Genomic DNA, 72,089 nt, shown 5'->3' with positions numbered 1-72,089 from the left:
TTTTCAGTTGGCTTTAACGAATCCCATGGCTAGTAGATATCAGTGCTACAAAATACAATTAACTCAAAGCTTTTTCAGAGCTTTTTAGAGTTTTTCATAGCTCTTTAGATTTTTCAGAGCTCTTTAGATATTTTAGTGCTTTTTAGAGTTTTCAAGGTTTTTTAGAGTTCCAAAGGCTTTTTAGAGAACATTCAAAGTTTATCTTAACTATTGTAGGGATTTTTTATTATCATTCTTTAACCAATCTCCTAGCTTGTAGATCCTAGTGCTACGGAGTATAATTAAATTTAAGTTTTTCAAAGCTTTTTGGAGTCTTCCTGAGCTTTTTAGAGTTTCTCAGAGCTCTTTCAGGGCTCTTTAGTGTTTTTAGGGTTTTTAGGAAACATTCAAAGATAATCTTCAATATTTCAGGGAATTTTGTTAGTATAATTCTTTATAAAGAATTAAGTTACTTTCGGTTGGCTTTAACGAATCCCCTGGCTAGTAGATACTAGTGTTACGAAATATAATTAACTTAAAGCTTTTTCAGAGCTTTTTGGAGTTTTTCGGAGCTCTTCAGATTTTTCAGAGCTCTTTAGATATTTTAGGGCTATTTAGAGTTTTCAGGGTTTATAAGAGTTTTCAAGGCTTGTTAGAGAACATTCAAAGTTGATCTTCACTATTGTATGGATTTGTTATTATCGTTCTTTAGCCAATCTCCTAGCTTGTAGACCCAGTGCTATGGAGTATAATTAAATTTAAGACAAAGCTTTTTGGAGTGTTCCTGAGCTTTTTAGAGCTTCTCAGAGCTCTTTCAGGGCTCTTTAGGGTTTTTAGAAAGCATTCAAAGATAATCTTCATTATTGTAGGGAATTTTGTTAGTATCATTCTTTATAAAGAATTAAGTTACTTTCAGTTGGCTTTAACGAATTTCCTGGCTAGTAGATACTAGTGCTACGAAATATAATTAACTTCAAGTTTTTCAGAGCTTTTTAGAGTTTTTCAGAGCTCTTAGATTTATCAGAGCTCTTTAGATTTTTCAGAGCTCTTTTGATATTTTAGGGATTTTTAGAGTTTTCAGGGTTTTGAATAGTTTTCAAGGCTTTTTAGAGAACATTCAAAGTTGATCTTCACTATTGTAAGGATTTATTATTAACATTCTTTAATGAATCTCCTAGCTTGTAGATCCTAGTGCTACGGAGTGTAATTAAATTTAAGCTTTTTAAAGATTTTTGGAGTCTTCCCGAGATTTTTAGAGTTTCTCAGAGCTATTTCAGGGCTCCTTACAATTTTTAGAAAATATTCAAATATAATCTTCATTAGTGCAGGGGATTTTGTTAGTATCATTCTTTATAAAGAATTAAGTTACTTTCAGTTGACTTTAACGAATTCCCAGGCTAGTAGATACTAGTGCTACGAAATATAATTAACTTAAAGCTTTTTCAGAACTTTTTAAAGTTTTTCAGAGCTCTTTAGATATTTTATGCCTTTTTAGAGATTTCAAGGATTTTTAGAGAACATTCAAAGTTGATCTGCACTATTGTAGGGATTTTTTATTATCATTCTTTAACCAATCTCCTAGCTTGTGGAACCCAGTGCTACGGAGTATAATTAAGTTTAAGCTTTTCAAAGCTTTTTGGAGTCTTCCTGAGATTTTTAGGGTTTCTATGAGCTCTTTCAGGGCTCTTTAGGGTTTTTAGAAACCATTCAAAGATAATCTTCATTATTGTAGGGAATTTTGTTAGTATCATTCTTTATAAAGAGTTAAGTTACTTTCAGTTGGCTTTAACGAATCCCCTGGCTAGTAGATACTAGTGCTACAAAATATAATTATCTTAAAGCTTTTTCAGAGCTCTTTAGATTTTTGAGAGCTCTTTAGATTTTTCAGAGCTTTTTAGATATTTTACGACTTTTTAGAGTTTTCAGGGTTTTTAGACTTTTCAAGGCTTTTTAGAGAACACTCGAAGTTGATCTTCACTATTGTAGGGATTTATTATTATCATTCTTTACCAAATCTCCTAGTGCTACAGAGTATAATTAAATTTAAGCTTTTCAAAGCTTTTTGGAGTCTTCCTGAGCTTTTTAGAGTTTCTCAGAGCTCTTTCAAGGCTCTTTAGGGTTTTTAGAAATTATTCAAAAATAATCTTCATTATTGTAGGGAATTTTGTTAGTATCATTCTTTATAAAAATTAAGTTACTTTCAGTTTGCTTTAACGAATCCCCTAGCTAGTAGATATTAGTGCTACGAAATATAATTAACTTAAAGCTTTTTCAGAGCTTTTTAGAGTTTTTCAGAGCTCTTTAGGTATTTTACGGCTTTTTTAGAGTTTTCAGGTATTTTTAGAGTTTTCAAGGTTTTTTAGAGAACATTCAAAGTTGATCTTCATTATTGTAGGGATTTGTTATTATCATTCTTTAACCAATCTCCTAGCTTGTGGATCCCATTGCAATGGAGTATAATTAAATCTAAGCTTTTCAAAGCTTTTTGGAGTCTTTCTGAGATTTTTAGGGTTTCTCAGAGCTATTTCAGGGCTCTTTAGGGTTTTTAGAAACCATACAAAGATAATCTTCATTATTGTAGGGAATTTTGTTAGTATCAATCTTTATAAAGAATTAATTTGCTTTCAGTTGGCTTTAACGAATCCCCTGGCTAGTAGATACTAGTGCTACGGAATTTCATTAACTTAAAGCTTTTTCAGAGCTTTTTAGAGTTTTTCAGAGATCTTTAGATTTTTCAGAGCTTTTTAGATATTTTACGGCTTTTTAGAGTTTTCAGGGTTTTTTAGAGTTTACAAGGGTTTTTAGAGAACATTCAAAGTTGATCTTCAGTATTGTAGGGATTTGTTATTATCATTCTTTAACAAATCTCCTTGCTTGTAGATCCCATTGCAACGAGGTATAATTAAATTTAAGCTTTTCAAAGCTTTTTGGAGTCTTCTTGAGATTTTTAGGGTTTCTCAGAGCTCTTTCAGGGCTCTTTAGGGTTTTTAGATACCATTCAAAGATAACCTTCATTATTGTAGGGAATTTTGTTAGTATCATTCTTTATAAAGAATTAAGTTACTTTCAGTTGGATTTAACGAATCCCCTGGCTAGTAGATACTAGTGCTACGAAATATAATTAACTTAAAGCTTTTTCGAGCTTTTTAGATATTTTATGGCTTTTTAAAGTTTTCAGGTATTTTTAGAGTTTTCAAGGTTTTTTAGAGAACATTCAAAGTTGATCTTCACCATTGTAGGGATTTGTTATTATCATTCTTTAACCAATCTCCTAGCTTGTAGATCCTAGTGCTACGTAGTATAGTTAAATTTAAGCTTTTCAAAGCTTTTTGGAGTCTTCGTGAGATTTTTACTGTTTCTCAGAGGTCTTTCAGGGCTCTTTAGGGTTTTTAGTAAACATTCGAATATAACCTTCATTATTGTAGGGAATTTTGTTAGTATCATTCTTTATAAAGAATTAAGTTACTTTCAGTTGGCTTTAACGAATCCCCTGGCTAGTAGATACTAGCGCTACAAAATACAATTAACTCAAAGCTTTTTTAGAGCTTTTTAGAGTTTTTCGGAGCTCTTTATATATTTTAGAGCTTTTTAGAGTTTTCAGGGTTATTAAGAGTTTTCAAGGCTTTTTACAGAACATTCAAAGTTAATCTTCACTATTGTAGGGATTTATTATTATCATTCTTTAACGAGTCTCCTACCTTGTAGATCCTAGTGCTACGGAGTATAATTAAATTTAAGCTTTTCAATGCTTTTTGGAGTCTTCCTGAGCTTTTTAGAGCTCTTTCAGTGCTCTTTCGTGTTCTTAGGGTTTCTAGGAAACGGTCAAAGATAATATTCATCATTGTAGGGAATTTTGTTAGTATCATTATATATAAAGAATTAAGTTACTTTCAGTTGGCTTTAACGAATCCCCTGGCTAGTAGATGCTAGTGCTACAAAATATAATTAACTCAAAGCTTTTTCAGAGCTTTTTAGAGTTTTTCAGAGCTCTTTAGATTTTTTGGAGCTCTTTAGATATTTTAGGGCATTTTAGAGTTTTCAAAGTTTTTTAGAGTTCCAAAGGCTTTTTAGGGAACATTCAAAGTTGATCTTAACTATTGTATGGGTTTGATATTATCATTCTTTAACGAATCTCATAGCTTGTATATCCTAGTGCTACGGAGTATATTTAAATTTAAGCTTTTCAAACCTTTTTGGAGTCTTCCTGACCTTTTTACAGTTTCTCAGAGCTCTTACAGGGCTCTTTAGTGTTTTTAGGGTTTTTAGGAAACATTCATAGATAATCTTCAATATTTCAGGGAATTTTGTAAGTATCATTCTTTACAAAAAATTAAGTTACTTTCACTTGGCTTTAACGAATCCCCTGGATAGTAGACACCAGTGCTACAAAATACAATTAACTCAAAGCTTTTCCAGAGCTTTTTAATGTTTTTCAGAGCTCTTTAGATTTTTCAGAGCTTTTTAGTGTTTTCAGGGTCTTTTTGATCCAAGTGCTACAGGGTATAATTAAATTTAAGCTTTTCAAAGCTTTTTGGAGTCTTCTTGAGCTTTTTTGAGTTTTCAGGATTTTTTAGAGTTTTAAAGGCTTTTTAGAGAACATTCAAAGTTGATCTTCACTATTGTAGGGATTTGGTATTATCATTTTTAACCAATCTCCTAGCTTGTAGATCCCATTGCTACAGAGTATAATTAAATTTAAGCTTTTTGGAGTCTTCCTGAGCTTTTTAGAGTTTCTTAGAGCTCTTTCATGGCTCTTTAAGGTTTTTAGAAAACATTCAAAGATAATCTTCAATATTGCATGGAATGTTTTTAGTATCATTCTTTATAAAGAATTAAGTTACTTTTAGTTGGCTTTAACGGTTCCCCTGGCTAGTAGATACTAGTGCTACGAAATATAATTAACATAAAGTTTTTTCAGAGCTTTTTAGAGTTTTTAAGAGCTCTTTAGATTTTTCAGAGCTCTTTAGATATTTTAGGTATTTTTAGAGTTTTCAAGGTTTTTAGAATTTTCATGGCTTTTTAGAGAACATTCAAAGTTGATCTTCACTATTGTAGGGATTTGTTATTATCATTCTTTAACCAATCTACTTGCTTGTAGATCCCATTGCCACGAGGTATAATTAAATTTAAGCTTTTCAAAGCCTTTTGGAGTCTTCATGAGAATTTTAGGGTTTCTCAGAGCTCTTTCAGGGCTCTTTAGGGTTTTTAGAGAACACTAAAAGATAATCTTCATTATTGTAGGGAATTTCGTTTGTATCATTCTTTATAAAGAATTAAGTTACTTTCAGCTGGCTTTAACGAATCCCCTGGCTAGTAGATACCAGTGCTACAAAATAGAATTAACTCAAAGCTTTTTCAGAGCTTTTTAGAGTTTTTCATAGCTCTTTTGATTTTTTAGAGCTCTTTAGATATTTTAGTGCTTTTTAGAATTTTCAAGGTTTTTTAGAGTTCCAAAGGCTTTTTAGAGAACATTCAAAGTTGATCTTAACTATTGTAGGGATTTTTTATTATCATTCTTTAACCAATCTCCTATCTTGTAGATCCTAGTGCTACGGAGTATAGTTAAATTTAAGCTCTTCAAAGCTTTTTGGAGTCTTCCTAAGCTTTTTAGAGTTTCTCAGAGCTCTTTCAGGTCTCTTTAGTGTTTTTAGGGTTTTTAGGAAGCATTCAAAGATAATCTTCAATATTTCAGGAAATTTTGTTAGTATCATTCTTTATAAAGAATTAAGTTACTTTCGGTTGGTTTTAACGAATCCCCTGGCTAGTAGATACTAGTACTACGAAATATAATTAACTTAAAGCTTTTTCAGAGATCTTTAGATTTTTCAGAGCTCTTTTGATATTTTAGGGCTTTTAAGAGTTTTTAGGGTTTTGAAGAGTTTTCAAGGCTTTTTAGAGAACATTCAAAGTTGATCTTCACTATTGTAGGGATTTATTATTAACATTCTTTAATGAATCTCCTAGCTTGTAGATCCTAGTGCTACGGAGTGTAATTAAATTTAAGCTCTTCAAAGATTTTTGGAGTCTTCCTGAGATTTTTAGAGTTTCTCAGAGCTCTTTCAGGGCTCTTTACATTTTTTAGAAAATATTAAAATATAATCTTCATTAGTGCAGTGGATTTTGTTAGTATCATTCTTTATAAAGAATTAAGTTACTTTCAGTTGGCTTTGACGAATCCCCGGGCTAGTAGATACTAGTGCTACGAAATATAATTAAATTAAAGCTTTTTCAGAACTTTTTAGAGTTTTTCAGAGCTCTTTAGATATTTTATGCCTTTTTAGAGTTTTCAAGGCTCTTTAGAGAACATTCAAAGTTGATCTTCACTATTGTAGGGATTTTTTATTATCATTCTTTAACTAATCTCCTAGCTTGTGGATCCCAGTGCTACGGAGTATAATTAAGTTTAAGCTTTTCAAAGGTTTTTGGAGTCTTCCTAAGATTTAAGGGTCTCTCTGAGCTCTTTCAGGGCTCTTTAGGGTTTTTAGAAACTATTCAAAGATAATCTTCATTATTGTAGGGAATTTTGTTAGTATCATTCTTTATAAAGAGTTAAGTTACTTTCAGTTGGCTTTAACGAATCCACTGGCTAGTAGATACTAGTGCTACGAAATATAATTATCTTAAAGCTTTTTCAGAGCTCTTTAGATTTTTCAGAGAGCTCTTTAGATATTTTACGGCTTTTTAGAGTTTTCAGGGTTTTTAGACTTTTCAAGGCTTTTTAGAGAACACTCGAAGTTGATCTTCACTATTGTAGGAATTTATTATTATCATTCTTTACCAAATCTCCTAGCTTGTAGATCCTAGTGCTACGGAGTATAATTAAATTTAAGCTTTTCAAAGGTTTTTGGAGTCTTCCTGAGCTTTTTAGAGTTTCTCAGAGGTCTTTCAAGGCTCTTTAGGGTTTTTAGAAATAATTCAAAAATAATCTTCATTATTGTAGGGAATTTTTTTAGTATAATTCTTTATAAAAAATTAAGTTACTTTCAGTTTGCTTTAACGAATCCCCTGGCTAGTAGATATTAGTGCTACGAAATATAATTAACTTAAAGGTTTTTCAGTGCTTTTTAGAGTTTTTCATAGCTCTTTAGATATTTTGCGGCTTTTTAGAGTTTTCAGGTATTTTTAGAGTTTTCAAGGTTTTTTAGAGAACATTCAAAGTTGATCTTCACTATTGTAGGGATTTGTTATTATCATTCTTTAACCAATCTCCTAGCTTGTGGATCCCAGTGCTACGGAGTATAATTAAATTTAAGCTTTTCAAAGCTTTTTGGAGTCTTCTTGAGATTTTTAGGGTTTCTCAGAGCTATTTCAGGGCTCTTTAAGGTTTTTAGAAACCATTCAAAGATAATCTTCCTTATTGTATGGAATTTTGTTAGTATCAATCTTTATAAAGAATTAATTTGCTTTCAGTTGGCTTTAACGAATCCCCTGGGTAGTAGATACTAGTGCTACGAAATATAATTAACTTAAAGCTTTTTCAGAACTTTTTAGAGTTTTTCAGAGCTCTTTAGATATTTTATGCCTTTTTAGAGTTTTCAAGGCTCTTTAGAGAACATTCAAAGTTGATCTTCAGTATTGTAGGGATTTGTTATTATCATTCTTTAACCAATCTCCTAGCTTGTGGATCCCAGTGCTATGGAGTATAATTAAATTTAAGCTTTTCAAAGCTTTTTGGAGTCTTCCTGAGATTTTTAGGGTTTCTCAGAGCTATTTCAGGGATCTTTAGGGTTTTTAGAAACCATACAAAGATAATCTTCATTATTGTAGGGAATTTTGCTTTCAGTTGGCTCTAACGAATCCCCTGGCTAGTAGATACTAGTGCTACGAAATATCATTAACTTAAAGCTTTTTCAGAGCTTTTTAGAGTTTTTCAGAGATCTTTAGATTTTTCAGAGCTCTTTAGATATTTTACGGCTTTTTAGAGTTTTCAGGGTTTTTTAGAGTTTTCAAGGCTTTTTAGAGAACATTCAAAATTTATCTTCAGTATTGTAGGGATTTGTTATTATCATTCTTTAACCAATCTCCTTGCTTGTAGATCCCATTACAACGAGGTATAATTAAATTTAAGATTTTCAAAGCTTTTTGGAGTCTTCTTGAGATTTTTAGGGTTTCTCAGAGCTCTTTCAGGGCTCTTTAGGGTTTTTAGATACCATTCAAAGATAATCTTCATTATTGTAGGGAATTTTGTTAGTATCATTCTTTATAAAAAATTAAGTTACTTTCAGTTGGATTTAACGAATCCCCTGGCTAGTAGATACTAGTGCTACGAAATATAATTAACTTAACGCTTTTTCAGAGCTTTTTAGAGTTTTTCAGAACTTTTTAGATATTTTACGGCTTTTTAGAGTTTTCAGGTATTTTTAGAGTTTTCAAGCTTTTTTAGAGAACATTCAAAGTTGATCTTCACTATTATAGGGATTTATTATTATCATTCTTTACTGAATCTCCTAGCTTGTAGATCCCAATGCTACGTGGTATAGTTAAATTTAAGCTTTTCAAAGCTTTTTGGAGTCTTCGTGAGATTTTTAGTGTTTCTCAGAGCTCTTTCAGGGCTCTTTAGGGGTTTTAGAAAACATTCAAATATAACCTTCATTATTGTAGGGAATTTTGTTAGTATCATTCTTTATTAAGAATTAAGTTACTTTCATTTGGCTTTAACGAATCCCCTGGCTAGTAGATACTAGCGCTACAAAATATAATTAACTCAAAGCTTTTTCAGAGCTTTTTAGAGTTTTTCAGAGCTCTTTAGATTTTTTGGAGCTCTTTAGATATTTTAGGGCTTTTTAGAGTTTTCAAAGTTTTTTAGAGTTTTCAAAGCTTTTTAGAGAACATTCAAAGTTGATCTTCACTATTATAGGGATTTATTATTATCATTCTTTACAGAATCTCCTAGCTTGTAGATCCTAGTGCTACGTGGTATAGTTAAATTTAAGCTTTTCAAACCTTTTTGGAGTCTTCCTGAGCTTATTAGAGTTTCTCAGAGCTCTTTCAGGGCTCTTTAGGGTTTTCAGAAAACATTCAAAGAAAATCTTCATTATTGTAGGGAATTTTGTGAGTATCATTCTATATAACGAATTAAGTTACTTTTAGTTGGCTTTAACGAATCCCCTGGCTAGTAGATACTAGCGCTACAAAATATAAATAACTCAAAGCTTTTTCAGAGCTTTTTAGAGTTTTTCAGAGCTCTTTAGATTTTTTGGAGCTCTTTAGATATTTTAGGAATTTTTAGAGTTTTCAAAGTTTTTTAGAGTTCCAAAGGCTTTTTAGAGAACATTCAAAGTTGATCTTAACTATTGTATGGGTTTGATATTATCATTCTTTAACGAATCTCATAGCTTGTAGATCCTAGTGCTACGGAGTATAATTAAATTTAAGGTTTTCAAACCTTTTTGGAGTCTTCCTAAGGTTTTTATAGTTTCTCAGAGCTCTTTCAGGGCTCTTTAGTGTTTTTAGGGTTTTTAGGAAACATTCAAAGATAATCTTCAATATTTCAGGGAATTTTGTTAATATCATTCTTTATAAAGAATTAAGTTACTTTCGTTTGGGTTTAATGAATCCCCTAGCTTGTGGATCCAAGTGCTATGGAGTATAATTAAATTTAAGCTTTTCAAAGCTTTTTGGAGTCTTCCTAAGATTTTTAGGGTTTCTCAGAGCTATTTCAGGGCTCTTTAGGGTTTTTAGAAACCATACAAAGATAATCTTCATTATTGTAGGGAATTTTGTTAGTATCAATCTTTATAAAGAATTAATTTGCTTTCAGTTGGCTTTAACGAATCCCCTGGCTAGTAGATACTAGTGCTACGAAATATCATTAACTTAAAGCTTTTTCAGAGCTTTTTAGAGTTTTCAGAGCTCTTTAGATTTTTCAGAGCTCTTTAGATATTTTAGGGCTTTTTAGAGTTTTCAGGTTTTTTTAGAGTTTCAAAGGCTTTTTAAAGAACATTCAAAGTTGATCTTCACTATTGTAGGGATTTTGTATTATCATTCTTTAACCAATCTCCTAGCTTGTACATCCCAGTGCTACGGAGTATAACTAAATTTAAGCCTTTCAAAGATTTTTGGAGACTTCATGAGATTTTTAGAGTTTCTCAGAGCTCTTTCAGGGCTCTTTAGGGTTTTTAGAAAACATTCAAAGATAATCTTCATTATTGCAGAGAATTTTGTTAGTATCATTCTTTATAAAGAATTAAGTTACTTTCAGTTGGCTTTAACGAATCCCTTGGCTAGTAGATACTAGTGCTACGAAATATAATTAACTTAAAGTTTTTCCAGAGCTTTTTAGAGTTTTTCAGAGCTCTTTAGATTTTTTGGAGCTCTTTAGATATTTTAGAGCTTTTTAGAGTTTCTCAGAGTTCTTTCAGGGCTCTTTAGAGTTTTTAGAAAACATTCAAAGATAATCTTCATTATTGCAGAGAATTTTGTTAGTATCATTCTTTATAAAGAATTAAGTTACTTTCAGTTGGCTTTAAAGAATCCCTTGGATAGTAGATACTAGTGCGACGAAATATAATTAACATAAAGTTTTTTCAGATCTTTTTAGAGATTTTAAGAGCTCTTTAGATTTTTCAGAGCTCTTTAGATATTTTAGGGCTTTTTAGAGTTTTCAAGGTTTTTTAGAATTTTCAAGGCTTTTTAGAGAACATTCAAAGTTGATCTTCACTATTGTAGGGATTTGTTATTATCATTCTTTAACCAATCTACTTGCTTGTAGATCCCATTGCCACGAGTTATAATTAAATTTAAGCTTTTCAAAGCCTTTTGGAGTCTTCATGAGATTTTTAGGGTTTCTCAGAGCTCTTTCAGGGCTCTTTAGGGTTTTTAGAGAACACTAAAAGATAATCTTCATTAGTGTAGGGAATTTCATTAGTATCATTCTTTATAAAGAATTAAGTTACTTTCAGTTGGCTTTAACGAATCCCCTGGCTAGTAGATACTAGTGCTACAAAATAGAATTAACTCAAAGCTTTTTCAGAGCTTTTTAGAGTTTTTCATAGCTCTTTAGATTTTTTAGAGCTCTTTAGATATTTTAGTGCCTTTTAGAGTTTTCAAGGTTTTTTAGAGTTCCAAAGGCTTTTTAGAGAACATTCAAAGTTGATCTTAACTATTGTAGGGATTTTTTATTATCATTCTTTAACCAATCTCCTATCTTGTAGATCCTAGTCCTACGGAGTATAGTTAAATTTAAGCTCTTCAAAGCTTTTTGGAGTCTTCCTGAGCTTTTTAGAGTTTCTCAGAGCTCTTTCAGGGCTCTTTAGTGTTTTTAGGGTTTTTAGGAAGCATTCAAAGATAATCTTCAATATTTCAGGAAATTTTGTTAGTATCATTCTTTATAAAGAATTAAGTTACTTTCGGTTGGCTTTAACGAATCCCCTGGCTAGTAGATACTAGTGTTACGAAATATAATTAACTTAAAGCTTTTTCAGAGCTTTTTGGAGTTTTTCAGAGCTCTTCAGATTTTTCAGAGCTCTTTAGATATTTTAGGGCTATTTAGAGTTTTCAGGGTTTATAAGAGTTTTCAAGGCTTTTTAGAGAACATTCAAAGTTGATCTTCACTATTACATGGATTTATTATTATCATTCTTTAACGAGTCTCCTAGCTTGTAGATCCTAGTGCTACGGAGTATAATTAAATTTAAGATTTTCAAAGCTTTTTTGAGTCTTCCTGAGCTTTTTAGAGTTTCTCAGAGCTCTTTCAGGGCTCTTTAGGGTTTTTAGAAAACATCCAAAGATAATCTTCATTATTGTAGGGAATTTTGTTAGTATCATTCTTTAAAAAGAATTAAGTTACTTTCAGTTGGCTTTAACGATTCCCCTGGCTAGTAGATACTAGTGATACGAAATATAATTAACCTAAAGTTTTTCAGAGCTTTTTAGAGTTTTTCAGAGATCTTTAGATTTTTCAGAGCTCTTTAGATATTTTACGGCTTTTTAGAGTTTTCAGGGTTTTTTAGAGTTTTCAAGGATTTTTAAAGAACATTCAAAGTTGATCTTCACTATTGTTGGGATTTGTTATTATCATTCTTTAACCAATCTCCTTGCTTGTAGATCCCATTGCTATGAGGTATAATTAAATTTAAGCTTTTCAAAGCTTTTTGGAGTCTTCCTGAGATTTTTAGGGTTTCTCAGAGCTCTTTCAGTGCTCTTTTTGGTTTTTAGAAACCATTCAAAGATAATCTTCATTATTGTAGGGAATTTTGTTAGTATCATTCTTTATAAAGAATTAAGTTACTTTAAGTTGGATTTAACGAATCCCTGTCTAGTAGATACTAGTACTACGAAATATAATTAACTTAAAGCTTTTTCAGAGCTCTTTAGATTTTTCAGAGCTCTTTTGATATTTTAGGGCTTTTAAGAGTTTTTAGGGTTTTGAAGAGTTTTCAAGGCTTTTTAGAGAACATTCAAAGTTGATCTTCACTATTGTAGGGATTTATTATTAACATTCTTTAATGAATCTCCTAGCTTGTAGATCCTAGTGCTACGAAGTGTAATTAAATTTAAGCTTTTCAAAGATTTTTGGAGTCTTCCTGAGATTTTTAGAGTTTCTCAGAGCTCTTTCAGGGCTCTTTACATTTTTTAGAAAATATTCAAATATAATCTTCATTAGTGCAGGGGATTTTGTTAGTATCATTCTTTATAAAGAATTAAGTTACTTTCGGTTTAGAGAACATTCAAAGTTGATCTTCACTATTGTAGGGATTTTTTATTATCATTCTTTAACTAATCTCCTAGCTTGTGGATCCCAGTGCTATGGAGTATAATTAAGTTTAAGCTTTTCAAAGCTTTTTGGAGTCTTCCTGAGATTTTAGGGTCTCTCTGAGCTCTTTCAGGGCTCTTTAGGGTTTTTAGAAACCATTCAAAGATAATCTTCATTATTGTAGGGAATTTTGTTAGTATCATTCTTTATAAAGAGTTAAGTTACTTTCAGTTGGCTTTAACGAATCCCCTGGCTAGTAGAAACTAGTGCTATGAAATATAATTATCTTAAAGCTTTTTCAGAGCTCTTTAGATTTTTCAGAGCTCTTTAGATATTTTACGGCTTTTTAGAGTTTTCAGGGTTTTTAGACTTTCCAAGGCTTTTTAGAGAACACTCGAAGTTGATCTTCACTATTGTAGGAATTTATTATTATCATTCTTTACCAAATCTCCTAGCTTGTAGATCCTAGTGCTACGGAGTATAATTAAATTTAAGCTTTTCAAAGGTTTTTGGAGTCTTCCTGAGCTTTTTAGAGTTTCTCAGAGGTCTTTCAAGGCTCTTTAGGGTTTTTAGAAATAATTCAAAAATAATCTTCATTATTGTAGGGAATTTTTTTAGTATAATTCTTTATAAAAAATTAAGTTACTTTCAGTTTTCTTTAACGAATCCCCTGGCTAGTAGATATTAGTGCTACGAAATATAATTAACTTAAAGGTTTTTCAGAGCTTTTTAGAGTTTTTCAGAGCTCTTTAGATATTTTACGGCTTTTTAGAGTTTTCAGGTATTTTTAGAGTTTTCAAGGTTTTTTAGAGAACATTCAAAGTTGATCTTCAGTATTGTAGGGATTTGTTATTATCATTCTTTAACCAATCTCCTAGCTTGTGGATCCCAGTGCTATGGAGTATAATTAAATTTAAGCTTTTCAAAGCTTTTTGGAGTCTTCCTGAGATTTTTAGGGTTTCTCAGAGCTATTTCAGGGCTCTTTAGGGTTTTTAGAAACCATACAAAGATAATCTTCAATATTGTAGGGAATTTTGTTAGTATCAATCTTTATAAATAATTAATTTGCTTTCAGTTGGCTCTAACGAATCCCCTGGCTAGTAGATACTAGTGCTACGAAATATCATTAACTTAAAGATTTTTCAGAGCTTTTTAGAGTTTTTCAGAGATCTTTAGATTTTCCAGAGCTCTTTAGATATTTTACGGCTTTTTAGAGTTTTAAGGGTTTTTTAGAGTTTTCAAGGCATTTTGGAGAACATTCAAAGTTTATCTTCAGTATTGTAGGGATTTGTTATTATCATTCTTTAACCAATCTCCTTGCTTGTAGATCCCATTGCAACGAGGTATAATTAAATTTAAGCTTTTCAAAGCTTTTTGGAGTCTTCTTGAGATTTTTAGGGTTTCTCAGAGCTCTTTCAGGGCTCTTTAGGGTTTTTAGATACCATTCAAAGATAATCTTCATTATTGTAGGGAATTTTGTTAGTATCATTCTTTATAAAGAATTAAGTTACTTTCAGTTGGATTTAATGAATCCCCTGGCTAGTAGATACTAGTGCTACGAAATATAATTAACTTAACGCTTTTTCAATGCTTTTTAGAGTTTTTCAGAGCTTTTTAGATATTTTACGGCTTTTTAGAGTTTTCAGGTATTTTTAGAGTTTTCAAGCTTTTTTAGAGAATATTCAAAGTTGATCTTCACTATTGTAGGGATTTGTTATTATCATTCTTTAACCAATCTCCTAGCTTGTGGATCCCAGTGCTACGGAGTATAATTAAATTTAAGCTTTTCAAAGCTTTTTGGAGTCTTCTTGAGATTTTTAGGGTTTCTCAGAGCTATTTCAGGGCTCTTTAAGGTTTTTAGAAACCATTCAAAGATAATCTTCCTTATTGTATGGAATTTTGTTAGTATCAATCTTTATAAAGAATTAATTTGCTTTCAGTTGGCTTTAACGAATCCCCTGGGTAGTAGATACTAGTGCTACGAAATATAATTAACTTAAATCTTTTTCAGAGCTTTTTAGAGCTCTTTAGATTTTTCAGAGCACTTTAGATATTTTAGGGATTTTTAGAGTTTTGAGGTTTTTTTAGAGTTTTCAAAGCTTTTTAGAGAACATTCAAAGTTGATCTTCACTATTGTAGCGATTTGTTATTATCATTCTTTGACGAATCTCCTAGCTTGTAGATCCTAGTGGTACGGAGTATAATTAAATTTAAGCTTTTCAAAGCTTTTTGGAGTCTTCCTGAGCTTTTTAGAGTTTCTCAGAGCTCTTTCAGGGCTCTTTATGGTTTTTCGAAAACATTCAAAGATAATCTTCATTATTGTAGGGAATTTTGTTAGTATCATTCTTTATAAAGAATTAATTTACTTTCAGTTGGCTTTAACAAATCCCCTGGCTAGTAGATACTAGTTCTACGAAATATAATTAACTCAAAGCTTTTTCAGAGCTTTTTAGAGTTTTTCAGAGCTCTTTAGATTTTTCAGCGCTCTTTAGATATTTAAGGGCTTTTTAGAGTTTTCAGGGTTTTTTAGAGTTTCAAAAGCTTTTTAGAGAACATTCAAAGTTGATCTTCACTATTGTAGGGATTTGTTATTATCATTATTTAACGAATCTCTTAGCTTGTAGATCCTAGTGCTACGGAGTATAATTAAATTTAAGCTTTTCAAAGCTTTTTGAAGTCTTCATGAGCTTTTTAGAGTTTCTCAGAGCTCTTTCAGGGCTCTTTAGGGTTTTTAGAAAACATTCAAAGATAATCTTCATTATTGTAGAGAATTTTGTCAGTATCATTCTCTATAAAGAATTAAGTTACTTTCAGTTGGTTTTAGCGAATCCCCTGGCTAGTAGATACTAGTGATACGAAATATAATTAACTTAAAGCTTTTTCAGAGCTCTTTACATATTTTAGGGCTTTTAAGAGTTTTTAGAGTTTTCAAGGCTTTTTAGAGAACATTCAAAGTTGATCTTCACTATTGTGGGGATTTTTTATTATCATTCTTTAACGAATCTCCTAGCTTGTAGATCCCTTTTTTTTTTGCTAGGTCAAAATGGTTTATTAAGCAAAGAAACGTAATTACTAGAATTACAAAAAGGGAGGCTCAAGGCCTCTCCACCCCCCATAAACCAAAGGGGAGAAAAAATAACATCAAAATAGCTAACAAAAATAAGCTCTTAAACACAAATAACTAACAAAAAGAAAGAAAGAAAATAGGATTTTGAAATTCAAGTACCCCCACCTCCTTCTTTGTTCATATTTTTCATCTTCGGAGTCTTTATTCTTTTTGATTGATCTTGTATTTCCTTGAGATACTCCTTTCGGAAAGATAAATCATTCAAAAACTTTTGTTGAATATCGAATTTTGTTATTGTACAAAGAACTTCATTCTCCTCTGTAGTTAAATGAATAGAATTCTTAGCACTTTCCACGTACCCAAGAACATTGTCCGTATCTTGATTGTTATGTGTTGATCTTCACGGACAGTGTCATGTTTTGTATGCTCCCTATTCTTATGATGTTGCAGCAAAGCGTTGTGCTCAGCTATAAAATTCCTATGAATAGTTGGAGATCTTCCTTGCCGCACTTTAATGCCCAGCTTATTAATATTATAGACCGAATCAGATTCCTTTTGAAAACCTGAAAACTGACTGTTATTATTGGGCTGTCTACCACTATCCATGTTCACACTAGTATCCAAGGTGCATCCAACTGAATTATCCAGCTTAGAATTATCTCCCTTCCCGGATTGTTGAATACCCTGGCTACAGTTAGCTTGAGCTTCCATATTCTCTTGATCGGGTCCTTTTCTTGTATGCACGGACTTGTCAGTTTTAAGCCCAACATCCTCCACGCCTTTTGAAACTGAGTCCGTCCCTTTTAAAAAAACCAAATCTTTATCTGAAGCACACTCGTGTTCTTTTGAACCGTTGCTTTGGTTAAGCTTGCAACTCTTTTTGCTTCTTTTTTCTCACGCACAGAATCATCCACACCAATCCATTTTTTTAGAGCCAATGCTACTGTCCGACTCATCAGAAGACTCTTCCTCAATTCCCTCCTCTTTCTCTCCAACAAAATTCTCATCCTCATTAGACAAACCTAATTCTCTGGAATGGATATCAAAAGAATTTTTTGATTGAATTTGCCCAGAATCAGTCTCAACTAAACTATCAGCCAATGGTGTTGGCGTTGAAAAATCAACCTTGTTATGACCAGCAGCATTATGCTTCTAGCCCTTCACTTGTTTCCACCCCAACGTAGGCTGCTTCAAATTTGTGTTAACCACTGCACCCTTAGCGTTATCACCAACAACCACTTGCTGTTAAGAATTCACTTTAATCTTCTTAGCATCATTAGTTTTGTTTGCAGTGTTCTCAAACAATTTACAAGCCTTCTTACAATCAGCATAAGCATGCCCGATAATATTGCAATGTTTACAATAAGAGGGTTTCTTTGGGATATCAACTGACTGTAAAAATTTTCTACCACCAGATGTGAGAATAATCTCATCAGCAACATATTCTGCAAAATTAATATCAACCAAAACAGATGCAAAATAACCATAATCATGATTTTTAAAGTTTTTGAATCTACCACATAGGAGTACCTAGGGTTTTGCCTAATGATAGTAAAGTTTCCTCTGTCCATAACTCTACCGGAAGACCTGGAAACTTCACCCATACGCTAGCATGAGAAGTTTTTTGTTTTGCCGGATCAAAACTAGGGAACCACTCCTGCAACCTCAAAACTTGATTCTCAACAGTCCATGAATCCTTGCGATTCACTTTTTGCTGATTTTCTTTGGAAAATAACTTAATAATAAAAAATCCTTTACTCATTGGAACAAACTTCACTTTACCTTCTCCTAGTTTCCATTGGTCTTCAAGTGATTTCTTGGCACCACTAAAATTCAGATATTTAAAATCCAGCCTTCCTATGAGACTAAACTGCCATATTGCGCATCCCTTGCGAAAGAAATCAGCCGGAATCACCAAGGCTGGTTTTCCTTCTTCCATAGTAGAGTTAGGAAGCGTTTTCAAATCAATGGAAGTGGTATTTAGCTTGTTGATCCTAGTGCTACGAAGTATAATTAAATTTAAGTTTTTCAAAGCTTTTTGGAGTCTTCCTGAGCTTTTTAGAGTTTCTCAAAGCTCTTTCAGGGCTCTTTAGGGTTTTTAGAAAACATACAAAGATAATCTTCATTATTGTAGGGAATTTTGTTAGTATCATTCTTTATAAAGAATTAAGTTACTTTCAGTTGGCTTTAACGAATCCACTGGCTAGTAGATACTAGTTCTACGAAATATAATTAACTTAAAGCTTTTTCAGAGCTTTTTAGAGTTTTTCATAACTCTTTAGATTTTTCAGAGCTCTTTAGATATTGTAGGGCTTTTTAGAGTTTTCAGGGTTTTTTAGAGTTTTCAAAGCTTTTTAGAGAATATTCAAAGTTGATCATCATTATTGTAGGGATTTGTTATTATCATTCTTTAACGAATCTCCTAGCTTGTAGATCACGGTGCTACGGAGTATAATCAAATTTAAGCTTTTCAAAGCTTTTTGGAGTCTTCCTAAGCTTTTTAGAGCTTCTCAGAGCTCTTTCAGGGTGCTTTATGGTTTTTAGGAAACGTTCAAAGATAATCTTCATTATTGTATGGAATTTTGTTAGTATCATTCTTTATAAAGAATTAAGTTACTTTCAGTTGGCTTTAACGAATCCACTAGCTAGTAGATACTAGCGCTACGAAATATAATTAACTTAAAGCTTTTTCAGAGCTTTTTAGAGTTTTTCATAGCTCTTTAGATTTTCCAGAGCTCTTTAGATATTTTAGGGATTTTTAGAGATATCAGAGTTTTCTAGAGTTTTCAAGGCTTTTCAAAGAACATTCAAAGTTGATGTTCACTATTGTAGGGATTTGTTATTATCATTCTTTAACAAATATCCTAACTTGTAGATCACGGTGCTATAGAGTATAATTAAAATTAAGCTTTTCAAAGATTTTTGGAGTCTTCTTGAGCTTTTTAGAGTTTCTCAGAGCTCTTTCAGGGCTCTTTAGGGTTTGTAGAAAACATTCAAAGATAATCTTCATTATTGTAGGGAATTTTTTTAGTATCATTCTTTATAAAGAATTAAGTTACTTTCAATTGGCTTTAACGAATCCCTGGCTAGTATATACTAGTGCTACACAATATAATTAACTTAAAGCTTTTTTAGAGCTTTTTAGAGTTTTTTAGAGCTCTTTAGATTTTTCAGAGCTCTTTAGATATTTAAGGACTTTTTAGAGTTTTCAGGGTTTTTTAGTGTTTCAAAGGATTTTTAGAGAACATTCAAAGTTGATCTTCACTATTGTAGGGATTTGTTATTATCATTCTTTAATGAATCTCCTAACTTATAGATCCCAGTGCTATGGAATATAATTAAGTTTAAGCTTTTCAAAGCTTTTTGGAGTCTTCCTGAGTTTTTAGAGTTTCTCAGAGCTCTTCAGGGCTCATTAGTGTTTTTAGTGTTTTTAGGAAACATTCAAAGATAATCTTCATTATTGTGGGGAATTTTGTTAGCATCATTCTTTATAAAGAATTAAGTTACTTTCAGTTGGTTTTAACGAATCCCTGGCTAGTATATACTAGTGCTACAAAATATAATTAACTCAAAGCTTTTTTATAGTTTTTCAGAGCTCTTTAGATAGTTTAGGGCTTTTTAGAGTTTTCAAGGCTTTTTAGGGAACATTCAAAGTTGATCTTCACTATTGTAGGGATTTATTATTATCATTCTTTAACGAAGCTCCTAGATTGTAGATCCTAGTGCTACGGAGTATAATTAAATTTAAGCTTTTCAAACTTTTTTGGAGTCTTCCTGAGCTTTTTAGAGTTTCTCAGAGCTCTTTCAGGGCTCTATAGGGTTTTTAGAAAACATCCAAAGATAATCTTCAATATTGTAGGCAATTTTGTTAGTATCATTCTTTATAATGAATTAAGTTACTTTCAGTTAGCTATAACGAATCCCCTGGCTAGTAGATACTAGTGCTACGAAATATAATTAACTCAAAGCTTTTTCAGAGCTTTTTATAGTTTTTCAGAGCTCTTTAGATTTTTCAGAGCGCTTTAGATATTTTCGGGATTTTTAGAGTTTCAAAGGCTTTTTTAGAGAACATTCAAAGTTGATATTCATTATTGTAGGGATTTATTATTATCATTCTTTAACGAATCTCCTATCTTGTAGATCCCAATGCTATGGAGTATATTAAATTTAAGCTTTTCAAAGCTTTTTGTAGTCTTCCTGAGCTTTTTAGAGTTTCTCAGAGCTCTTTCAGGGCTCTATAGGGTTTTTAGAAAACATCCAAAGATAATCTTCAATATTACAGGGAATTTTATTAGTATTATTCTTTATAAAGAATTAAGTTACTTTCAGTTGGCTTTAACGAATCCCTTGGCTAGTAGATACTAGTGCTACGAAATATAATTAACTCAAAGCTTTTTCAGAGCTTTTTATAGTTTTTCAGAGCTCTTTAGATATTTTCGGGATTTTTAGAGTTTCATAGGCTTTTTAGAGAACATTCAAAGTTGATATTCACTATTGTAGGGATTTGTTATTATCATTCTTTAACGAATCTCCTAGCTTGTAGATCCTAGTGCTACGGAGTATAATTAAATTTAAGATTTTCAAAGCTTTTTGGAGTCTTCCTGAGCTTTTTAGAGTTTCTCAGAGCTCATTCAGGGCTCTTTAGTTTTTTTAGGGTTTTTAGGAAACATTTAAAGATAATCTTCATTATTGCAGGGAATTTTGTTAGTATCATTCTTTATAAAGTATTACGATACTTTCAATTGGCTTTAACGAATCCCCTGGCTAGTAGATACTACTGCTACGAAATATAATTATTCTAAAGCTTTTTCAGAGCTTTTTAGAGTTTAGATCTCTTTAAATGTTTCAGAGCTCTTTAGATATTTAAGGGCTTTTTAGAGTTTTTTAGAGTTTCAAAGGCTTTTTAGAGAATATTCAAAGTTGTTCTTCACTATTGTAGGGATTTGTTATTATCATTTTTTAATGAATCTCCTAACTTGTAGATCCTAGTGCTATGGAGTATAATTAAATTTAAGCTTTTCAAAGCTTTTTGGAGTCTTCCTGAGCTTTTTAGAGTTTCTCAGAGATCTTTCAGGGCTCTTTATGGTTTTTAGGAAACATTCAAAGATAATCTTCATTATTGTAGGGAATTTTGTTAGTATCATTCTTTAAATTTTGTTAGTTACTTTCAGTTGGCTTTAACAAATCCCCTGGCTAGTAGATACTAGTGCTATGAAATATAATTAACTCAAAGCTTTTTCAGAGCTTTTTAGAGTTTTACAGAGCTCTTTAGGCTTTTCAGATCTCTTTAGATATTTTAGGGATTTTTAGAGTTTTCAGGGTTTTTTAGAGTTTGAAAGGCTTTTTAGAGAACATTCAAAGTTGATCTTCACTATTGTAGGGATTTTTTATTATCATTATTTAAAGAATCTCCTAGCTTGTATATCCTAGTGCTACGGAGTATAATTAAATTTAAGCTTTCCAAAGCTTTTTGGAGTCTTCCTGAGCTTTTTAGAGTTTCTCAGAGCTCTTTAGGGTTTTTAGAAAACATTCAAAGATAATCTTCAATATGGTAGGGAATTTTGTTAGTATCATTCTTTATAAAGAATTAAGTTACTTTCAGTTGGCTTTAACGAATCCCCTGGCTAGTAGATACTAGTGCTACGTAATATAATTGACTCAAAGCTTTTTCAGAGCTTTTTAGATTTTTTAAGAGCTCTTTAGATTTTCAGAGCTCTTTAGATATTTTTGGGATTTTTAGAGTTTTCAGGGTTTTTTTAGAGTTTCAAAGGATTTTTAGAGAACATTCAAAGTTGATCTTCACTATTGTAGGGATTTGTTGTAATCATTCTTTAACGAATCTCCTAGCTTGTAGATCCTAGTGTTATGGAGTATAATTAAATGAAGCTTTTCAAAGCTTTTTGGAGTCTTCCTGAGCTTTTTAGAGTTTCTCATAGCTCTTTCAGGGATATTTAGTGTTTTTAGGGTTTTTAGGAAGCATTCAAAGATAATCTTCATTATTGCAGGGAATTTCGTTAGTATCATTCTTTACGAAGAATTAAGTTACTTTCAGTCTCTTGAAAACAGTTTCTAATTTTTTGAAAATGAGGAGAGAGAAACTCTGGCGCTCTGACTAGGGTTTTTGCGTTTTTCGAATTTTTCAGCAATCTTACTCTTTTGATGATGGCTGAAGAACCAATCTTACTTCTTACGAATGGCGATAACAATACTCAATCCTTTGCTGATAAGGTTAAGGTGAGACAAACTTTGCAGCCTACAACCGTTGATATCAATAGCTTACCAACTCCAACTTTGGTAGATGGTGAACCTTCTTTGATTATTCCTGCGGAAAACTATCAGGAAGGATGCAAACCTTTTGAGCATAGCTTCATTGCTCGTTTAAACTTTACAGGATTAAAGTTTGTTGAGGTGAAAAAAGTTTAGTTTCTCAATGACAGCTAAACCCTAGTTCTGTTCATTTCATGACAATGAGTAAAGGGTTTTTCGTTATCATGTTACACGATGCGGAAACAAAAGAGAGAATCAGACACAAGAAATGGTACGTAAATCAACATGAACTCAGACTCATGGATTGGTACCCTGGTTTCGATCCGGAACGTCAGAAAACTTCCGATGCAAATGTATGGGTTCACTTTCCTGGCCTTCATGCAGAATTATGGACGGAGAAGAATTTACTATAAATGGGAAAGGTTCTAGGAAATCCTATAGTGGTTGATCAAAGAACCCTAAATTTGGAATTTGGGAACTTTACGTCTGTCCTTGTGGATATAGATTTAGCAAAGCACATACCAGATAGAATTCGTCTCACAGTAGGTGGACGTAATTTCTGGCAATACCTTGATATTCCAAAGCCTCCTAAGTTTTGCTTGAAGTGTTGCATTATTAGGCACACTGATAAGGAATGCAGGAAGCAATCACAGCAAGAAGATCAGTCGACCAAGGTAGATGCTTCAACTAATGGAGAATTTTCACAAGGTTGGCAAGAAGCAAAGAATAAAAGGCAGCGTAGGCGTAGGAATGCTCGAGTTCTTGCGAATGCTAATGATGCTGGAGGTACTGAGAAACCTGTAACAGTTGAGGAGAATGCTGAGGGTGTGGAGGAAACCGCTCAGCTTGAGGAAGAGCTAGCTTCTTCTGAAGCTCAACTGCAAGCAACGTCTTTGGCTGTTGAGAAATCTAAAAAGGCCCTTGCTTCGAAAGAAGCTTTAGCTAAAAAGTTGTTAGTGGGTGAAACTACAACTTCACAAGCTAAGTCAGTTAAGAGTGGTGAATTGGCAAGAACTAACCGCTTTAAGAATAATGCTGGATCTTCTTCTACTCCTGTAGCTACTGTTGGAGAACAACCTGATGCGATTGTTAATATGATTTCGCCAACACCAATATATAATGTTGTCACTGATACTACGGTGGTTATTTCGCCAAACAAATTCAACGTCCTGAGTGATGAGCTGGGTTTGTCAGAATCTGTGCAGCAAGTGAATGATCAAGTTGAGGAAAGTTCAGATGAGGAACTGACGCCGGAACAAGCTTCTTCAGGGGTTAAGGGTTCAAAGTGGAGTTAAATCAAGGATGAACACAACAGAGCTAAGGTTACAATGAAGGCTGGCAGGGTACGACTTAACAATAATCAACAAACAAACATATTTTCGGAATCCAAGTCTGACTCGGAAACAGAAACTATTGAACTTGGGATCAAAGTTCGGAAGGGAATCTCTCTAATACTGGAGCGAAGGAATCCAGCAAAGACCTCAGCAGCTATTAATAAACCTTCAAAATCAGTTTCCTAATGCGTGTACTCTTTTGGAATGTCAATGGGGTGGCAAAGGTGGAGGCGGGTATGAAGTTGCGTAATTTAGTTCATGAGTATAAGCTAGTGGTACTATGTATTGTTGAGCCAAAAATACAGTATTCATATAGTGTAATGCAGAGGTTAAATTTAGCTGGTTTTACTAAAAAGGCAATTCATAATTCTTCTGCAAACTCTTTGGTTAATCTTTGGATTCTTTGGAGTGAAGATTTTGAGGAGCCAGTGGTGATTAATAGGTCTAAGCAAGCTATTACAGTGAAACCTGAGGGGGCCTTGATCTCTTTTGTTCATGCTAGTTATATTCAAGTTTTTCATAGAAGACTTTGGGGTCAGTTGTCTTCGAAGGATTCTATGACTCCTTGGTTAGATATGGGAGATTTTAATTGTGTTTTTCGTGAAGATGAAAAGAAGGGGGCAGAGTACCACATACTTCTTGTATTGATGATTTCAGTGATTAGTTAGAAGAGAATGATCTTTTTGAGGCAGACTCTTTGGATACTAAATTTACTTGGTCGAATGGGCAATCTGGTGCTAGAAGAATTATCAGCAAACTTGATCGTGCTGTTATTAACGAAGCTTGGTTATCCAAATTTTCAAATTGGCGGTGTAAAGCTCTTCCTAGGGAAGTTTCTGACCATTCGACCCTTATTGGATTTCCTTTTAGTTCTCCAAGGCCAAGGCGTGCTCCTTTCAGAATTCAGAAAATGTGGTTTACACATCCTGATTTTTTTAGAATGGTTGAAGCATCTTGGAATGCTCCGGTTTATGGTAATCCTGATTTTATTTTTCCTTTCAAGCTAAAACGTTTGAAGGAAGCAATGAAATTGTGGAATCAACAGGTGTTTGGAAATGTTAATGCTCGGCTTAAACAAGCGCAATTGAAATTTGAGGTGGCGAGTCGAAACTCTGATGAGAATCCTTTTAATACTTTAAAATTGAATATTATGAAGGATGCTTTGGTGGAGGTATATAATGTTCGTGTGCAGCAGAATATTATGCTCAAACAGAAGTCTCGAAATAAATGGATTTTGGAGGGGTCTAGTAACACTCCTTATTTCCACAGTACTATTAATATTCGAAGAAGTGCCAATACTATTTCTGAACTGGTGATAAATGATGGGCTAACTATTACTGAGCCGGATCAACTTAGAGATCATGTGGTTTCTTATTATGAGGCTAAATTTAATGGTGATGACCTGCCAATTGGTGAGCATTTGTTTGAGTATAAACATGACTCTATTTATTTTGGAGGAAAGCCAAATGTTGGATGTGATTCCAACTTTGGAGAAAATTCAAGGTGCTGTTTTTGATTTAGGAGCGGATATGCTCCGGGTCCGGATGGTTTCTCAAGATGTTTTTATAGACATTGTTGGGATTTGATTCATGAGGATCTATTCAAGGCTATTAATTTTTGTTGGACTAATAAAACTATTCCTAATGGGGATAATTCTAGCCTTATTCTTTTGCTTGCAAAGGTTAGAGGAGCTGATAGCTTATGGAAATTTAGGCCAATTGGTCTAAGTAATTTTTTCTTCAAGATATTCACGAAAATCCTTGCTACTAGATTTGGTAAGGTCTTGGGGAAATTGGTTTCGGAAGAACAAGTTGCTTTATGAAAGGAAGGAATATTCATGAAAACATTAGTCTGGCTTCTGAGATGGTTAATGAGCTACACATTAAGTCAAAGGACGGTAATTTGGGGCTTAAGCTTGATATTTCTCAAGCTTTTGATACAGTAAGTTGGTCCTTTGTTATGGAGGTGTTTCGGCGATATGGATTTTCAGAAAATTGGTGTGCTTGGATCCTCAATATTTGAAGTCTGCTCGTATATATATTCTTCTCAATGGTAGTCCGGAAGGTTTTTTCAAGATTAATAGAGGTTTGCGACAAGGGGATCCCCTCTCACCTCTTATTTTGTTTTGATAGAGGATGTTCTTAGTCGTAACATCACTAAACTCTTTCAAAATAAGGGCATGACTCACATGGTGAAGCATAATGGTATTTCTCCTACTCATCTTTTCTTTGCCGATGATATTATGATTTTTTGCAAAGGTGATATGAAGAGTGTGGCGAATTTGGTGAAGCTTCTTGATGATTATCAGTATGCTTCTGGGCAGCGTGTTTGTAGAGAGAAAAACAAGATTTATTATGGAGGTGGGTCTCTTTCTAGGAGACAATCTATTGTTAATTTTTTAGGCATGTGAATTACTTTTTTCCCGGACCGCTATTTGGGAGTTAAGGTGATGCCTGGTATGGTTAAGTATGAGCATATCAGCAATGTTGTTTACAAGCTCAAGGATCAACTCTCGGTCTACAAAGGTAAGATGCTTTCCTTCCAAGATAGAGTGGTGCTCATTAAATCTGTTCTTTGTAGCTACTCAATACACAATATGGCGGTGTATAAGTGGCCAGTAAAATTTATTCACCAATGCCAACGAGTAATTCGTAATTTTCTTTGGTAGGGAGATTCGAATCTTTCTAAGGCTTTTGTGGTGGGTTATGATAAGATATGCAGTCCGGTACAAGAAGGGGGTCTTGGTCTAAATAGTATGCGGACTATGAACCATGCACTTTTAACAAGCTTTGGTGGAGTATTTTTACCTCAAAGAAGAAATGGGCTCGGTACTTGGAAACTAAGTACACTTGCAGGGATGGACGTATAAAACTGGCTGGAGTTAAATCAACGATTCTTCCTGGCATTCGTTGGGTACACCAGGATATGCTAAGGAATACTAAATCGTTAATTGGTGATGGTAGGGAAACTTCATTGTTTTACGATATTTGGTATGGAACTGAAGCTTTGGCGGATGTTTTAAACCGCACTGACCTGGATAGGCATGCTCGGGTTAGTGATATCATTGTGCAGGGTGAATGGAAGCTGCAAGGAGTTCATATGCAGGTTCTATTGGACACTAGTGTGGTGCTGGAGGAGTTGCCTAGAATTCGCAATGGCCTGGACAAGAGGATATGGATGCCGGATCTGAAAGGGAATTTTTCAGTCGGTCTGCAAGGGAGATTATTCGAGATAAATATCTTATTATGGAGGAAGCGAAATTGATTTGGAGGAAGTTTGTGCATCTTTCGTTAGCTGCACAGAACTGGAAGTTTGTCATGGGAGCGTGTGCTACATTAGATAAGGTGCGCAGCAGATTCAAAATTTCGCTGGCATCGAAGTGCAGTGTTTGTCAAAACGCTGAGGAGTCTTTGGAGCATGTTTTATGGAGATGTAGCTTTGCAAAAAAGGCCTGGGACTGGATTACAGGTATATTCAATATTAAACCTCACTACAATTTACTTATACCTAACAAAGAAGCTGCACGGCAAAGTGGTATGGTCAGGGATTTGTGGCTGGTGGCGAACTTGGTGGTGCGCTCTTAGTTGTGCTTCTCTAGAAATAAGAAGGTGTATGAGAAGAAACCTCCTTGCTGGTCTTTCTTTCAAAAAAGAGTTTTCAACTTGATCCATGAATACTCGGTGAGAATTCAGAACTATATGTATAACACGGTGGAGGATTTACAGCTGCTAGATTTATCTTGTGTTAGATACAGAAAGGTGAAGACTTCTGATCCTAAGGCGTGTTTTTGGTATCCTCCAAATCAAGGCGAACTTTTGTTATGCACTAACGGCGCTTCAAGGGGTAACCCAGGGATCGCATGAGCTGGAGTAGTAGCAAGGAGCGCAAGTTGTGATGTTGCGGGAGCTATGTGCATTGGACTGGGCATAACTACAAACTATCTGGAGGAGCTTTATGGAATTATTGTGGGTCTGGAATGGACATTGCAATGGGGTTATAGACATATTTTGATTCGCTCAGATTCGTCTAGTGTTATAACAGCTTTGGAAGAGGATTCGGTTCCTTGGTCTGCACTACAAAGGTGGACTGATGTGAAGAGATTGTATAATTCTATTAGATTTGTGCACACTTATTGTGAAGCAAATTTTGCAGCAGATAGCATGGTGAAACGTGGAGGTTAGCCGTGCTGTGTTGGTGGCGTTTGACAAAGTCTGTTGCCCTTTTGAGGAGGGGGTTTAGGCTTATCTCGCATGGCTACCATGAACAAGGTTCTTATTATGATGTTGTGGTGGAGTATTCGCAATTCGAATAAGAAATGGGCAGGTTTTCTAAGAGCTAAATTTTTTAGAAGAAATGGTTGCATCAAGAATTATGGAGTTAAATCCACAATTTTGTAGGGTATTCATTGGGTGTATAAACTTGTCGAAAGCAACACTAAAGTTCTTGTTGGGGATGGTAGTTCCACGGCTCTTTACTTTGATATTTTTTTTACTAATCTGTACATTGCAGACATTCTCAATGATCAATCTCTGGATAAAACAATTATGGTTGGTGACTTTTGGAATGGCGCTCAATGAGACTTCCCCGATGTTCATATGGAACGGTTAGTAGATGTTGGTGTCGACATCACTCAACTCCCGATCCCAACTGGAGGTGAAGATAACATAGTTTGGATGCCAGACTTCAAAGGGGAGTTCAACGTAAGTTCAACAAAGGATCTGTTTCGTCAGATATACCCTATGTTGGAAGGAGCATCTCTAATTTGGAAGAAGGAAGTCCACCCAGTTTTGGCAGCTCAAAACTGGAAATTCTTACGTCGTGCTTGTGCTACTTATGACCTGATCAAAGAACGTTTCAAAATTCAGACGGGCAACAAGTGCTGCCTTTGTGGGAGTGATGAAGAAACTCTTGACCATGTGCTTTTCAACTATAGTTTTGCTGCACGGGCATGGAATTGGATTGCTGGAATTTTTAGTTTGCAACCTAATGTTAACCTTTTGGTTTCTTTTAAGGCAGCAAAAGGAAGGAGTCAGATGGTTCGTGACTTATGGCTAATTGCAAACTTGGTCATTAAACCAGAGCTGTGGGTGTTGTGGAATAGGGGTGTTTTTGATCACATGAAGCCTAACTGGAACGTGTTCTTCAAATGAGTTTTAAAGCTGATCCAAGAATATGCAGTGCGTCTTACAGGGTATATGAAGAACAATGCTGATGATGTACTGGTTTTGAACTACTTCAGAGTGCGACATAGGAAGGTGAAAATGCATCAGGCTATGGAATGTTTCTGGCATCCACTGGAGGTGAACGAGCTTCAGCTGTGCTGTGATGGTGCGGCAAGGGGAAACCCTGGTAGAGCAGGTGCATGGGTGGTGGTGCGAGATTCCTTGTGCAACATTGTGGGAGCTATGTCAATTGGTTTGGGAGTTACTACAAATTACCTTGCTGAATTATATGGTATTATTATTGGGAGGGAATGGGATACAAAATGGGGAGTTCGTCAAGTTTGCATCAGTCCGGATTATTATAATGTGGTGGAGGCTCTTAAAAATTCAAATTTACCTTGGTTTTCTAAGCAAATGTGTATTCAGGTGTGTAGAAACTATGATTCAATTCGGTTCATTCATACATACAGAGAAGCAAATTTTGCTGCAGATGTGATGGCTAAACGAGGTTGTTATTTAGAGAATGGGGTTGAAATCAATTATGATGAAAGACCTAATTTTATAACTTCAGTTGATTTTTTTTTTTTGATAAGTCAAAAATTTGTATTAATAGATAACAAATTTACAAAAGATAGTTTACGAGAAAAGAGGTCACAGCAACCCCAAAAACTTGCAAACTACTTGAAACGAAAATAAGTAACATTTGGATATTCAACTGAAAGCAAAAAATCAGGTCTTCCATCATGATGTAGACCCTCCTCCATACGAAGAAGGCAACCTCTTTTTGCCATAGCATCTGCCGAGAAATTCGCCTCTCTATAGGTATGAATAAACCTTATAGTATCATAGTGATTAGAAACTGCCCTCCACCTTTGTCTAGCAAACCAAGGAAGATTAGAATTCTTCAAAGCTTCAACAACACTAGATGAATAGTATCTTATGCAAATGCGTCTGAAACCCCACCTAACAGCCCACTTCATACCAACAATAATACCATATAGTTCAGCCAAGTAGTTTATTGTAATCCCAAAACCAATAGAAATAGCTCCAAGGACTGAACAGATTGCATCTCTTGCGACAACACCAGCACCCGCAACACCAGGGTTCCCACGCGTTGCACCATCACAGCAAATTTGAACTTCATCTTCTTCCGGAGGTTTCCAAAAGCATTCAATTGGCTCGCTAAATTTAACCTTTCTATGATGAACACGGAAGTAATCAAGGATGATGACATCCCCAGCACAGTTCTTCATGCAACCTTTAAGACAAACAACATACTCCTGAATTATCTTAAGCACTCTCTTCAAAAACAAGCTCCAGTTAGCCTTTTGATGTTCGAAAACAGCTTTGTTACGAACAACCCACAGTTCTGACCTGATGACAAGGTTAGTAATCAGCCAAAGATCACGCACCATAGTACTTCTCCCTTTTGCTGCTTTGACAGAAATCACAAGATTTTCATTAGCAATTAAACCAAAGGTATCATTAATCCAATTCCATGCACGGCCAGCGAAACTGCAATGGAAAAGAACATGAGTAAGCGTCTCTTCCTCCAAACCACAAAGACTACACTTGTTTGCAAGCTGAATTTTGAATCTGGACTTAATAACGTCAAAAGTAGCACATGCGCCTCTAAGGAATTTCCAATTCTGAGCATCCAGATTTGGATGTACCTCTTTCTTCCAAATAAGAGATGCACCAGCAAAGGTGCTATATCTTTGACGAATCAAATCTTTAGCTGAACTGACGGAAAAAAAGCATGTATAATCAGGCATCCAAACTCTTGAATCGTCCCCACCATTCGGAATAGGCAATTGAGTTGCAATAACACCAGCTTGTAACATACGATCCATATGCACTTCAGGGAATTCCCAATGATCAGCTAACCAAAAATCACTTACCAGCACATTTCTATCAAGGCTTTGGTCATTAAGGATGTCAGCAAAACACCTATCCGAGTACCATGCATCATAATACAAGGAAGTAGTACGACCATCACCTAAGAAAACTCTAGTGTTCGATTCCACCAGCTTGTAAATCTTCTTAATACCCGGAAGAATAGAAGACTTCACCCCCTTGACTTTGATACAACCATTCCTACCAAAAAATTTGGCACGAAGAAAACCAGCCCGTTTCTTCTTAGAAGTACGAATATTCCACCAAAGTTTCATGATAAGAGAATCATTCTTAGTAGACATACGATCTAAGCCAAGGCCCCCCTCCTCAAAAGGACAACAAACTTTGTCATAAACTACTACCACTGCACAGCTAACATTAGAATCACCCGTCCAGATAAAATTCCTTATAGCCCTTTCACATTGCAAAATAAATTTGCGAGGCCATTTGTAAATAGCCATGTTGTGAATAGAATAACTAGCAATGACAGATTTAACAAGCACAATACGATCATGAAAAGATAAGGAGAAACCCTTCCAACCAGCAAGTTGAGATTTTATCTTTTCAACCAAATTAGAAATATGACGGTATCTAATCGTACCTGGAATTATTTGAACTCCCAAATATTTTTCCGGAAAAGCGGCAACACTCATCCCCAAATAAACAACAAGGTAAGTACTTCTACTCAAAGAACCACCACCATAATAAATCTTGCTCTTTTATCGACAAACTGTTTGACCAGAATCTCTTTGATACTTTCCCAACAATTCCACAAGGTTATGAAGACTTTTTAAATTGCCTTTACAAAAAATCATAATGTCATCAGCAAAGAAAATATGAGTAGGAGAGATACCACCTCTTGTAACCATGTGAGACATCTTTTTATCACAAAAAAGCTTCGTAATATTTCTGCTAAGAACATCTCCAATCAAGACAAAAATCAGAGGAGAAAGAGGATCCCTTTGACGCAAACCTCTATTAATTTTGAAATAACCCTCCGGACAACCATTCAAAAGAATAGAGATTCTAGCTGAATTCAAGATATCATGAATCCAAGAGCACCACTGTTCCGAGAAACCATATCTACGAAAAACTTCCAACACAAAAGCCCAACTCACTGTATCAAAAGCCTGAGAAATACCAAGCTTAAGGCCAATATTACCATCTTTGCGCTTAAGGTGAAGTTCATTAACCATTTCAGAAGCCAAACTAATGTTTTCATGGATATTACGCCCTTCCATAAACGCAACCTGTTCCTCAAAAACCAGATTATCCAAAACACTACCTAGCCTTGTAGCAAGAATCTTAGTAAAAATTTTAAAGAAAAAATTACTAGGACCAATAGGACGAAAATTACAAAGAGTGTTCGCACCTCTTACCTTCGGAAGAAAAATGATGAGGCTAGAATTGATCCCATTTGGAATATGACCAGTATCCCAACAAAAAGTAATAGCCTTGATCAAATCATCCTGAATAATATCCCAGCAATGACGATAGAAACAACCAGAAAACCCATCTGGACCTGGAGCACTGTCAGCTCCCAAATCAAAAACAACTTGTTTTATCTCCTCCGGAGAAGGAGTTCTGTCCATGGCAAGACTCTCCACCTCCAAGATGCTAGGATGCTCATAATCGAATAAACTAAGTTCATAGTCCAACTCCTGACCATTGAATTTGTTCTCATAATATTTGCACAACATGATCACGTACCTGGTCATAATATGAAATAGTAATGTCGGCCTCATCAACTAATTCAGAAATAGTATTAGCACTTCTTCGAATACGAATGCTATTATGAAAGAAAGTATAATTGCTTGAACCCTCCACAAGCCATTGATTTCTAGATTTTTGTTTAAGCATAGTGCTATGCTGAAGACGCGTTTCACTTAGCTTAGACATAGCATCTTTCATAAGATTGAAATTAGTAATATCACTAGGATTTTCATCCGAACGAAGAGCAGCAGATTCAAACCTCAATGGATCTTGCTTCAACCGAGAGTTAATATTACCAAAAACCATAAGATTTCATTCCTTGATCACACCTTTAAGCCTTTTCAATTTATAAGTAAAAATAAAGTCAAGAGACCTGTGAGCATGCATATTCCAACTTTCACTAACCATACGAAGAAAATCAGCGTGCAAAAACCACATTTTCTGAATACGAAAAGGAGCTCTCTTAGGCCTTGGAACAGCAAAAGGATAACCCAAGAGAGTCGAATGGTCGGAAACTTACCTAGGAAGAGCTTTACACCGCCAATTCTCAAACTTTGCAAGCCAAGCAGCATTAATAACAGCACGATCAAGCTTACTAATAATTCTATCAGTATCCGATTGTCTATTAGTCCAAGTGAATTTAGTACCCAAAGAATCCGCTTCAAAAAGATTATTGTCATCTAACCAATCCGAAAATTCATTGATAGCTGAAGTTCTTGGTTCAAACCTCCCTTATTATCGTCAAGCCGAAGAATACAGTTGAAGTCACCCATAACAAGCCATGGAGTAACATCATCTTGACTATTAAGTTGCTGCCAAAGTCTTCTTCTAGTAGTTTAAACATAACTAGCATGAAAAAAAGAAATATGAACTCCTTCAACCTCAATAGTAATGGCTTGTTTACTCTTATTGATTATAGAAGGATTTCTTGAATTCAAATAACAAACCCAAATATTAGCAATACTATTAGCAGTAGCATTATGATTAACATGAGAAGAAAAACCCTCAAATTGAAGTCTGTTGCCAAAAGCAGCCGAGCAGTGTACCTTTGGTTCCGCAAGACAAAAAAATTCAGGCTTGAAATCTCTTATTAACTCCCTAAGTTTACATTGAGCTGCCTCACGAGCAACTCCATAAATATTCCAATAGAGAACCCGCATAATCAAACCTTGGGATTTTGAGGTTTATTTAGCTTTACTTGATTAGAAGTATTTGAGGAGGACTTGAGTCTTGGTGAAGATCCATTCCTAGCACGGATTCCCAATTTAGTTTCATCTTCCGAATCAGACATAACATCATTATCTTTCAAAGCATTAATTCTGTTTTGAAGAGCTATCAACTGATGTTGCTTAGCACGTTTAGCCACTTCATCAACCATATTAATATCACGCAACTGATTATTAGAAGATTCTCCCACATAGTTTGCACCCAGGATGTTAAACTTGTTGTGAGAAACATATTCAGAACTAGTCTCAAGAGCGTCACACACCGGTATTGGCAAAGATGATAAAGGTATCCTACCATGATTAAGAAGTTTAGTTCTAGCCAATTTAATATTCCCATCTGGATTAGTATTCAAAACAGAAGTACTCACCGACTTTGCTTTGGAAACTAAAACTGAATGAATAAGTTTAGCTTGTTTGGTTCTTTCAAACTCAGCTAACACACTAGGGAACCAATATCAATGAAAAAAAGAGAACCAAATTAATCAACCGCTTGCCCCAGGGAGACAATATCGAAAGAGAACCAAATTAGTCAATCGCTCGCCCTAGGGAGCCCATATCAATGTAAATTAATACTCGCTAAAATAATAATCTCGCTAAAATAATAGAATTTCTTGGTCCCTTCTTGGGCATATAGTGCAAAAAAAATAATGTCGACAATATAATAATTTAATACCTTTCAAAAATATCCCTTAAGTATTTATAGGTCCCAAATATTATATAAATTAATAATTATTAATAAGAAAATTGAAAAGGTTTTTATACGTATATGAACCCATAGTTGCTTGTTTTTCTTTGAAGTTCAAATCTAACACTTAATTATGGTTGTTGACAACCAACAATTTAAATGGTTTAATTACGGTTATTTATGTTGTCAATAGTCAATAGTAGAATACTTCAAATTCCAAATCGTTCAAATTAAATGAGTCAAATTCAATTTATTGACGTTATCAATATAAAACTAAATGAATTAAAAAGTTTACACAAAGCTTTTTGTTGGTAGCCTAACGACAAGTTGAGCTCCAACTCCCTTTTGAATAGCAAAATATAAAATATAAAATATTCTCTAAATTAATATATTATTAATTTATCTTTAAAATAATAAATTATTAATTTATCGATAACCATAATTATCTGCAAGAGATTCAATGTTGTAGCAGTGCAACCAGATCAAATATGCTCAAGATTATCTTTTGGTTGTTCTTATCAGTGGGCTAGATCAATGCCTTGTTCCCCTTCAGTTCAGAGCTGTAGTTTGCTATCGTCTTGGTATTCCTTTGTCCCTCGAAGGTGGGTTATGCTCTTGTTGCAATAAACCTATGGACATTTTCGGTGGTCATGCGCTTCATTGTGCTAAGGATGTTGGAATCAAGTTTCGTCATGACTTAGTTCGTTATGTAGCTACCGACATCTGTTACAAAGCAGGTGTACCTGCGTGCAAAGAAGCGGCTCTGGGTATTTTATCAGATAACAACAAGGATTTACGTCCATCAGATATCCTTGTACTCAATTGGAAAATGGCCAAGATGTGTGTATGGATGTCACTGGTGTCTCACCCTTTATTGGTGATGGAGTTTGTGCCTTCATTCCATGCCAGGCTATTTCGAGAGAAATTTCGCGCAAACGTACTAAATATTTGTCTGATTGTGTTTCTCATGGTTTTGGTTTGGGTGTCTTAGCTTTTACTACTTTAGGGGATCTTAGTGAAGATTTTATTTGTTTTTATAAACGTCTGAAGAATTGTTTAGTCAACAATGACGCTGGTAGTGGTTTAGGTAGTTTTATTTTTCATAGGATGGGTGTTGTTTTTCAGAAAGGGGTAGGTGCTCAGATTGTTGCTCGGCTTCCAACCAAAAGCTCTGTAGTTTGATTACATTATTATAATTTAATATCTCTTTGAATTAATAAAATTAGTGGTCCCAAGGCTATTAAATTATAGAGGTTTAACTGTAATGGAACATAACAACTGTAACGAAATTTTGTCAAGCAAAAGCAAAATATATGCAGTATAAACAATCTTTTCTTAAACAGGAAAACGATTAACTAACAAATTCGTTACCTCAGATTCCGCAGCCTCTTCTCCCCGGAAAGATGTATCATTAAGCGCAAGTTCAAGTAAGAACTCTCCCCCAGTGTGTTGTCATCCTCTCACAAGACAAAAGAACAACAACAAAAGCAACATTTACTTGAGAAAGGTTGAAACGGTTTTAACTAATGCGCGCCAATAACAAAAGTTGAAAATCCGAAACACATATGTTATGCTAAACACAACTCATGTAAACATAAATTGATTCAACATATTGTGACTTTTCACATATGAGTTTCAATCAGAACACATTATGATCCTTTGATAAAGCCTACCAACATGGGCTAGAACTTAATCCCAATAGATCAAAAAGCCACACAAACCATAAGGGTCACAACATATGAGACCGAATATTAAGGTTGATGAAAACCGAAATCAGACATCTATAAACCGAATACACATAACAAAAATATAATTATTCATTCACAAGCTATGTAATCAGTAACTATCACAAGAAAAATTATAAAATAATAATTTTATTCATAAATAATGATAGTTTTATTCAAAATAGACCTTATACAATAATTGAAATAAATCAAAACATTGATGTTTATTTTTTGTAAATAAGAATCTAATCTTATTTTTATGAGCAACTTAATCCTTCATATCAGTACTAGAGGAAGGAAGGTTATTACTTTCAGTATTGAGCTTGTGAATTTCTTCAAGAAGATAACCTTGTTGCTTGACCAGAATTTCTTGCAGTTTAGATGTTTTCGTGAAGGACTTTGCAAGTACATGTAATTCTGTCTTTGCTTGAATACAAAATTGTGTCAATATCTCAATACACTGATATTTCTTCAGCATATTCTCTCTTTCCTTCTTGCTAAGCCAATCTCTCTTTTTGATTTTTCTATTAGGTTTCTTAGCATCAAGAGATGGTGCAGACTTATTCTTAAAGAGATCTTTCAGATCAAGAACCTTTTCCAGAGAAGACTTCGGATCCGGACTCATAGTTCGGACAAGGAATGACCAGAGAATTAGAGAGATCTTTTTATGTTTTTCATACTTACGAAAATATATTATTCCTACAAATACGAATATCTTAAAATATATTTTCAATTACTAGATTTTATTCCCATAATATACACATAAGTGCCTTGATTTTTTGCTTCCTCACACGCATAATTGGCACACAAGGTGAGTGTTAGAGCATAGATCGGTTGAACCCACCAAGCGTTGGTATGTCAAGTTTGGTTGTCATATTTTAGTGAACCAAAACTCACTTAAAGAGTCGCTTGATTATGTACTAGAGTCAACTTCGTATAGGTTAGCTTGAAAGTATTAGGATATGAGACATTACAAGTATTACATGAAGACTTGAAGAATGTGAATAAGTACAGAGCTCCAACGACGACATCATCCTTACACTTGAGGTTAGTAATATTTGACTTGAACTCTTTCATTCCCTAACGTATCTTTCAAGTCGTGCATATTGAAAACATAACTGCGAAGCTATAAATGATTATACTCTAGTTAGACGTAGTATTAAGGAATACAATATGAAGTATAACGCTTATCTTTTGAACTTCGTATATAAGACATCGACATAATCGTTTGAATGATATTGTAATTATGTATGGGTATGAGGTGAAGATTTCATCCTAGGAAACAATGTTTTACATTAGTTTAAAGGAAGTAAATTCATGAACTTGTTTTGTGAATCGAAAGGGAAATCGCTAGGCTTATTGGTATTGTTATTCATTGCATATGTTTTGAACTACCAATATGTGTGATTAGTATAACCGCTCATGACTTTCTTATGTTCTTGGTAAAACTATTCACAAGGCCTGACTTTTGTATTGGTATGACTTTTATTAGAGAAACCGATCTTAAGTAATCACTTGAGATGGTATGATCGATTTAGTGTTATTGGTATGACCAACTCTAGGCAAAGGGGAACCGATCCTAGTAAGATGTGCAACCGATCACAAGAGGGGAATCAATCCTTGTAAGAGGTGCAACAAGTTTCTAGATATTGGGAACCGATCCTATGAACATGTGCAACACGTTTTTAGAAATTGGGAACCGATTCTATGGACATGTACAACAAATACAAGTTAGACACCATATATATGTGGGAACCGATCCTAGTACCTAGTCAACCAAGTTTTGGTAACTAGTGTGACTAATTCTAGTACCCACATGGAGGTAGAACCATTAAACCCATGTTTGGTGATTTGATAGGATAACCAATCACATAGTTCTTGGAAGTCAGAAGAACCAATTCTAAACTTGTTTGGAAGTGTGGCAAATCGATTCCAAGATTGTAAGTATGAAAAAGGACTTTCAAAGTAAAGATGTCGACATACTTTGAACATGTGTAGTAACGCTTATCTTTAATTATTCAAAGATATTCCTTAATAACTAAAGGAGAATCCCGGATCGAAAATAAATTGAGAATCTTTTAGTTAAGGTTTTTAATTTTATATTTGGAAAATCAAAATTAGTAATGTGCATTTACTAATTGGAGATTTTCTAAGAGATTTCGGTCAATATTTGGACAAAGCATTTCCAGGAATTATGGAAACCGAATTTGGAATTTATTGCATATCTTGAGAATATTTTCGGTTTTGGAAATTCCTTGTTGTCCAAACTTCCTTGGTCTATAAATATCAAAGTTTGCATTTCGAGCGAACTAATCCTCAGAGCCAGCAAAACTACCTAGTTGTGTTGTTACTGGTGGAGCCGCCTATTCGGAGAGGAAAGTAACCTAATTAGGCGAAATCTCTTACGGCCTCTCAGTTTAAAGACTTCTTTGGGATTGAGAATATTTATTAGTACCGTTGGTGGGAAACTAGATAATTGTCGTTTATCTTTTGTTTTCGATTGATTTGATTGATTAACGGTTGTTGAAATTTGATTGCACCTAGTTTGTTTATGCTTGAGAATCTTCTCTTCTGATATAAGATTCACTCAAACTAGATCGAAGTTTCGACGGGGATCTTTAGACTGTTTGTACATCTAAAGACGTCTTGTGATAATCCATTGTTAACAGACTCCGTGCTGTGTGTGATTGATCACAAGAGATTCAAGTTGATTGTGTGCAGGTGTTTATTGAAGATCTAAGAAGATCTGAAGACGAAGAAGATTTCTGATTTGGGTTCATAATCTTTGGTGTGCACAATACTTGTTTCGGGTAAAGAGGATCCAACTATAATCGGTTTATCCTTGTGGTAGATTGGATTGATTAGTTGAGTAGATCGGCATCAATACAATTCTTTGTGATTAAAAGTATTGATTGCAAAATCTTGACAATTATTTTGGTAGTTGTATTGGATAGATCTAAGGACCTGACAAAGGAGTTTATTGGGATAAACGGAAGAGCCTTTTGTTGAACTCATATCACTTGGTTGAAAAGAGTTGTTACCGAACAGATTTGTTGTTCCTTTACTGTTTGGAATACAAACCAAAGGAATTGTCCCAAGTATGTAACTTATTACAAGTTGGAGGCGTGGGAATACAGACGGAACTAGGTGAACTATAGGTTTAGTTGCTTGGTCTCAATTATACGAACTTGGTTTGATTTTGTATAGCGGCTTAATCCTGAGAGTATTCAATTCTGGACAAGGTCCCGGGGTTTTTCTGCATTTCCGGTTTCCTCGTTAACAAAATCTTGCTGTGTCATTTACTTTTATTTTTCACAACTATAATTTTTGTTATTATAATTTAAAGTAAATTACACAAACGTTAATTCATATTTACTTGATAGTAATCCTATTGTGTTTGGTTAAGTCCGAACCTATTATCAAGTAAACATACTTCCTTGTTGTATTGTCTCGATCTTGTATCCATAGTCAATCACACAAGTTATCTTGTTATCGTATTGTCTCGATCTCGTATCCATAGACGATCATACGAAGTGTGAACCGATTAGTTGTATTATCTCGACTCAGTCTATAGACAGTCACTTTCGGAGAAAGGACTTATAGGTGGAAAAGTTTTAGATTGAGGTATATTTGGATACCCTCGTCTTTTCAGTGAGGATGCAATCTAATACCGATTAGGGTGTTAGTATGAGATTTTCTCTCATCATGGGATTTAAAACAAACAAGATGTTCTTGATCTAGTAACGTATGATTTATATATATTTTCTTGTTACCTTGAATTAACGAAGTTTCCTGAGATTGGTTGGAATTGCATATACACTCTTTAGCAATTCTTGTTCTTGAGAAAGTTTTACACTTTGTGTTATTTTTCCCTTTACCATTAGATGATTCTTCAACATCGGAAGGCATGTACATTTTTAAAATGGTAAATCACTAATGGAGCAAGAGGGAATCAAATTAACAATTAGTGCAATATTAGGTGTTTCCTCTTCTTCAGAATTATATGAATGAGAGGTATGGTCTAGAGTTACAACTAATGCCTTTTTCCAGTGTATTTCCTAAGATTAGGACAGTCTTTAGCCATATGACCAAAACCTTTACACTTAAAGCACTGCGGCTGATAGGCATCATCTTCTTCTTGATCCTTTTTGTTCTTGATTGGAACTCGATCATGGGGCCGGAAGATCGATGAGTATCTTTCAAAAATCTCTTATTTCCTTTCTTTATGAGATATCGAAACTCTCTTGTGATCAGTGATAAATTTTTTTTCAACATCATCATCAGAATCTTCTGCAATCAATTCATCAGAATCATCCAACAATCTATTTTTCTCTACTGGAGCTTTTGGAAGTTTTTCATCTTTGAAAGAGATTCCTTTAGCTTGAATAGATTATGATTCATGATCGAAGATCTTTAACTTCCCAACAAGTGTGCTTCGTGAAAGAGTTGAAAGATCACTTGCCTCTATGATTGCATGCTTATTAGATTCGTATCTAGATGGCAATGACCTGAGAATTTTGCACACTATATACTTTTCAGAAATAGTTTTTTCAAGAGAGAAAGAAGCATTTACTATCTCAAAGAGTTTAATATGAAACTCTTCAAAAGTATTGAAAAAGCGGGGGTCTAAAAACACCACCCAATATTTCGCTTAACAATCTGTATGGACTAACTCCGAAATACTTTCTAGAGAATCAACTAGACAGTCAAACTCAGTCTAGGTAAAAGTATCTCAAGGAGTTAATATCTCTCTCTTGTTTTGATTTACTCAAGCTAATAGAAATCAGCGAGTCCTAATCAAATATAAGGAATAACTCGGATGGTACCAAAGACCAATATCCGAGGATCAATCAATGAAAATCAACAACCAAAGGTTGGATTACTCTAATTGATGATCTAACGCACAACCTGTATTATTTCAATTTTAAAGATAAAAAAATATAATGCGGAAATTGAAATAACACAGACATCGGAAATTTTGTTAACGAGGAAACCGCAAATGTAGAAAAACCCCGGGACCTAGTCCAGATTGAACACACACTGTATTAAGCCGCTATAGACACTAGCCTACTCCAAGCTAACTTCGGACTGGACTGTAGTTGAACCCCAATCAGTCTCCCACTGATCCAAGGTACAGTTGTACTCCCTACGCCTTTGATCCCAGCAGGATACTGCGCACTTGATTCCCTTGGATGATCTCACCCACAACTAAGAGTTCCTACGACCCAAAATCGTAGGCTTTAACAATAAACAAATCTGTCTCACACAGACAAGTCTATCAAAGGATCAATCTGTCTCCCACAGAAAAACCCTAAAGTTTTTGTTCCGTCTTTTGATAATAATCAAGGTGAACATGAACCAATTGATAATGCGGTCTTATATTCGAAGAACAACCTAGATTAATCAATCACCTCACAACAATCTTAATCGTATGGTAGCGAAACAAGATGTTGTGGAATCACAAACAATGAGACGAAGATGTTTGTGATTACTTTTTATATCTTGCCTATCGGAGATATTAAATCTTCATCCAATCAATCTGATTGTACTCGTACGATAGAATATGCAAGATCAGATCACACAACTACGATAAAAGTAGTATCGCTCTGGCTTCACAATCCCAATGAAGTCTTTAAGTCGTTAACCTGGTTTTAGAAGAAGAAAACCAAAGGTGAAAGGAGAACCGACTCTAGTACGCAAACTAGTATCATACGTAAGGTGTGGGGATTAGTTTTGCAGAGTTGCTAGATGTCCCCATATATAGTCTTTCAAATCAGAGTTTTGCGTTAGTTACAAAGCAATCAATATCCACCGTTAGATGAAAACTTGATTTAGATTCAAGCTAATATTTATCAACCGTTAGATCGAAAACTTAGCTTGTCATACACAAATGACTGTACGCTTCTAGGTTTATTAACCGCACCCAAACGTGTACATTGTTAGTTCAACAATAGTCTAACCAAAAAGATAAACCATAAGAGCATTTCATACTAACCATGTTCTTCTTCACCATAACTAGTTCAAATGACTCAAATGAACTAGTTAATAGAGTTGTTCAATTGCAAGGAAATCTTATGTAACTACACAAGACACAATTGAAGCAAAGATGATTTGATTCACAATAATCGGTTCATGAACTTTAATAGCCACGGTTTGCAAAAGCATTCCTTAGTCTTTTAAGATTAAGTTCAGAAATCATCTTTAGATATATAACCTTCTCAAGTTCGCAGACTAGGTTCGCGGACTTAAGACATCGGACAGAGTTTATAACTCATGAAGCTAACACCAGTTCGATGCCATACAAACCCCCATACACTGCGCTTATGGTTTCTGCCAAATCTACAACACCATCTTCTTACCGTTTACCATGAAAATCACCAATGCCTTCTGCCCATTTGTTCAGCCATCATGAACAACTGCAGTTCACTCCCAGCAAAACCCATAACTTCGTTCAACAAATGACCCTTTAAGCACCTACTTGGCTGTGGATACGGCTCTATATTCTTCCATCATTTCCTTATGTATCTCAAGAACACGTAGTGGTAGAGTTTCCACGTCCCATCAATTGTCTTGGCCCACTAGCCGTTTCACGTGCTTAAGACAGAATCTTCTTTGTTGATTGAATCAATATCTCCGGCCATCAAATGGGAATCTATTGCGGCACATGGGTTGTTGTTGCCTTGCCAGCCAACAAACTTTAGTTCAGATCCCTAGCTTTGGTGCCGCAAGCAGCAACACTGGTTGCATTGTGTCATAAATGTCGTTAAGCTGCAACTTAGGCATTCATTTGCAGAATGATCGAATTCATTTGTACTTTTTACAAAAGCACTAAAATAGTGATATTAGTCAAAATATCGAGCCCTAACTAATATAAATATGGGTATAAAATGTGGCACTTACGTGCTTATCAACACCCCCATACTTATATTTTGCTAGTCCCGATAAAAACAAAAAATTGACCCGTTACACAGCTGATCATATCATAAGAGAGAGTTAGACCCGCTACACAGCTGGTCATAAAATGAAAATTTGAAATACCATACACAAGACCCGCTACACAGCTGGTCATAGAAAAAAATCTTACAAAAGATTCGCTACACAACTGGTCATAGCCCTAAAAATCATTATGATAATAATTTTTTTCTTTTGAAGACCCGCTACACAGCTGATCATCTTTTTTTTTTTTAATCTTTTTTTTTGTTTTTTTAGACCCGCTACACAGCTGGTCATAAGAAAATGATAAGAAAACAAAAGAATAGACCCGCTCAACAGCTGGTCATAATAAACCTGGAATCCTACAATAGACCCGCTCAACAGCTGGTCATAAATTTGCAAGAAATTTTCTGAAAAAAGAAAAGTGAAAAGTTAACCACTGGCAAAAAAATTGACCCGCTACACAGCTGATCATATCATAAGAGAGAGTTAGACCCGCTACACAGCTGGTCATAAAATGAAAATTTGAAATACCATACACAAAACCCGCTACACAGCTGGTTATACAAAAAGTCTTATAAAAGATTCGCTACACAGCTGGTCATCGCCCTAAAAATCATTATGATAATAATTTTTTCTTTTTAAGACCGGCTATACAGCTGATCATCTTTTTTTTTTAATCTTTTTTTAACTTTTTTTTGTTTTTTTAGACCCGCTACACAGCTGGTCATAAGAAAATGATAAGAAAACAAAAGAATAGACCCGCTCAACAGCTGGTCATAATATACCTGGAAACCTACAATAGACCCGCTCAACAGCTGGTCATAAATTTGCAAGAAAATTTCTGAAAAAAGAAAAGTAAAAAGTTAACCACTCCCCCACACTTAAACATTACATTGTCCTCAATGTAATTGAGTCATCCAACGTAAAAATTAAGATGGGAAATTCATAATATGCGAAAATAAACAAATAAAAATGAAACAAAAACATACATATACCTACTGAATATACAAACAAGACTCTCCATATATCAACAACCTAAAAATTTGGGGATCAACCCAGCGAACAATATAAACAACCAATGACAACCTCAAATCCTTGTTGTAGCAACATAAAGATATAGAGACTATCTAAAGGAAAGAACCACCCTCAAACCTAGGTTTTGCAAAGGATATATAATCAGTTGAAAGAATTACTGACTCAAGTGGTTCACTGGGGATGGGAACTGAAACGATCCGGGAGACATGCACAGGCAAAGAGAAGTCACGAGATGCAAAATAATCTAGTAATACTGGAGAAGCACGCAATTCTAATCCAAAATTAGGAATCTTCTGAAAAGTTGTGCTAACAATTCTAGGTATATGAACTTTTCCACTGGGTTTGTGACCCTGTACTAAATCATCATCATAATCATCATCAACCAAGGAATCAATAGGAATATCACAATAAAGATGATTAAAAGAAACCTTATAGATAGAGTGTAATGTCTCTAAGTCGTCAGACTTAACTATGATTTCCTCGGAATTAACACATTCTTCATAAGCATCATTGTTATAGCACTGATATGTCACACCATCTAAAAGAATGGTGTGCTCAATCCTAAACTCATCCTTTTGAATAGGCGAGTGATCATTAACACGATCAGGAGTTGGACTAAATACACCACCTTCACTTGGTATGACAATGTCTCTATTCCTATGGTCACAACTACCAAATTCATCATCATTCTCCATACACATTGATTCATTAGTTAAAACGGTTTCATCATAAATATCAGGAGTATTAGAAAAATTAGAACATGTTTCCTCTGTAAGGCCAATATCTTTTACCGACTGTGTTAGTTGAGCAATCGATAAATTAGTTTGTTCAGCAAGTTGAGCAATATAATCATGGCTTTTACTAAGCTCGGCAAAAAATAACTCATTAGCTTTGGTCTGTTCAGAAATTTAAATATTGAGGCGTTCTAACAAAGATAGTTGTGATGCCGATGGGTCACAATAAGATTGATCATCTCTCTCATACTGTAACGGAGAAATGTGTGAATTATAATTGGAATTAACAAATTGTGGCTCATAACCAGGGTAAGGTTGGTAATGATCATAACCTTCACAAGGTCCGGAATGATCATACCTATGAGAATAATTCCAATCATTATTTACACACTCGACAGGTTCTTGATAATGAGAAGGTGCATATGCATACTCCTCAGGTGAAATATCAAATGAATCCTCCGTTTCAGCTCTTTTGGTAAGATTCCAAAAATCTATGAAGGAAGTCAACTCACTGGAAACCATAGTACAAAGTAAAATTTTCCCAATAACTCACTCTGCAAAAGCTTTGTGAGAATATCAAGTACTTACTTTAGGCCAGTTGTTGATTCCAATCGCCGCTCTTCAGACTAAGGTATTCAAAGAAAATATATAAAAAATAAAAGCAAAAATAAGCTATGTACAAAAAATAAAAATAAATAAATAACTATGTACAAAATACCAATTACAATATTCCACAACCGCTCCCCGGCAGCGGCGCCAAAAATTGATAGGATCCGGGAGAACCCTATATGTGATAACCGCAATCGCACGGTGTCTAACTAGTATACAGAGGCAAGTACGGGTCGAACCCACAAGGAGCGGTGGAAATACCAATAACCAATATTCTCAATCAATTAACCAACAATAATGTTTTTGGATTTTTGGAATGATAGAAACAAAAAAGTAAAAACTAAACTACTAGAATGAATCCAATGGAAGAATCGGTAACCAGGGTTTTATTGGTATCCACCACTATTTCCTTGCAAATACTGAAATGAAACATAATTATGAATATGTGTTTATTGTTCGTTCTATTGACATCACCTATTATATGTATTAGAGTCGCAAATATCACTGGTATACCCTAAGCATGGCACATCAAAAGACTAAATCCAAGCATGAGCCATCAAATTGCATCAGCGAGAAAGTTATACGAAACTAAATATAGGTTCACAAATTCTACATGGCTTTTCTAAGCATAACCCATCAAAAATTTTAACGAAGCAAGGATCATCAAATAATAAGACACACATATTTGTAGAACTAATTCATTAAACACATAGGTTTTTAAAACCGGTGAAGCAACAACTAATTTTTCAATAAATCAATAAACAAAGTTCGAAAATTAATCTATCCAAATCATAACGGTCTTTTGCTATATTATTCAAATTAAAGTAGCCTAATACACATGTAGTTTCAAACCATAAAAACCCTAGTTATGAAATCTAGCAATACATAGAAATGAATTTCTTAAAACCCATAAAAATAATAATCAAAAGAGAAACGATCAAACCAAAATCCTTCGTGTCGTATCTTTTTCTTATGCTCCAAAACACCATGCGGCCGCCTTCTCTTCCTCTCAAGTTTCTTCTGTCACAAACCTCTCAAGAAATCTCAGCCGCGCCCCTCTTTGTTTCTTTGCTCTTCAGTTGCGGCTCCAGTAGCCGGCTTTCTCCTCTCACTGTTCTTCTCAAAACCCAAAATATAGGTCAGACCTGCGAATCCATTTTGGACCTAGAAAAATTTCAAGGCCCAGGCTCAATCACTGAAAGCCTTTCTAAAGTCCAACTCCCTTTTTGTTTTCTGTTCGTGCAACTCCAGCACAGACTCCTATCTTCTGATCCTTGAAAATCTCGGCCACAACAACTCCCATGGAAACAACCAATTAACACACCCCGTGAACTTCTTAAAGCACCACCAGAATTCAGTTCAGACCAAACTCATCGTTCAACTCTAGCTGTCTATCTCACAACCTTCTTTTAACGGCAAAACCAACTCCAGCCATTACCACGATCGATGACTTGAATCCAACATCTCCAGCTCAGTCACGTCCAAGCTTACCATGCAAACACCGTTGGCACCAGCAGGTCACGGCCGATCGACTCTAATCAAATATCCACCAATTACAACCAGCACCACTTTCTCCTTGTTTTGCTCTCGACTGCAAACTCCTCCAGATCACCAGCAAGGCACTGCACCAATAACACACTTCTTCATGGCCTTTTTCTTCGAACCACAGCACCTAACTGGTCTTGTCCGCTTACTGACGTCTAAGCTCATTCACAGATCCATTCCCATCGCAGGTTCGAAGTTAACAACAACTCCTCTTCTTCACGGCATAAAACCTTAACAGCTTCAACCCATATCCACTCGTTGTTGCTTTCAATGATTCGATCTTTCCTGCCATTTATACTCACAGGTCACGACAACAACCTTCGCCTGCAATAACGCCTCATTGCTACAATTAGTGTCGGCTGGGAATTCACAGCACCATCGCTGCCAGCAGCTGATTCAACCCATCTTGAAACCATGCTTTGTTGCTGCCAGATTACCTCAATCAATATCAATAGTTCGAAGTACAAACCAGCCACCAAGAACAACACTACATCACTGATTCCTTGCTGCCCTGTACAACCACCATTTCGCCTTAATCGTCTTGTACAGCTCATGAAGCTAACACCAGTTCGATGCCATACAAACCCCCATACAATGCTCTTATGGTTGCTGCCAAATCTACAACACCATCTTCTTACCGTTTACCATGAAAATCATCAATGCCTTCTACCCATTTGTTCAGCCATCATGAACAACTGCAGTTCACTCCCAGCAAAACCCATAACTTCGTTCAACAAATGACCCTTTAAACACCTACTTGGCTGTGGATACAACTCTATATTCTTCCATCATCATCTTTTGTATCTCAAGAACACGTAGTGGTAGAGTTGCCATGTCCCATCAATTGTCTTGGCCCACTAGCCGTTTCACGTGCTTAAGACAGAATATTCTTTGTTAATTGAATCAATATCTCCGGCCATCAAAGGGGAAGCTATTGCGGCACATAGGTTGTTGCTGCCTTTCCAGCCAACAAACTTTAGTTCAGCTCCCTAGCTTTGGTGCCGCCGGCAGCAACACTAGTTGCATTGTGTCATAAATGCCGGTAAGCTGCAACTTAGGCATTCATTTGTAGAATGATCGAATTCATTTGTACTTTCTACAAAAGCACTAAAATAGTGATATTAGTCAAAATATCAAGCCCTAACTAATATAAATATGGGTATAAAATGTGACACTTACGTGCTTATGAGGACGTTACATAGTTGTTACACCATTTCTCGTCAAAGCAATTTTCAAAGTGATTGAACATTCATGATTTTCGTCACTAGGTAAAGATAAACTTGGTCGAAGCTAAAAGCTTACCAACACATATTTCGAGATATAGATAGGCGAGGTATACTCGGCTCGAAATACCAAATGTGTATAATCTAGTCTATATATATAGCATACGACTTTTGTCTCAAAGAGTAGGAGATAAAATAGATAGACTTTTGAGTGACATATAAGTTCAAGTCTCCACATACCTTTTTGTCGAGAAGTTCCACCGGTTCCTTGAGTAGTCCTTCTACTTGTATGATGAATCTCCATGAAGTCCTTGAGCTCAACTACACTTACTATCCTAGTCCGAGACTTAGCTATAAGAGACTAGAAATCAAGACTTATAGTTTTGATCACTAACATTGACAAACATGCTTGAGATAGCAAAGCATGCGAGTTTGACCGAGCAGTGCTCTAACAATCTCCCCCTTTGTCAATTTTAGTGATAAAACTATCAATACATATGGAATACAAAAAAGATAATGAAACTTTAGTAGCTCCTATTCCACATGTCTAATCTTCAACATTCCTCGAAATCTTCGTTACTTCCGAGTACTCCAATAATCCCAAAGTTTGTAAGTTTAGCATCACCGTTGTTGAAGATCCGTAGCTATAACAATGAGAAAGCATCGGTCTCGATCATTTTTATACATTGTCATAGTATTATTAAACAGTGTCAAAGCTCAATTGTATCACAACTTCAACAATAATACTATGGTGATATGTATCATTCCCCCTTAGTCAATACTCCATCTCACATGGAAACCACTCCCCCTTACATAATGACCCGAACACCATATGTATTTGTAGTGTGAACTACATATTAATTCTCCCCCTTTTTGTCAATAAAATTGGCAAAGGTACAAGAACGGGATCAATATGAAATTTCCGTAAGAGACATTTCATGACTAAAAAGAAAGAACACACATCATCTTATTTAGATGCAATCATATAGCCGAAGCTAATAGCATTCATCAAGGAGTTTAAAGATACAAGATAACCCCTCTAAAATTCCACAGCCGCACACCCCTCAAGATATGACCATTAAGCACAAGTTCAAAAGAACTCTTCCCCATTTGATGTCATTCCCGAAAGAACAACAAGAGCGACCTTAATTTCGAAAGAAAAGAAGGATTTTATTGGACACCAAAAACCATAAGAATGATTTTCTATATCCAAAAATTCAATCAAATTAATCACAAGTAAAACCCGTGATTAATTTAATCGGTATACACAATCAAATCAAACACAAAAAGTGATCAATTCAATTGTTTGTGCTCAACATAAGAAAACTCATGGAGACACAAAAATACTCAACCAGATTAATTACAAGAGATCCCATAATTAATCTAATTGGAATACACAACCAAACTAATTACAAAAGTAATCAATTTAATTGTCAATTGTTTTGCTCGACATAAGAAAACTTACGGAGCAATAACTAAATAACCAAACAAGATGATTAATTTAGTTCAAAATGCTCAACATAAAGTACCTTACGGAACAACCAACAAAGCTAATCAAAAATAATCAACTTGGTTGTTTACTGCTCAACATAAGACACATTACGGAACCTCACAGTATCACATAAAATATTGATCATTAAAGATCAATACCGTGGAATATACAAGGATTCATTCTATCTTCCATCACTATTTGCATAACAACAATAATAGACATAATCCTTGAAAATAAAAGATTTTAACCTATCTTCCATCAACATAGTTGACAATATAGGCTTAACTTTTGTATTTGTCAAAAGTCCATTCATCCTTATACCAGTACGTGAATACTGAACACGAACGACTTTACTTTTGACAAAGTATGGGACCTTCAAGTTCATGGGCGCAAACATACATATCCCATAACAAGTTGCAATATCACAAATCATAAAGATTAATACTGCAAAAACATCATCCTCCAAATATTTTTAGAATTTTATACCAAAAAATCTAAAAACATGAAGATGAAAACTTTGGACATAGCTATGTGTAATCACAATAATTACTATTCCAAACTCTAGTAATCCTTCTCAAAAATAAGAATAAATTCTCATAAGAAGTTTCCTAGGCATCAAGACAAACTCGTAATGCACATATAAGATGATTTGTCCTTAAAGGGTAGAATCAATCTTTTTCGCTCGGATTTACACCAAGAATAGCTACCAAAAGCGTATAAAAAGATTTTCTTAACAAAGAAGAACATACAAAGTCATTAATGACCATGCACTACAGTTCACATAAGATGATTGCGAACATTCAAGATTCCCATAGTAATGCATACTACTGCCCGTCCTTGAACTTCCTTCTTTTTGATTCACCAACAACATTCTTGTAAAAGCTACAATGAGATTAGAAGAATAGTACTCCAAGAATACAAGTGCCCAAGTCCAAGAGAAGTGGAACAAGTGCAACGAAACGGAGCAAAACACTCAAAAACAAGAGACAGGACAAATAACAATCTGAACTCATCCAAATTCAGAAATTCCCATCTCCATTTTGAAAACAAATCAAATAGAAATAGAATGCAAAAAGAATGAGGTCATTCCGAGTTCGGACGAAGAAATTACGGCCAAAACAAGTTTACCGAATATCGACGTCTACAGGCAAGTATGTATAGGGGTTTGCAAACGAATTTTCATGAATTGGAGCAGTTTGCAAACTGGGTATGCGAACTTAAACCCCTGGATTTTGATTTTAAATGATGGTAACATACTTGGTATGTGTACCATGAAGTCCAAACATCCCGAACTATTATTTTCAAACCTGAACATTTAAGAACCTTAAACACAGATCAAGTTAGGTAGAAAAGAACGATAAGAAAGGTATGTGAATCATTATAAGTTCTCTAAGCAAATAAAATCACAAATATTGCTCAAGTTTATAGGCATACCTTTTTAGATGAATCCAGTTGAATTCTACAGCCTTACCAAACATAATCTGTGCGCCCCAGTTGTTGTGCTACCCTCACTGTATACATAGCAGGGCTTTCTCGGTGAGGATGCACTTTCAACACACTCAAGTTGTGTTGAGGTGAACCATGTCTTGCTCACCACAAGTGACTTTTGGATTATCATGAAAGAGATCGCTTTTAGAACCTTTCACATCCAAATTCATCTTCCCAAAGTACTCTTTAAGTTCCAGCATCATGGATACTGCTTTCTCCATAGTCATGGAACTTTCTGAGAGATCATTCCTTTTCACACTCAAAACATCATTGACTTTATTTGGTATCCACTTTTGAGTGCGTTTAGGAACGACCAAAACCTTCTTCCCATTACTCTCTTTAAGATTTTCCGGAAGAGAATTGGATTGACTATTCTTTTGAAAGTTAGTCTTTCTCCTATTGGGAGCATCGGATCTTGTCTTCGTCTTTACGAAGTTATCCTTTTTATAACCATTACGATTGTGAAAAGGATTCGTATAACGTTTATAGGCAAATCTAGGCTTATCACAGCATTGATTCCTTTTCCTAAGGGTTGGACAGTTACAACCTGTAACGTTAAGAGGATTAGTCTTAACGTATGATCTTGGTTTCACAACTTCTTGTGATGCCCAAACAAGAACATCATGAAGTTTCTCATTCCTTATACGGAAATGACATCTCCTTTCCAGGTGACCTTTATTTTCGCAATAGTGGCAAACATAAGGAATGTTCTTACCTCGATCTGTATGTGCTGACTTTGGAGGTTGATATACTTTACTCTTTCGAACCTTAACTGCCGGTGAAGGTATTTCACTTTTGCCATCAGTGGAAACCTTTTGTTGAGAAGAATCACTAGCCTTGACAAATTTTACCTCTTTGCTAATACTTGGAGCATCTATTCCCTTATAGCCCAATCCTCGTGTATCACGATGATTTTTACTTGCTCCTAGCATAGTGGTTAATTTGCTTGAACTATTATTGAACTTTTTCAAGTCATCTTCCAACATCTTGACTTTATCAAGAGCAGCAGCTAAATCAGCCTCAAGGCGTTTTTCTCGAACGAGACAAGCACTTTCTCTGTCATCAAAACTAATTTGTTGAGAGTTAAACCATGCTTCAGATTCTGCAAGTTCTCTTCCAACAAAAAGTACTTTTGATAAAGATTATCACATTCAAGTGACTTCATACGTAGGTTTTCCTCAGAATCCTTGAGAATCGATTCGGTAGAACGATTCGAAAAATAAACACCTGCGTCACATCTTCTCAATTTCTTGTTTTCTCGACAGAGAGGAGTCAGAAGAGGTGTGACATGAGAAGTTGTAATCTTCTTCATATTCCACGAATCCAAAAACTTAACATACTTTGAGACTTCCTCATCAACATCTCTATCAATATCTGAATCACCTTCATCAGAAAGTTCATCCAACTGTTCTTCTAGGAGAGTTTCCCAATCAACAGTTTTTACATCAAGAAAATGTTTAGATATTGACTTAGATGTGATAGTTCTCTCAGGTGAATCCAAGCTTTTATAATCATCTGGTAATTTCTGAACTGGTACGTTATTAGAGATAGACCGTCCATAATCGGATCGCTACAAACACATACTTATAAGGTCTTTAACGTGTTTGCCTGCTCTGATACCAATTGAAAAAGCGGGGGTCTAACAACACCACCCAATATTTCGCTTAGCAATATGTATGGACTAACTTCGAAATACTTTCTAGAGAATCAACTAGACAGTCAGATTCAATCTAGGTAAAAGTATCTCTAGGATTTAATATCTCTCTCTTGTTTTGATGCACTCAAGCTAATAGAAATCAGCGAGTCCTAATCAAATACAAGGAATAACTCGGATGGTACCAAAGACCAATATCCGAGGATCAATCAATGACAATCAACAACCAAAGGTTGGGTTACTCTAATTGATGATCTAACGCACAACCTGTATTATTTCAATTATAAAGATAAAATATAATGCGGAAATTAAAATAACACAGACACCAGAAATTTTGTTAACGAGGAAACCTCAAATGCAGAAAAACCCCGGGACCTAGTCCAGATTGAACACACACTGTATTAAGCCGCTACAGACACTAGCCTACTCCAATCTAACTTTGGACTGTACTGCAGTTGAACCCCAATCAGTCTCTCACTGATCCAAGGTACAGTTGTACTCCCTACGCCTCTGATCCCAGCAGGATACTGCGCACTTGATTCCCTTAGCTGATCTCACCCACAACTAAGAGTTTCTACGACCCAAAATCGCAGGCTTTAACAATAAACAAATCTGTCTCACACAGACAAGTCTATCAAAGGATCAATCTGTCTCCCACAGAAAAACCCTAAAGTTTTTGTTCTGTCTTTTGATAATAATCAAGCTGAACATGAACCAATTGATAATCCGGTCTTATATTCCCGAAGAACATCCTAGATTAATCAATCACCTCACAACAATCTTAATTGTATGGTAGCGAAACAAGATGTTGTGGAATCACAAACAATGAGACGAAGATGTTTGTGATTACTTTTTATATCTTGCCTATCAGAGATATCAAATCTCAAGCCAATCAATCTGATTGTACTCGTACGATAGAAGATGCAAGATCAAATCACACAACTACGATAAAAGTAGTATCGGTCTGGCTTCACAATCCCAATGAAGTCTTTAAGTCGTTAACCTGGTTTTAGAAGAAGAAAACCAAAGGTTAAATGAGAATCGACTCTAGTACGCAAACTAGTATCACACGTAAGGTGTGGGGATTAGTTTTGCAGAGTTGCTAGATGTCCCCTTATATAGTCTTTCAAATCAGGGTTTTGCCTTAGTTACAAAGCAATCAATATCCACCATTAGATGAAAACCCTATTTAGATTCAAGCTAATATTTCTCAACCGTTAGACCGAAAACTTAGCTTGTCATACACAAATGACTGTATGCTTCTAGGTTTGTTAACCGCATCCAAACGTGTACATTGTTGGTTCAACAATAGTCTAACCAAAAAGGTTAACCATAAGAGCATTTCATACTTCTTCACCAAAACTAGTTCAAATGACTCAAATGAACTAGTTAAGACAGTTGTTCAATTGCAAGGAAATCTTATGTAACTACACAAGACACAATTGAAGCAAAGATGATTTGATTCATAAGAATCGGTTCATGAACTTTAATAGCCACCGTTTGCAAAAGAATTCCTTAGTCTTTTAAGATTAAGTTCAGAGATCATCTTTAGATATATAACCTTCTCAAGTTCGCAGACTAGGTTCGTGGACTTAAGACACCGGACAGAGTTTACAAACTCCAGCAGAAATTCTCGGGTTTGAGAACTTCGCCGGTTCGCCGAATTTGGAATATATTGCATATCTTGAGAATATTTTCGGTTTTGGAAATTCCTTGGTGTCCAAACTTCCTTGGTCTATAAATATCAAAGTTTGTATTTCGAGCAAACTAATCCTCATAGACAAAAAAAACTATCTCAGTTGTGTTGCTACTGGTGAAACCGCCTATTCGGAGAGGAGAGTAACCTAATAAGGCGAAATCTCTATACGGCCACTCAGTTTAAAGACTTCTTTGGGATTGAGAAGCTCTGTTAGTACCGTTGGTGGGAAACTAGATAATTTTGGTTTATCTTTTGTTTTTGATTGATTTGATTGACTAACGGAGGTTGAACTTTGATTGCGCCTAGTTTTTTTATGCTTGAGAATCTTCTCTTCTGATATAAGATTCACTCAAACTAGATCGAAGTTTCTACGGGGATATTTAGACTGTTTATAGATTTAAAGACGTCTTGTGATAATCCATTGTTAACAGACTCCGTTTTGTGCGTGATTGATCACAAGAGATTCAAGTTGATTGTGTGCAGTTGTTTATTGAAGATCTAAGAAGATTTGAAAACAAAGAAAACTTTGAAGATTTCTGATTTGGGTTCATAATCTTTGGTGTGCACAATACTTGTTTCGGTAAAAGAGGATCCAACTATAATCGGTTTATCCTTGTGGTAGATTAGATTAATTAGTTATGTAGATCGTCATCAATACAATTCTTTGTGATTAAAAGTATTGATTGCAAAATCTTAACAATTACTTTGGTAGTTGATAATAAGATAAATCTAAGAACCTGACAAAGGAGTTTATTGAGATAAACAGAAGAGCCTTTTGTCGAACTCACATCACTTGGTTGAAAAGAGTTGATACCAAATAGATTTGCTGTGTTCCTTTACTGTTTGGAATACGAACCAAAGGAATTGTTCCAAGTACGTAACTTATTACAGATCCGAGGCGTGGGAATATAGACAGAACTAGGTGAACTATAGGTTTAGTTGTTTGGTCTCAACTATACGAAGTTGGTTTGATTTTGTATAGCAGCTTAATCCTGAGAGTATTCAATTCTGGACAAGGTCCCGGGGTTTTTCTGCATTTGCGGTTTCCTCGTTAACAAAATCTTTTTGTGTCATTTGCTTTTATTTTACGCAATTATAATTGTTGTTATTATAATTTAAAGTAAATTACACAAACGTTAACTCCTATTTACTTGATAAGTAATCCTATTGTGTTTGGTTAAGTCCGAACCTTTTATCAAGTAAATATACTTCGTTGTTGTATTGTCTCGATCTCGTATCCATAGACGATCCCACGAAGTGTGAACCGATTTTTTGTATTGTCTCGACTCAGTCCATTGACAATCACTTTCGGAGAAAGGACTTATAGGTGGAAAAGTTTTAGTTTGAGGTATATTTAGGTACCCTCGTCTTTTCAATTGGTATCAGAGCAGGCAAACACGAAAATATCTAACAATCTGTGTTTGGTGCGATCCAACTTATAAGATATGAGTCAAAATAAGAAAAGCAAAGCTAAACTTATGAAGAACTCAGTTAACGTATGTCAAGATAATGAGAATAATATCTCAGAGAAGGTCAATGGAAATTGGTCTCGAAAGTCTTTTTGAAAATCAAAGAAAAAATCTATGACTGATAACTTGATTGCGAATCAGGTTCCTGATCAGAAAAGAATGAATCCGAAACTTAAACATGTTTTGGATCCGACTCTAATCTCTAGTGAAAAATCGTCTGAAAATAGATTAGATTCACTAGACTGTCCAAGTTCTGGTTTTCGTAAAATGTTAGAAAGATTCTTCAAACATGTTGAAAGCTATGCAGAAAAAGGAAAAACCATTGACAGTCTAGATGATGCCATAAAACTTATTGTTCAACTAAGCGTAAGAATATGTGAAGGAAAGCGAGAAACACTCAGTCTTCAAAATAATCTGGCAAATTATGTGGAACAAAAATTTCCTTGTGCAATGAAGTTCATCAACAGAATACTAAGTGTGAAATTCTCAATCAATCGCTAGAACACTCACAGATAAGAAATAAGATCCTTATTGAGAAACTTCTTACTGTAACATGTCAAGAGGTATATCTAAACAGATGTTTAGAAAAACATTTCCAACAAGGAATGGATACCTTAAGAGGACAAATAGAATGTCTTGAACAAGAGACATTAACAAACTGTCGACTGGAAGATCTAGACCATACGGATTCAAGCTCAAAGAACATACCATCGTGGGCACAAGATGTAATCGAGGATATTGCATCTCACAATAATAAAGAGGATGGGTTCAAAACCCACGAAGAGGAACATGATGATGTTCAAGAAGGGAGAAGATCTCCTCAAGAGGTATTTGATGAGGAATATCCTCATCCCAGTGCTTAACCGCATTAGAATGTGCATCCTTACAATTCCCAATCTTCGGATGTAAGGAAGCACATGTATCCGGGCACTCTGTATCCTGTCAATAATCTCTTATTCAATATAAAGAGCTTACACAACCTACATAAAGATGCAATTTTCTGGCTCTATGTGTAGAAAAGTTGTATTGCAAACAACTTGTGTAAAACAGGATAAGTTTCCGAGCTAAATGTATCTCTTGATACATATCTAGAAAGATAATTTATTTTTGAAGAAAGATGTGAATTTGTAACACATTAGATGCAAAAAAATCTTTCAAATCTTATAAGAATTATTTATTTAAGGCTGATATCTATTTTTGGTACGTGTTAAAGGTATTTCAAGTATATGTACTAAGCGTGTCTGAGAACTTATGCTAAAGGATGTATTCTCAAACCAGATCTCAAGCAAAACTTCTGAAGGCCTTGAGTGGAAGAAAACAGTTCATCTTGATGATACCTTCAAGAAATCTGGTTGTGAAGATATAGAAAATGAAAAGGAAGATGTCACTAATCTCCTTGTCCAAAACAATTTGGATGCTAAGATTGATATTATCAATCTACGTTAAGTCCTCCTCAGTACTATTGAAACTCATCATAGACATGCGGCACTACTAAGAATTGTTATCTGTAACCAAAGAAAGTTGATTAAAATTGGAATCAGTAACAGGAGTATGCTCGGAATATTAATCGAAAGGTTAATGCTTTAGCCTGTGAACATAATCAAGGTACTGTGTGCAGAATCTGAGATACCAGTCGAGATGCTGTTGATGACGATCCTTAAAAATTTGAGAAAATTGAAGATGATCTTTGAAAAATCTGTTGAAAAATATACATCAATTTTTGATTTCTTTCAATGATTGTATTAAGTCTATTATGAATAAAACTATCTTATTATGAATAAAATTATTTGATTTATAATTTTTCTTGTAATAGTTCTTGATTTACATAGCTTGTGCTTGAATGCTTTATGATTATTGCTATGTATGTTTAAGGGATGTTTGATTTCGGTTTTATTACCTTGATATTCGATCTCATAATGTTGTGAACCCTTATGGTTTGAGTGACTTTTTGGTTTAGCAGGATTAAGTTCTAGCCCATGTTGGTAGGCTTTATCAAAGGATCATGAGGGGTTCTGATAGAAACAATATGTGAAAAAGTCACAATATGTTGAATCGTTTGGTTTAGTATAAAATCATATGTGTTTCGGGGTTTTCAACTTTTGCTTGCAATAGTTAAAAACTGGCTTTCAACCTTTTTCTGGTAAAGGTTGGTTGTTGTTATTCTTTTATTTTGCATAAGGATAACAACATAATGATATTTCGATATCAATTCTCCCTGGAAGAAGATGCAAACATATTGGAGAAGACGATGTGAAATTTGAGGTAACGAGTTTGTTAGTTAATCGTTTTCCTGTTTAAGAAAAGCCTGATTTTATTTCATATATTTATTGCTTTTGCTTAACAAAATTTGGGTACAGTTGATGTTTTATTCCATTATTGTGTATGGATGTGTGTGTGATTCAATTGGTTCCGGTTAAGAAAAACTATTGGTATCTTGCTTTATTGTTTGGTATCAATCGTTTAGGCTTACAAAATTTCGGTGCAATTGCGGTGCTTTAATGTCTATGTTGTTTCAATTGCTTACGGTTGAGGTGAATAATTATGCAAGTTGATTTATTTGGTTTGTATGAATTGGTTATGGCTTAACGAAAGAAAAGGTTTACAGGATGAATTGTTTAGTCCAATTCGATTCCGGATAAGAGAAACTAAGTTAATTCTGATCTTAGTTAGACTTATCAAAGTGGAAGTTTCGGTTATTCAAGTCTAATCAAATGCCTTAACAAGAAATGCTAGTTAACTAACCTAGTACTTGTCTTGCTTAAAAGTTAAAGGTCTAAGTTATATGGATAATTGGAACCTGATGAGAAAAATAGAGTTATCTTTATTTTGGTCTTATCGAACAAGCGATTGTATTTGTACAATCGGTTTAGCAAAGGAACTAAGGTGCTTAGTCGATTTTTGGTTTGCTAAACTATTAGGGAAAATTGTTTCGGGCAATTTTTTTCTTGGTAACATATCAAAATAAAATTGCTTTGTAGTTTCGATTTTGATATTGGTTATCAAAAATGGTGTGTGGAACCCTCTTGCTTAACTCTATAGGTTGCAAGTCTATTAAGATTTGTAAGATCCTTTCGGTTTGTCCTTTATGTTTTCGTTTCTTTGTCATTATGTGACAAAAAGGGGGAGAAATATATGGAGTAAACAAGTGATACTGGTATTGATTTATATTGATTGGTATCACTAAGGGAAAGGACATTGGTGCTTAAACGTTTATCTAACGAAAGAGTAAAAGCATAGACTAAGGGGGAATAGCATATCATATGATGTTTGTAGTTATATGGACTACAAGGGAATAACAAATACGTGCGGATTGATAAAATCTACCTATCTTACCTTTAGGGGGAGTATTAGCTTTGTTATTATAATGTCAACAACGGCTTTTATGGATTGAATGTATACAAGTTATTGTGCTGTTGAATTCGGGAATCAAGCATATGTATAATGAATTCTTGTAATTTGTTTATCCATATGATGTAAGAGTTTTTCACTAAAATTGACAAAGGGGGAGATTGTTAGAACATAGCTCGGTTGAACCCACAAAGCGTTGGTATGTCAAGTTTGGTTGTCATATTTTAGTGAACCAAAACTCATTTAAAGAGTCGCTTGATTATGTACTAGAGTTAACTTCGTATAGGTTAGCTTGAAAGTATTCAGATATGAGACATTAAAAGTATTGCGAAGACTTGAAGAACTGAAAAAGTAAGGATCTACAACAACAACATCATCCTTCCACTTGATGTTAGTGATATTTGACTTGAACTGTTTTATTCCCTAACGTATCTTTCAAGTCGTGCATATTGAAAACAAAACTGCGAAGCATGAATGATTATACTCTAGTTAGACATAGTATTAAGGAATACAATACGAGGTTTATTGCTTAACCATTAAACTTTATAGATAAGACATCGAAATAATCGTTTCAATGCTGTTATGATTATGTATGGGTATAAGGTGAAGATTTCATCCTAGGAAACAATGTTTTACATTTGTTTTAAGGAAGTAAATTCATGAACTTGTTTTGTGAATCGAAAGAAAAATCTCCAAGCATTATTGGTATTGTTATTCATTGCATATATTTTGAACTACCAATATGTGTGATTAGTATAACCGATCATGACTTTTTTATGTTCTTGGTAAAACTATTCACAAAGGCCTGACTTTTGTATTGGTATGACTTTTATTAGTGAAATCGATCTTAAGTAATCACCTGAGATTGTATGATCGATTTAGTGTTATTGGTATGACCGACTCTGGGTAAAGGGGAACCGATCCTAGTAAGAGGTGCAACCTATCACAAAGGGGAATCGATCCTTGTATGAGGTGCAACAAGTTTTTAGCAGAAAGGGGAACCGATCCTATAGACACGTGCAACACGTTTTTAGGCAAAGGGGAACTAATCCTGTGGACATGTACAACAAGTGCAAGTTAGATACCATATATATGTAGGGAATCGATCCTAGTACCTAGTCAACCGAATTTTGGTAACTAGTGTGACTATGCAAAGTACTCACATGGAGGTAGAACCGAAACTTGTTTTGGTAGAACCGTGAAACCCATGTTTGGTGATTGAGTGTTCTTGATCAATCACGTAGTTCTTGAAAGTCAGATGAACCAATTCTAAACTTTTTTGGAAGTGTGGGAAATCGGTTTCAAGATTGTAAGTATGAAAGAGGACTTACAAGGTAAAGATGCTGACATACTTTGAACATGTGCAGTAACGCTTATCTTTAATTGTTCAAAGTTATTCCTTAATAACTAAAGGAAGAAAATCCCGGATCGAATAAAATAAATTGAGAATCTTTTATTTAAGGTTTTTATTTTATTTTTGGAAAATGAAAATTAGTAATGTGCATTTACTAGTTGGAGATTTTCTAAGAGATTTTCGGTCATTATTTGGACAAAGCATTTCCAGGAATTATGAAAACCGAATTTGGAATATATTGCATATCTTGAGAATATTTTCGGTTTTGGAAATTCCTTGGTGTCCAAACTTCCTTGGTCTACAAATATCAAAGTTTGCATTTCGAGCAAACTAATCCTCAGGGACAGCAAAACTATCTCAGTTGTGCTGCTACTGGTGAAGCCGCCTATTCGGAGAGGAGAGTAACCTAATTAGGAGAAATCTCTTACCACCGTTAAGTTTAAAGACTTCTTCTGGATTGAAAAGCTCTATTAGTCCCGTTGGTGGGAAACTAGATAATTGCGGTTTATTTTTGATTGATTTGATTGACTAACGGTGGTTGAACTTTGATTGCACCTAGTTTGTTTATGCTTCAGAATCTTCTCTTATGATATAAGATTCACTCAAACTAGATCGAAGTTTCGACGGGGATCTTTAGACTGTTTGTAGATCTAAAGACGTCTTGTGATAATCCATTGTTAACAGACTCGTTTATGTGCGTCATCAAGAGATTCAAGTTGATTGTGTGCAGGTGTTTATTGAAGATCTAAGAAGATTTGAAGACAAAGAATACTTTGAAGATTTTTGATTTGGGTTCATAATCTTTGGTGTGCACAATACTTGTTTTGGTAAAAGAGGATCCAACTATAATCGGTTTATCCTTATGGTAGATTAGACTGATTAGTTGTGTAGATCGACATCAATATAATTCTTTGTGATTAAAAGTATTGATTGCAAAATCTTAACAATTACTTTGGTAGTTGATAATAAGATAGATATAAGAACCTGACAAAGGAGTTTATTGAGATAAACAGAAGAGCCTTTTGTCGAACTCATATCACTTGGTTGAAAAGAGTTGATCCCAAACAGATTTATTGTTCCTTTACTGTTTGGAATACGAACCAAAGGAATTATTCCAAGTACGTGACTTATTACAGGTCGGAGGCGTGGGAATACATACGAAACTAGGTGAACTATAGGTTTAGTTGCTTGGTCTCAACTATACGAAGTTGGTTTGATTTTGTATAGCGTCTTAATCCTGAGAGTATTCAATTCTGGACAAGCTCCCGGGGTTTTTCTGCATTTGCGGTTTCCTTGTTAACAAAGTCTTTCTGTGTCATTTACTTTTATTTTCTGCAATTATAATTGTTGTTATTATAATTTAAAGTAAATTACACAAACATTAATTCCTATTTACTTGATAAGTAATCCTATTGTGTTTGGTTAAGTCCGAACCTTTTATCAAGTAAACATACTTCGTTGTTGTATTGTCTCGATCTCGTATCCATAAACGATCACACGAAGTGTGAACCGCTTTGTTGTATTGTCTCAACTTAGTCCATAGACAATCACTTTCGGAGAAAGGACTTATAGGTGGAAAAGTTTTAGTTTGAGGTATATTTGGGTATCCTCGTCTTTTCAGGATTGATCTAACCAGACAAAGGAGTTTATTAGATTAAATAGAAGAGCCTTGTCAACAACTCAAACATATCTTTTGCCAAAGATTGAATAGAGTGGTTACCAAATAGTTTCATTCCTTTGCTGTTTAGAATACGATCAAAAGGAGTAAAAGCAACTTGGGATAATGATTTTTGTATTGAGATTCACGTGCGTGACCAAAATGTGGAGGACGCAGGGATACTCAGGGAATTAAGTAACTAGGGGTAGTTTCTTTGGTCTCAACTATACGAAGTTGGCTTATGTTCTTTGTATAGCGGCTTAATTCTGAGAGTATTCAAAATTGGACTAGGTCCCGGGATTTTTATGCATTTGCGGTTTCCCCGTCAACAAAATCTTGTGTGTGTTATTTACTTTACTTCCGCATTATAATTATTATTATAATTAAGTAAATAATGCTATTGTGTGTTAATCATAATCACTTGACATTTATCATATAGTCAATCAGTTTAATTACCGTAACTATTGTCAAGGGAATATCAATTATCATATTGTCTCGACTATTGTCTCGACTATTGTCCATAGACGATCACATTTGGTATCAGACTTATGTGTTGATATTAAAAGATTGTGGTGTATTTGGGTACCCTCGTAATTTTACTGTCACTTATTTCACCAATAGTCGGAATACATCCCCATCCACATAGAATAAGCTGAATTAATACCCAGGCAAGGTTTTTTCAGATTCGGTTTGTAGGGGCGTCAGAATAAGCCGATTTCTTTTCATATTCAAAACCGATTTACTTTTCTTACCGTATAAACCGATTCCGAATATTTTATAGGAAGGAAAGCTTCAGAATCGGAAGTTAATAACATCCACGTAGGCCGATTCCTTTATGATTTTTTAACGTAACAAAAAAAGGCAAATCACTTTATTCATTAAGCTTGGTTCAATTCGCAATATAAAGTTTACGAAAGCGACAAAATATAAGCACCCGATGTAAACCAGTTCTGAATATTTTGTAGGAATGAAAGCTACAGAATCGGAAGTTAAGAACATCCACGCAGACCAATTCCTTTATGATTTTTTTAATGTAACCAAAAAAGGAAAATCACTTTCATTCATTAAGCTTGGTTCAAGTTGCAACATAAAAAAATACGAAAGCGACAAAGTATAAGCATCCAATAGTTCATTTTCTTAACAAAATGAAAACACTTATTGTAACACTTAGAGACCCTTCATTTGATCCGGCTCGACCAATTCTTCCCAACGCTTCATGTTGGGCTATTTTTTCAGCCATTTCATAGTGAGCTATGAGCCATCATGTAACCTACACAGTGGTGGTAATGGAAAATCTTCTTGTATCCTAAAACCGATATAAAATATGTTGTTATGGTTGAATAAAACAATTGTTCGATCCTTAAGCGATTCATCCCAAATGGTGTATTTTGGAGTGTATGTAAAATATGTTCTCTGACCAAATAAATGAATAATGCAACTCCACGTTTCCGCCAGGAGATGACCACATAGAGTCATGCTCATCCAATACTCTTGGGTAATTAGTTCATTCCCCTTTGGCCCTTGTACACTAGCAACCATTTCATCAAATTTCACTTCTTTATCTTTTCTTCCTCTTTCCTTCATCATGGAAATGTAAAATTTCTGGTAATGTTGTAGGCGTAAGGCCATCATCTTTCTAAAATATTGGCATTTGGTTAGGTTCTCATCCTCCTCCAAACTTATATGGCTTATTTGTTCTGATGCAACGTGATAACCACAATTCCCATCGACATCCACGTCGTCGGTAGATAACACATAGGGCTTACATGAAGTTTTGAATAATACTCCTCGAATATGGTACAACATGTTCGATGGCTTCTACCTTGTTCATTCCTGGGTGTTGCTCCATCACCAAGAGAGTCCCTTAGAGTCACTATAGAACCCATTTGTCTTGCTTGTCCACTCCATGAATGTGTCCTTGATACTCGTCTTGTACTCGCCTGACTCTCTTAAGAATGAACGATGAGATCGTTTGGATCCCTGTGTGTTGTGGTCACTTGACTTTCTTGAGAATGAACAGTTGGATCCTTATGTTGCGAAGGAGCGATTGGATAATTTGTCTTGATTTGTGCGCTACTTGTCCCACTTTATCCCTTCTTTGGTCGACCACTTTTCCTCTTAGCTGGTACCTCTTCATGCTCATGTTGAGAAGGAACAATTGGATCATTTGTCTTCACTTGTGCGCTACTTGTCCCACTTTCCCCTTCTTTGGTTGACCCCTTTTATTTTGAACCGGTACCCCTTCATATTTAGCATCTTCATACTCATGCTGAGAAAGGTTTCTTTGGGTATTCATCGCCACCTTAAAGTTTTTCCTTTCTTCCTTCCTATCCATATTGGTAGGTGGTCTACCCATCGGCGGCAGTACCGATGGTTTTCCAACTGGTACCATATGGGGATTAGAAGCGAGTTTCAAGTCGTGCATCAACACTTTTCATGCTAACCATCTCTCTTTGCGTAGTTTTCGATTATTTCTTTTCCAGTATCCGTGTATACAAAGGATTCGATTGGATATTCGGTTGGAGGTGATTTGGAAGTAAGTTTTTTTCAAAATGAATCAATGATATCAAACAGAATTCCTTATTGGTACCTCGTGATCATGTGATGACACGGGAGTCCCAAGGCCATCATCGTCTTATATGAACATACAATCCTCTTGATCCCCATCTCGTAATCCTCATAAAATTTGTAATCCTTTATCATAAAAATGATTGCACAGTGAGACACCTTATAATTTATACCTTTAAGCAACCAATGGTAATCCTTGAACTCTGTCACGATTTTCGTCCTACTCCCATTTGCGTCGTCATCTTGACGATATCAGCCTTGGTTTATTCATGGATGGCTTTTTGTACCGTAACCACATTGTTTTGACTCCCTATGAGCAAGCTCTTCAAATTTCCATGAGATCCTTCCGCGATACTTGTCGCCTCATTCTTGTACCGCCTATATTGATAGGTGTAAGCATACACAATTTTTTCCTTGTACGGTTGTTTGAGGGCAAAACTGATTCTGCTGTTTTTGGTAAATTTGGGTGTGTTGATGAGAAATGAATTCAAACCCTAAACAAATGTACTGCACTGGAGTACTTTTGAGTTTGAGAGATCAATCTGTAAGACTCTGGCCTAAACCAAGAAATGGTCGTTCCAGATTCAATTCGGTCACGTGACATGTTCCGAAGAAACTCCGTCATCTATTTTATGAGAGACAGTGCACTTAAGTTCGCAATTTTTTCTTAATTCTCTTCATCGGTTATGCAATCTCTTGCTTAAATTCATGTTTTAACACTTAATCTATCCTGTTTCAATCCCTCTTACTACTTTTTCATGTTCTAATTACCAATTTTTTGATTAGTTTTTTAAGACTTTTTAAAATTTAAAAGTTCATCTTTTCCTCTTTTTAAAACTTTTGCAAATGAGGAACTAATTTTTTCCTGTTTTCTCTACAATGTGTTTACAGATTGAGGTATCTCCAATGGCGTTTGCCTTCTTATGTGTCATGATCATGGCGTTTGCCGAGCTTGCTGTATATCGTTTGGTTAAAAAGGAATCTTGTCGAAGACATTATGGTACAAGGTGGATGAAGAATCAACTCAGTTCCAAATCGGTGAGCGTTATCTTCAATGAAGCCCGCATCTCACTCCGTTCTAAATTTTCAAAATTCAAATTTAGGAAAACCTACTATATTTTCTTTAGCCTGATTTTTCTCTGGTCAAAAGACAGCTATAAAACTTGCCTCATAGAAAACAAATTAGTCATATTCGGTTGCAATTGGAACAACCTAAATATATGGGATCATAATAAATAATTATATCCTAATATCTTCCCAGCACCTATATCAACTCCAAATCAAGTTTCAATCTTAAGAAAACAGTTTTTACTCACTACAAAAATGGAAGGAGAGAGCTCTACTCAAGTCGGAGACCTAGTTAAAAAGTTCAAGCAAGAAGTCATAGATTTGGGTGATACTTCTGAAATAGTTGTTATTTCTCAAGGAGAAGACAAAGAAGGAGATGAAGAAACCAAGTGGGAAGCAAGTGCAATAAGCAAGATTATTACTGAAAGAAGGATGAAGGCTGACACTGTGGCCAAGCATCTTGGCTTTACTTGGCCATTCATGAAAGCAGAAGATGTAAAAATCACTAAGACTGATCCCAACATCATGATTTTCAAGTTAAGCAATTGGACTTTGCTAAATACTGTCATCAATGAAAGACCTTGGAGCATTAACAAGAATCTTCTGGTGGTACATGATTACATACCTGGCATGGTTTACACAAAAAAGAATTGGGGGTTCCAACAATTTTGGATGCACCTGTTTGGCTTGATGCCAGAGCATGTGAATGTGGCTGCAGTAACAAAGATTGGAGAATTAATGGGCCAAGTCATTTCCATTGAACCAAAGGATGCAATACCAAATGGCAGTGACCCTGTCAAAGTTTGTGTCAACATAGGTCTGACAAACCTATTAAGAAGGGGAGTTAAGGCCGTAACTAATGCTGGTCTCTCTCGATGGATAAAAATTTTCTATGAAAGGCAACCAAGTGGCATATGCAAGGAGTGCTATGTGATCAAGTATTGCAAAGTGGCATGTAAGGAAGAAAAAATCTTTCTGGAGAAGGCTCATGAAAAACCTTATTTATTTGGGAATGTGAATAATGTAAGGAAGACCATTGCAATTTCCTCTACAAGCAAGGCACCTACTTCAAAAAAGAATACCAAAGCTCTAGTGAAAACTGCAGTTTTTGTACCTCCTAAGAGTGGTGTTGCAGTCAATTTAGACTTCTTATTATCTAAGGCTTCAGAAGGAAATCATGAAGAAGAAAACAGACTTGGAAAAAGGCAGAGAGCTGATGATGGAAAAGCTGCAGATCAAAACTCTGATTCCACCAGTACCATAATGGCTCCAAATGCAGATTCCTCAGCAGCTTACAGGGTCACCACTGGAGACAACCAAGCAGTGAATGCAGAGTTAGAGAATCAGGTATACACACTATACTTCTTTACTTGTTTCTTGAATTACTTTGCCTCTAAAATATTTTTTATCCACTATATTTTTTGTTTTAATTTTCTCACACAATATACTATGCATACACAGTATCATAAGAATCCTTTTGGGTTGCTTTCTGTCTTCATTATTATTTTTCTAGCAAACATGAAAATCCTTTCTTGGAATGTTCAAGGTTCTAAAACTTCTTCTACTAGAAATCATTTAACTGACTTAATCAGAGCTCAAAACCCAGACATTATATTCTTGTGTGAAACAAAAATCAGTAGTACTAAATGTCAGCCACTCTTAAAGCAGTATCAATATCCTAATTGGAGATATATTGAACCTGAAGGTCTATCAGGTGGTCTTGTGTTACTATGGAAGAATGGTTTCTTGTGTGAAATAATTTATAATCATTACGATATGTTTAATGCCATAGTTCAATCTGATCCTAGTAAGCCAGAGTTTTTATTAACCTGCATGTATGGTTTTACCAATTACACTAAAAGAAAGAACAATGAAATTATATCCAACAAATAAGTGAGAATAATAGTAATCCTTGGGTAGTTCTAGGAGACCTAAACTTTCACTTATTTGATAATGACACTGGCATTTCTTCTTCTACAGATGGTTGGGTGAATAGCATAGTATCTAGTAGTGGCTTAGAAGACATAGGTTTCATTGGTAAAGGCTATACCTGGAGCAATAATAACATGGGGACTGGATCTGTTAAATCCAGAATAGACATGGCTTTAGTTAATGGTAGTTGGAATCTAAATTTCCCAGATACAAGATTATTGCATCTTACTCAACTAGGTAGTGACCACAGTCCCATCATGCTTGACACTGATATAACTGTTCCAAATTGTTGGAAGCCATTTAAATTTTTCTTAACTTGGCTCAATGATGAATCTTGTTCAGTTGTTATTACTAATGATTGGAAATCTAGTGTTACTGGTTCTCCTGGTTATCAGTTAGTAACTACGCTGTCCACTACAAGAAGAGATCTTTCTTTATGGAACATAGAACATTTTGGTAATATCAATCATAAAGTAGATAATATCCAAAGTAAACTCAATCAACTCCAAGAGCTTCCTCAAAATTCCAATACTGAAGGTGATATCATCAACATCAATAATGAGCTCAACAAGTGGCACAAAATCAAGTCTGAGTTCTATCAGCAAAAATCCAGGGATCACTTCACCAAAGACATGGAATCCAACAACAAGTATTTTCATACTAAAGTCAACAAAAGAAGGACCAGGAACAACATAGATGTTATCCAAGACAACAACAACAATTGGCTGCAAAGTAGAGAACAAATTGCTCAGCACCTGACTCAGCATTTTAAAAGTATCAGCACCACCAACAATCCAGTACTTGATGACAGTCTCTATACTGTTCTTCCTTCAATTGTCATAGTTGAGCAAAATGCATTACTTACCAGAATACCCAGTAATGAAGAAATTTTTACCACACTCAAGAGCATGGAAAATTGGAGCTCTCCTAGTCCAAAGGGGTTTCAAGATGGATTTTTTAAAAGTTAGTGGGCAATAGTGGGAGAATATGTTTGCAACATGGTCAATAAATTCTTTGAGACTTAATATATCCTGAAGCAGATCAACAAAACATACATCTCTTTGATTCCACAAAAGAACAAAATGCATATGTGCAGCAGACTATAGGCCAATTGGTCTATATAATACCTCCTACAAGATTATTTCCAAGGTTCTAGTAAATAGAATGAATCCAATAATGGAGAAGCTCATCTCACCTTACCAGGCAACTTATGTTTCAGGAAGACTCATAAGTGACAACACAGTCATTGCTCAGGAAATTATACACTCAATGAAGAAAAAAATAGGAGAGAATGGATGGATGACACTCAAACTTGACATGTCAAAGGCTTTTGACAGGTTGGAGTGGCCTTTCTTAATTAAAGTCCTTTCTTATTTTGGCTTTAATGAGGACTTTTGAGACCTTATACAACAATGTATAAGCACAACTCAGCTTTCAGTAATGCTCAATGGGTCTCCTTGTGAATCTTTCACTCCAACAAGAGGGATCAGGCAAGGTGACCCACTGTCACCTTACTTATTCATTCTTGCAATTGCTAATCCAGCAAGAAAACTAATCCAGATGATGCAGTTGCTATCAAACAGATGCTTGGAGTTCAAGCAATGAATTCTAAAGAGAAGTATTTGGGTTCTCCATTTATCATTGGACACTCAAAGAAAGAATCTTTCAAAAGCATAAAAGAAATTTTTGAAAATATTTGATGTTTGGTCTTCTATTTCCCTTTCACAGGCAGGCAGAGGCACAATGATTAAACATGTTCTTAATGATGTCCCCATCTACCAAATGGGAACCTTTAAGCTTCAAGCAAATCTTCTTCAACAACTACGAGCATTGAAAGGAAATTCTTTTGGGGATATCATAACAGCAGAGGATACAACCCTACAGCTTGGATGAATGTTTGCAGAACCATTGAAATGGGTGGTCTTGCTTTCAGAGATCTAGAAAAGCTCAATTTAGCTCTCCTCACCAAATTGACTTGGAGAATATGCAGTGAACCTGACACTTTATTATCCAAGACTCTCTCAAGCAAATATTTCAGAACTGGAGACTTACTTCATCAACATATCTCAGCTAAAAATTGCTCATATACCTGGAATGGGATTTCAAAAAGGCTAGAAATTGTGCAGAAGAATTATTTCATGGAAATCAACAACGGTAGGAAAACAAAAATATTGAAAGACAAATGGATCCCTGGTATGCTTTATCCACCTTCTCCTCAAAATGAACTCTTTAGATTTTATGAATTTTTGGAAGAGTTAATGATCCCTGAATCTGCACAATGAAATATACACCTTATCAATTCCTTATTTGATACTGACACTGCTTTCAAGATTCAAGCACTCTATATAGATAATAACAAGGAAGATTCAATGCTCTGGATGCCTACAAAAGATGGAGTTTTTTTGTGAAAAGTACCTACAAAATGCTGACTTACAATGATAGAGAAGTTCAGGTGGAAGGGAGGATAATTGATAGGAAAATATGGAAGTCTATTTGGAGTTGTAAAGCTGCTCAGAGAATAAAACTCTTTGCATGGAAGTGTATAAGGGGTTTGCATTCAACAAAATATAAGAGGGCTTTGTTCAACAGTGACCTTGAAACCAATTGTGACATTTGTGGTCACAATGAAGAAACGATCGAGCACATCATCTTAGAATGTAGGCATGCTAGAACAGTTTGGAGAGGGATAAATATCAATATAGATGCAGTTAGAGCCAGCCATAATTCAGTTTCAGAATGGGTTACTAGTTGGTTTTCTCATCAAAATCGAAACAAAGAGGAAAGATGGCTTTATTCACTTATGATTGGAGCTTGGATAATTTGGAAGGATCGTTGTGATATTGTTTTTCAGGGAGTTTCTCTTAACCCTTGCAATACAGTACACATGATGCATTATCATCTTACTCTACATTTGCAGGAATCTCATTCTGCTGTTTTAAGTAATGTTATTGCGTCTAGATGGAAACCACCATTAGATAATATTTTTAAATACAATATAGATGGCTCTTTTGACCATGATACTAACCAATTTGGTATTGGCATTGTGTTGCGGGATTCTACAGGTCGCTGTATTGGGGCAAAAAGGAATTATGGAAATGGAGCCCTAAGTCTAGAGGCTGTTGAGTGCATGGCTATAAGGGAGGCGTTGTTATGGAAAAAAAAAAACTAAATCATTTAAGGATCCAGATAGAGGCTGATGCTAAGCTTGTTATACAATCCATTAATAGTCATTCACTTGTCATCCAGTGGGAGAATAGGAATTTAGTAAAGGAGATTAAGTACTTAAGTTCTACTTTCAGTTTATGCACTTTTGATTATGTCAGTAGAGATGACAATCAGGTAGCAAATTCATTAGCAAAGTCAGCTAAAGAAACCAAAATCTCTGCTGAATGTTTTAAAGATTTTGATTCTATCATATGTAGTCTCCTAGCATGAGATCAAAACTCTACTCACTGAATAAAATTTCTTTCTTTATCAAAAAAAAAAGATTCAATTCGGTCACAAAGTGAAGGAGAAGGGTTGATCTTAGGGAGGGAAGCGAAGAAGGTGTTTGAGATCAAAGTATTGAATTATGAAGGTGTGGCTGTTTATGACTTGTATCAGAATGTGGTTTCTGGATACTTGTGTTGATAACACGTGTGTTCTATTGAAATAGGTTGAAATCCTATTTATACAAGTCATTAAGCGCACGCCCTGATCTCGTAGGAAGTGGAGGTGATTAAGCGGTGGAGAAGTGGGGTTGTGTAAAGAGTGGTGATCACCACGTTTCCATTATGAAGGAGAAATGATCACACTTTCACCCACTATTCCCATTGTTGTTAACCGTCTGTCTTTCCTGGCACTTTATCGTAATGAGCGCGTTGCACGCCGCACGCTGTAAACCGCCAGACCAATACCCCAGTGAGTATCCCCCAGTTTGTGACATGTTTGATGTCTCGAGTAAATGGGTCAAGTCGTGGGACTTGCCGCTGAAAGCAGCACGTAGCGCTTTAGGTTAAATAACTAAGTTATTTGTGAAGCCGATATTCATGAAATAGCGTATGTATTCGATGCACGTAAAGCATCGCTTTTAAACTAGCAGCTCCAAATAATCGATGTACATGGAACATCGTTGTTTTAAAGCTCGATCGAATCAGTCACGGTTGAGCGTCTCAAAAGGAGCACGACCACCCTTTTTCAGGGAGTTAGTGGGTGTTATGCACGCATCCCAAGGAGTGGACGATCAATTCCTATTGGAGAATGGCGACTGGTAGACAATCTAAAATCCTAACAGTCGATCAAAGTTAGATATGGACCGCTTAAATCGGCTAGCCAAGTTGAGTGGCCGAGGATATTTGCGGCAGTTAATGACTGATGCTGAATTACATGCAAGCAGCACAACTAGTTACCTTTGGGCGATCGTTTGGGATCCCTATGAGCTAGTTGTTGCTTGTCCGATTGTCCCTTATGAAAGAAGAGTGGATGATGATCACAACGATATCTTATTGGTCACCCGAAATCAAATCTAGGCCGGTCAACTCGTCTGGCGAAG

The 72,089-nt window shown here is 35.1% G+C and overlaps 4 protein-coding genes across 4 annotated transcripts; 3 read left to right on the top strand and 1 right to left on the bottom strand.

Annotated features, from left to right (window-relative positions):
• Window positions 1-27,936: 27,936 nt before the first annotated feature.
• LOC113356574 lies at window positions 27,937-28,491 on the top strand. The gene has a single exon (XM_026599746.1). The coding sequence runs from the start codon at window positions 27,937-27,939 to the stop codon at window positions 28,489-28,491; it is 555 nt and encodes a 184-aa protein (XP_026455531.1).
• A 466-nt stretch (window positions 28,492-28,957) lies between these two features.
• LOC113356565 lies at window positions 28,958-44,419 on the bottom strand. The gene is made up of 11 exons (XM_026599738.1): window positions 44,147-44,419; window positions 43,836-44,068; window positions 33,281-33,779; window positions 33,060-33,158; window positions 32,840-32,924; window positions 32,633-32,771; window positions 32,518-32,581; window positions 32,110-32,385; window positions 31,131-32,060; window positions 29,205-30,959; window positions 28,958-28,987 (listed from the first exon to the last, which is right to left on the bottom strand). Exons 1-11 carry the CDS (start codon window positions 44,417-44,419, stop codon window positions 28,958-28,960), a joined length of 4,383 nt encoding a protein of 1,460 aa, XP_026455523.1.
• A 21,462-nt stretch (window positions 44,420-65,881) lies between these two features.
• Window positions 65,882-68,526, top strand: LOC113356558. The gene is made up of 3 exons (XM_026599724.1): window positions 65,882-66,973; window positions 67,088-67,433; window positions 67,607-68,526. The coding sequence occupies exons 1-3, from the start codon at window positions 65,882-65,884 to the stop codon at window positions 68,524-68,526; spliced, it is 2,358 nt and encodes a 785-aa protein (XP_026455509.1).
• Window positions 68,527-69,980: 1,454 nt separating this feature from the next.
• Window positions 69,981-70,993, top strand: LOC113356547. Its single transcript, XM_026599713.1, has 2 exons — window positions 69,981-70,681; window positions 70,786-70,993. Exons 1-2 carry the CDS (start codon window positions 69,981-69,983, stop codon window positions 70,991-70,993), a joined length of 909 nt encoding a protein of 302 aa, XP_026455498.1.
• Window positions 70,994-72,089: the final 1,096 nt, after the last annotated feature.

This window comes from Papaver somniferum, chromosome 1 (genome assembly GCF_003573695.1).
Source record: "Papaver somniferum cultivar HN1 chromosome 1, ASM357369v1, whole genome shotgun sequence".
NCBI lineage: Eukaryota > Viridiplantae > Streptophyta > Magnoliopsida > Ranunculales > Papaveraceae > Papaver > Papaver somniferum.
Note: the sequence above shows the minus strand (reverse complement) of the source record. Positions and strands in the feature narration are given on the sequence as shown.

Excerpts from the sequence above, each read along its gene's own strand:
- LOC113356574 (XM_026599746.1), top strand. The coding sequence starts at position 27,937 with ATGGAACGGTTAGTAGATGTTGGTGTCGACATCACTCAACTCCCGATC.
- LOC113356565 (XM_026599738.1), bottom strand. The coding sequence starts at position 44,419 with ATGTGTATGGAGAATGATGATGAATTTGGTAGTTGTGACCATAGGAAT. Across the intron at positions 44,069-44,146 it reads CATTACACTCTATCTATAAG|GGTCACAAACCCAGTGGAAA; the intron begins GTTTCTTTTAAT and ends GATTTAGTACAG. Across the intron at positions 33,780-43,835 it reads ATATCCTTTGCAAAACCTAG|TGTGTTAGCTGAGTTTGAAA; the intron begins GTTTGAGGGTGG and ends TTGGTTCCCTAG.
- LOC113356558 (XM_026599724.1), top strand. The coding sequence starts at position 65,882 with ATGGAAGGAGAGAGCTCTACTCAAGTCGGAGACCTAGTTAAAAAGTTC. Across the intron at positions 66,974-67,087 it reads ATGCAGAGTTAGAGAATCAG|TATCATAAGAATCCTTTTGG; the intron begins GTATACACACTA and ends ATGCATACACAG. Across the intron at positions 67,434-67,606 it reads CATAGTTCAATCTGATCCTA|ATGGTTGGGTGAATAGCATA; the intron begins GTAAGCCAGAGT and ends CTTCTTCTACAG.
- LOC113356547 (XM_026599713.1), top strand. The coding sequence starts at position 69,981 with ATGCTGACTTACAATGATAGAGAAGTTCAGGTGGAAGGGAGGATAATT. Across the intron at positions 70,682-70,785 it reads CTAAGTCTAGAGGCTGTTGA|TCATTCACTTGTCATCCAGT; the intron begins GTGCATGGCTAT and ends ATCCATTAATAG.